The sequence below is a fragment of the Paroedura picta genome, chromosome 10, assembly GCF_049243985.1.
Source record: "Paroedura picta isolate Pp20150507F chromosome 10, Ppicta_v3.0, whole genome shotgun sequence".
In the NCBI taxonomy this organism is placed as follows: Eukaryota; Metazoa; Chordata; class Lepidosauria; order Squamata; family Gekkonidae; genus Paroedura; species Paroedura picta.
In genome coordinates this window covers 69953013-70025101 of record NC_135378.1, presented here as the reverse complement: position 1 = coordinate 70025101, position 72089 = coordinate 69953013, and the positions used below count along the sequence as shown (strand labels likewise).

General features: G+C 44.6%; 1 protein-coding gene across 1 annotated transcript; it reads right to left on the bottom strand.

Annotated features, from left to right (window-relative positions):
- Positions 1 to 28782: 28782 nt before the first annotated feature.
- TACR3 (tachykinin receptor 3) lies at positions 28783 to 70458 on the bottom strand. The gene is made up of 5 exons (XM_077300736.1): positions 69423 to 70458; positions 57063 to 57251; positions 54849 to 54999; positions 33067 to 33263; positions 28783 to 32539 (listed from the first exon to the last, which is right to left on the bottom strand). The coding sequence occupies exons 1-5, from the start codon at positions 69872 to 69874 to the stop codon at positions 32224 to 32226; spliced, it is 1305 nt and encodes a 434-aa protein (XP_077156851.1). The 5' UTR covers positions 69875 to 70458; the 3' UTR covers positions 28783 to 32223.
- Positions 70459 to 72089: the final 1631 nt, after the last annotated feature.

Genomic DNA, 72089 nt, shown 5'->3' with positions numbered 1-72089 from the left:
GCATACTCTAGTTAAGCAGACCAGGTAGCAGGTAAACTTGACCTGAAAATAATGTTGCCAGTTCTGGGATGGAAAATTTCTGGAGGTTTAGGAAGGAGGGCATGTTTTGGGGAGGGAAGGAAACTCTGCAAGATACAATACCATAGATTTCCCCCTCCAAAGTAGCCGTTTTCTCCAGCGGAACAGATCCTTGTCCTCAGGAGATCAGCTGTATTTTGGGGAGAATTTTTGCCATCACTTGTGGATTGGCAGCCTTACTTGAAAACTGAGCTTCCGCCAGATAGAGGAAACCATACTGACCTTGATGGACTCAGGGCGACATTACTGTTTCAAAGTCCTGTTTCCTGCAGCCCACAGAGCCTATGGAGAACAACTTTTACAACAAAAGGAGAGTCTGGATGGGCTCCGAACGGTGCTGTTGGGGCAGGAAAAGCTTCCCCACATGTCCCTATGCAAATACTATGCTGGGGCGAGTAGGAATGCCAGTCCCCAGGTGGAACCAGGTGATCCCTTGAAATTATACATCTCCAAACTAAATAGATCAGTTCCCCTGGAGAAAATAGCTGCTTTGGATGGTGGACTCCATAACATTATGCTCCACTGAGGTTCCTTCCTGTCCCATTCCTGGTTCAACCCCCAAAGTTTCCAGGTATTTCCCAACCCAGAGCTGGCACCCCAAAGGGGGAGCTATTTCCCCAGTTTGGCTGCTCTACATGGGATATCTGTGCACATGGAGCTACAAAATTGGTGCAATAATCCCTCCTTTAGAATCATAGAATCATAGAATAGGAAGGGGCCATAAAGGCCATCTAGTCCAACCCCCTGCTCAACGCAGGATCAGCCCTAAGCATCCTAAAGCATCCAAGAAAAGTGTGTATCCAACCTTTGCTTGAAGTGTGGTTTACACACAGGAAAATGACTTGGGGTTGGGGAGCTCTGCTTGCTTTTTCAGAAGCCGGTCTCCACAGCTTCTGTGTAGCTGTGAGGAACCGAGACCTAATTTTTTTAATACTCCTTAAAACTCCAAGGGTCAAATTTCAGCAGCCTTTGGTTGCTTGCAACAAATGAGGCAACTTCATGTGCCCACATTATAAAGCAACCCAATGCATGCCCAGGGCCTTACCAGAGAACAAAGGCCTTGAGAAGGCCAAGAGAGAGAAGGGGAAACACTTTTATTAATATAGGTTGATATTCAATTGTAACCACTGTCATTGTTATTGATGCGGTTGCTGTATTACAGATTGATGTAGTTATTGAGCTGACATCTGGAGGGGGGAAAAGGGAAGGAAAGAACAGGCTTAGTACAAAATAGCAATTTCAGTTACACTCAGGAATAGAAGCAGAAAACAAGTAAACCTCATTAAACTGCTTGGTGGAATTCATTTCCTCTATGTTGCGGTCAGAAATGTAATACAAATTCTGAGCAGCCACTTCGGAGCAAGGCCGCAATGTCCCAAACATGTACTTATGCAGGGCAGCAAATATTTATGGTCAACTCTTTGATCAGATTCAGTGTAACTTCGGAAAAATAAGTGTGTGCGTGCCGTGTAACAATTTGTAATCAAGTTAAGGATCTGACAACATGGACATCCTGTGTATGAATGGGTAGGAAGATGGATAGAGTTTGGCTGTTATTATATTCACAACAACAACCCTGTGAAGTAGGTTAGGTGAACACACACACACACACACACACACACACACACAGACCCTAGTCACCCATTACACTTTCATGACAGGATATAGACCCAATCATGGATCTTCCATACTCTAGTATGCTATACCATACTGTCTTTGCAACAACTGATCTCTGATTGTATTTACTCCATCGACTTCTCAGCCATAGGTTTTGGCTTAGTAATGTCAGGATGCTGGCTTAAACTGGGTGGTGTAAATTTCAGTAGGGAGAACTTTATAAAACTAGGAAGACTGATCATCTGTGTTGCAAAGCATTGGCTCATGTGGAATTTTAGTATGGTAACCTTGTGGTTGTGAATAAACCCTGAGCTTAGTGTCCTTATGCAGTGGCTCAGATTGCCTTCTTGATGAATGCCCTTGGAAGATTACTTTGGGCCCTGACTTTGCTTGTCCTTGAATAGTTCTGACTCTCATTTCCATAATGTTCCGATTGAAAGCCACGTTACCGGTCGAAAGATCTGTTGAAGCTGATGGACTGCACCCTAATGGGTTGAGGATCAAGGCAATATGATGATGGAATTGGTGTCTGCTTGCCCACCTGACTGCATGGGAAATTAGGCTGCCTTCCATGTCCTCCCTTCCTGTAATCAGCCCTGGTCCAAACTGTACAGATCTTATCAGTCCTTGACAATTTGCTGCACAGATGCAGACAATGAATATAATAAAATCAAAGCAAGGCAAACACATTCACTTTGAGGAGAAAAAAGGAACTATTTGCATTTAATAAAATGTAATGGACGTTCCATCAGAGGTCTTGGGGGCGGAATGACGGCACGTTAGTCATGCAAAAGAAAAATTATTTTTGCCATGTTTTTTATTCAAGGAGACACTGCGGAGAAAGACACCAACCAAAGTTTCCTATCCCATATGGGCTGTGAAATAAAGATGCTTTGGTTTTAACAAGGTCATCTGAGCAGCGTGTGAAGACCCAGTGTGGTGTTGTAGCTAGAGTAGCTGACTAGGATCTGGGATATCGAGGTTCAGGTCCCTCTGTTGTCATGGCATCTTGCTAGGGGATCTTGGGCCAGTCGGTTTGACTGCTTCCACACAAAATAGGAAGCCTACACACAAAATAGGAAGCCTACACAGTAAAGCAAGCATCCAGATCATATGCCCAACCTGGACTTGACATGTCTGAATCGCATCCCACTCCCTTTACTCCAGAGAAAATATGAACATTTGATCTAGCTATAAAAGTGGAGCTGTGAGGTAGCTGCTGGTGGAACATTTGTGTGGCTTCTCCCCAATTATCACTACAGCGGGCTGGCACATTGAACTCAGTAGTATGCCACAGCTCAGGGGCCACAGCTCAGAAGTAATCTGCTCAGCATGCAGAAGGTGCCGGGTTCAGTCTCCAGCTTGCCCAGTTAAAGGAGCTGGCAGTAGGCAAAGTGAAAGGCATCCACCTGAGACCCACGGCCAGTCAGAGAATACAAAACTGACCTAGATAGGCCAAGCTGAACTGAGTGCAAGAAAAGGGAAAGAGGGGTCAAGCTATAGAGAAAATGACTTGCATGCTGGCAACTGCCATCATCAACACAACCTGTTATGGAAGTTTGCTTGAGCCTTGGAGAAAAGGGAAACTTAGCTGATCCTAGAACTTTGGCTATGCTCAGACATTTCTGTGTCCCTATTGACTGCAGTCAGAACTACATTGTATAAATAAAAGGGAAGACATTTGTCAAGGGGCAGCAGAACGATGCTGGCTTTGAGGGCCCCCTTCAAAGCCTTCCTTAAGCTGCACCTGGGGTTGACTGTCCACCCCCTTGGTATGCCACTGGTCCAAGAATCTCATTCCATAAAAGGGAACTTCATATATTCATATAATTACTCGCTCCACTTTCAACCTCCCCCTTTAAACCTTTTAAAGGGTTCCCCTCTTTCTCTGCCAGGATGCACTACAGAGGAAGGATAAAGAGGCAATCTTAAGCAATGGGCAACCTGGGCAACTACCCTAGGCCCTATGCTGGGGAGGCAACTGTCCATATCCCTGCTGTCCTAATGGAGGGGGGAAAGAAGGAAAAGAACAAGCTTCCACCTTCCCTGTCAGGGCTTCAGCTTGAGCAGCCATTTGTACTTGCTTCATCAGGGGCTTGGCCAGTTGGCTCTGCAGCAACCACTTATGCCCGTTCCATTGAGGGCTCGGGTTCCCAGCAATGGCTCCCACCTGCTTCAGACAGGGCAAGACCTTCACTTGCTTGACCTTTCCTCCATGGCCGAAGTTTGAACAAGGCTGAACTAGGATATAAAAGAGCCAGGTTTGAATCCCTGCTGTTGCATGGGTGTTTACTGGATGGCCTTGGGCCTGGCATGCCTAACCTACTTCATTGGGTTATTAGGCTAAAATGAAAGGGAAATCAGCAATATTGTTGGGGAGAAAGGCAGGGTATAAATTAAGTAGATAATAATAGGGTTGGCAACTTAGCAGATTGGGGGTAGAATCTGATTTTCTTTGGGCTGCCCTAAATCTTCATGCAGACACTAGCTCTCCTCCTGAGAAAACTCATCAATCTCAAGCAAGTGGTGCTGAGCCACTAATTGAGTGCTTCATCTTTTAATCTGCAGCTCAGCTCTTAGACACTGCCTGTGTTGTTCTGTAGGGTGATCCTAGTAAGATAACAGCCTGAGTCCTCAAAGCTGGCCCCAGGCTGGGAGGGCAAAGGGTCTACCAGACCAAGGTGCTTCTGCAGACACTTCAAGCCATGAGTCTTGACCAGCTTGCCCCTCTGTCTCATCCTGTTGGGACTGTACCAGGACTGAGCTCTCACTTCTCACTTCTAGCCTGTGGCTGATCCACAACGGGACCCTGGATTCTCTAAAACCTTCCCAGAGGATGTCTTCATGCCCTTGTCTGAGGGTTGTTGTGAGGACAGCACTGATGAGAGAAGTGGCAGGATAAAATGTACTTAACAAAGTGCATATATATTTATGAGGTTGAGAAATTATTGACTTTTTCACCATTTTGCAATTGCCAAGAACAAAGCTTAGCAAACGTAGTGTTTGGATCCAAATGTGGGGTTTATGAAATACTGCCTACTATGTTCATGGAACTGGATTTCAGCCTCCAGATCAGACTTGTCAGTGTCCTTCTGCCTTCCACAGAGACTTTGTGGCTTTTTCAAAGCTTAACATAAGCAATTTAAAAATGTCACAAGGACCCAATCCTGACAGGACCTGCAGCTTGGTGGGACAACACACTCTCGGCTCCCCCAGCTCTTATTTATTTATTTATTTATTTTTTAGATCTGTATGCCGCTGTCCCCTGAGGCTCAGGGTGGTTCACATGGAATGTAAAAGAATAATACATCGAACTCGAGTTTTGTGTCAAATAGAAATACAGCAGTCTAGAGGTGACTGTTGCATAGATCACTGTGGCTAGCTGTTCTGGGGCCGAGGGCACTAATAGTTTGGCTTGGTGAAGGTGCTAGAATTCCTGCCATACTACTCTCCTGACCTGAGCTTCCATTGAGAGAGAAGCATCCAGGATCACACCCAGGTTCCTGGCAGAGTCAGCCACTGATAGCAGCACACCATCCAGAGTGGGCAGATGTGCTTCCTCACATTGTCTCTTCCTGCCCAGCCACAGGACCTTTGAAGGACTGAGCTTCAGATGACTCTGCTTGAGCCATTTTGTCACTGCTTCCAGGCAGCTGGCTAATGCTTCTGGGGGAGAGTCAGGGTGGTCATCCATCAGGAGGTAGAGCTGCATGTCATCTGCATATTGATGATATTCTAGCCTGAACTTGCATGGCCAGTTGGGCAAGAGGGCGCATGAACATATTGAATAAAATTGGAGAGCGGACCACGCCTTGTGGGACTCCACAAGTGAGTTGTCGGCGGCTTGACGATCTCTCTTCTATTGCCACCCCCTGTCTGCGACCCCGGAGGAAGGAGATCCGCCATTGAAGGACTGTCCCCCATATTCTGGCATCAGTGGGGTGGTGTCAAATGCTGCTTTGAGATCTAGTAATACCAGCCACAATGGGCAAGGGTCTAGTGGGCATGTGGTTGGCCTCACTGCTGTTAGCATTCTGTCCACTTCAGTCAGTGTGAGTCATCTGAAGTTACTCAGTGTTTTCTCCAGAGAAAATAAGATCCAGAGTGTGGCCTGCTTAATGGATGGGGCCAACAACATATTGCAAGAGTCCTAATACCTCCATGGCTGACACCAGGTCCAAAGGTCAGCAGCTCAGCATGGATATTAAAGTCCCCCAGAACTAATAGTCTGGGGAACTGTAGCATCCAGGCCACCACTGTTTCAAGTGCTGAAACAGCCATGCCCTTCCTGTAGCCATTTTGGTGTTTTGTATTGTGGGCATGGTCAGGATTACGCCCTCACTGCATTTGTTAAAACACCCATTTTAGCCTTTAAATTGGCAGCAGCTTCCCCGTGGTAAACATCAGGACCTCATCACATCTAGTTTGGTTAGAAATGCCGAACCTCCTCTGGGTTTCACCAGGCTGATATCAATTGTCATCAAAAAGGACTTCTTTTTCTCTAAAACCTGTTTCATTTCCTTTAGCATAATTATATAAATTCTGGGTACCTGATTTGATAGGCTCTTTGCTCTCTTCAGAAATGAAAATTGGCTCCAGATTTTTTTTTATACTGCAGAACTGAAGTCAAGATCACAAGCACATTTTCAGTAACTGTCGAAGGCTAGACCCAACCTGTGAAGGGACACGTCCCTCATGGTGCTGGCAGACAAGCTGATACAGAGTAAAGTGCAATTCCTTTCTTGACACATTCTGCCAAATCCTGTTGCATAGTGTCTGGGGTCAGCCAGCACTTCAACAGTAGAAAAAACGCCAGCAACCCCTTTTCACGCTGGGGTCTATATAAAACAGAACATTTAATTCAAAAAGGATAATCGTCACTTATACAGAAATGGTTTAAACATGAGTGGAATGGCTGTTCAACGACATGTTGGGTGAAAATATTCTCCACTCGACCTTGGAATTAAAAACTACACTGAACTCTATCTGCCTCTGTTACCTTAACGTACTAACAGTTCCTAAACTGAGAACATATATGCTTGCGTGTTCCCCAATCCCCGGGCCGTGAACCAGTACTGGACCGTGGAGCTCTTGGTACTGGGCTGTGGTGCAGGGGAGGGAGGCATGGGTGTTGGTTTGCCAGTGGGTGCCCCTCCCACCCCCCCCCCATGGTGCTCGCTGTGCTGGGAGCGATCGGCCACTTTGCAGCCGATTGCTCCTGGCGCAGTGAGTGCTGCTCTGTGCGGGGGGGGGGGGAGATGCGGGCGCCGGCACGCCGATGGGCGCAAACACGCAGGTATGGCAGCTCTGCGCCTGCACGTTTGCACCCACCTGTGTGCCGGCATCCACGCCTCCCTCTCCCCTCCCCCGGTCCCCAGGCCTTCCTCCCCCCTTGGTCCCCGGCCCGAAAAAGGTTGGGGACCACTGCGTTACACTACCAGGAACTCAAATGAAGGCTCGTTTTCTCCAAATACCTTCAAGCCAGTGCCACTGTGACTGCAAATGGCAGAACTTGATTCAGTATCCCATGTTCTTTTTGACTACCGAAAATATGAAGCAGACAGAAAAAACTTTATGAGAAAATGGATCCTGAAATAAACATCCTTTTCTGATATTAGACTGTTTTTGAGCAGCTTATGACAAACTTTTGTTGTGGACGTAGCAAACTTCCTCTCTACTTAAAAGATATTGAACTTTTAGATGTATGGCTTATGGGCTATTAAAGTGTAATAAAATGAAAAACAGGGAGAACAAATGCCATCTGTATCCAAAGCACTAGGCTATCCTTTGATCGATGCTTTTGATTAAAGCACCAGATTCCTGTTGCTTTGACTGTTGTTATCTGTGCGGTCAGAGGGCATGTTGTACACTCCCAGATCCATGAACAGGAAAAAGATTCACTTCCATTTTATTGGGGCTGGTGCATTTTTAGAACTAAATGCTCCTTTCCCCAGCCTGGCCTCTGCCATGGGTGGAGTGATGACTGAACATGTAGGGAAGATTGCTGGTGAACTACTTCCTGGAAGACCATGGTTGGGTTTCCAGGACATTCAATAAGGGACCGCAAAGTAGCTATTTTTATTGCAAAGGAACAACAACAGACTAGAAATGAAGATTCTAGAAATGTATGTTATTACAACACTCAAAACAATGGCATACCCTGGACTCAACAATGTAGGGTTTTTTGATCTCACTATGCATGCCAGCCCCATTCAACTCTTATATCCACTTTCCTTACAATCCGCTCTTCTTTTTATTTTATTTGAGACAATGTGACTGTAATGTGATGTTAGTAATGTAATTTGAAATTTAACTCTCTGGTCTCAGGACAAGATAACTTGCCAGCACAGCTTGTCATTTGCAAGGATGCTTCCATGCTTGGGTGGAGAAGGATGGGGCAGCCAACTAGCCTCTTTTAATTATTTCTTCCCACAACAGGGGTAAGTGTCTGCTATTAATTACTAAAATGGACAGTTTTATTTCTCCAATGTTTTTGTGAACGACAACGGAACACAAAAGGACTGATTCGCTGTTTTAGCAAAGAATTATCATATGGCATCATATGGCTTAATTTGGATATTATGACAGAGTTTACTAATTTGCACTAATTTACTTTTGCCTTATCTGTGCTCTCATGATCGTTCCATTTTGTCTGAGGAAGAATGCATGCACTTGAAAGCTCATGCCTTGAATAAATCTTTGTGGTCTTAAAAGTGCTATTGGACTTCAGACCAACATGTCTACCCGCTTGAATCTATGGTTTGGTAGGGTCAGACAGAACCAAGCTCTCTGAGTGATGCTGTGGCCACTCAGCTTGGAGGCAACCAGTGATCTGACATCCACACCTGGTAGCGCCAAGAAGGGCTGAGCTCAGTGGTCCTGGAAGCCCCAGGTGGGGGGTCACTCAGCCTGGCTTGCTCCTGGCACGTTTTAAATTACTAGTCTTTGCTTCAGACTGTTGGCAGAGTTTGAATATTCACAGAAAGAGGAGCGTGCTTAAAGAATAAAATAGTTTTATTTATGAAGCCAATCAGGACACTGGAGGATAATCTGAAAAATCATCAGGAAGTTCCTGTGCTATCTGATAAATATACATCCACTCCAATGCTCCCTGCAGGGCGCCCTTTGCATTCTGCTAAATTATTATTATTATCCTTTAATTTATATCCCGCCTCCCCCCGGATGCACACTGAAGATCTCGTGTATTCCAGCACAGACCTCTACCAACTGTTTATCCATTCTTGGGCTCAGGGAAGAGATGGATTAATTAGTGACTCTAGTCCCTTGCTGCAGAGCAGGGGTAGTCAACCTGTGGTCCTTCAGGTTCCTTGCTGCAGCCAAAGTCACTTCTCCTTCACCTGCCCCACCTGAAGATGCTTGCTGCTGTTCTGTTTTGGGTTCAGTCCTGGCTGTCTAAAATAAACGCATAGGACTCAGAATGGCTTTTTGGTTTGGCTGCCCTTTGGATGGTTTGCAAACACGAAAGGTTTCAAACGAACAGAAAACTATTTTGGCGTGAAGAAAATCTACCTGCTGGAAGAAAGGAAGGCTCTCTGCAATTTGAAAGCTGTCTCACCTATAACATACAAAGCAGACATATTGGTATTGCTTGTAGAAATAGCATCTATTTACTATTCTTCCTGTCTTTAACAGCATACAAATTTAGATAATGAACCCTTTCACAGCATGGCAGTTATGAATAAAACTCACAACACGCTACGTGAGATTTTGCAGCTTTTATATGGATTCCAGCCAAGTCTTCACTTAGTAGACCTGTCATTTTTGGGCAGCATAATGTACCTCACAGGGTTGTTGGCCACCAGTTACAAAATCCTAAATTAAGTTTGATTAGCACACTGAAAATGGGAAAGGCACCAGGCGCTGTTTGGGTTCCATCTGAACATCTTGGATCAAATTCCAACTGGTGGGTGGAAATTTTGGCACCTATTTACTCACAGATAAATAAGACAGAATGATGCCTAGAGTGTGGAGGTACGCAATCGTTGTGCCTGCCAACATATAAGAAAAGGCCACCCAATGGATCCGCTTAACTATCGACTAGCGAATCTTCTCTCAACAACTGGAAAATTATACATTTCCTTTCTTTATAATCATTTAGTAATTTGGCTGCAACAGGAATCAATACTGGGCTGGAAACAGGCAGGTTTTCAGAGAGCTCTGAGCACAACTGATCATTGCTATGTGCTTCATCATATAGCCTCCAAGTATACCTTAGCCAAGGATGGGATGTTAGCAACATCTTTTATGGATCTCAATGCTGCTTTTGATGCAACCCCAAGGCAGTTTTATGGGATAAAACTTTCAGCTGATAACCATCTTTAATTTTTTTCAAGCAGTTGTATATGTCACCGACAGCCCAGGTGAAATCTGGTCAACTGTCTGGGGGAGATTCTGGCTAACAAGGGAGTGGAGCAGGCCTGTATATTGACACCATTGTTGTTCAATATTTATATTAATGATCCTTTCTCTCTCTTAATTAGCTTCATCCTTCACATTTGTCATCTCAAAAGTTTCCAGCTTTTTTATACCCAGGTGATGCAGTCTATTGGGAAGTTAAGTAGTTGGTTTGCAGAGGCTTCTGAAATAATTGGGAGAATATCATTTCAGGGTAGGGTTCCCAGCTCCAGGAATTTTGGGGAATGGATCTTGAGGAAGATGGGATTTGGAGAGGGGAGGGATTTCCGTGGAAAATAATACCATAGAGTAGTGGTAATCAAACTCTTGTTCTCTAGATGTCCAACAACTACAATTTCCACAAGCCCCTGCCAGGGGGTTCACTGCCTACTCCCAGGCAAGAACAGAAACATGGATGCCTGCCAGTTGTCAGTTTCTAGGGAACGCCTAGAATCATAGAGTTGGAAGGGATCTCAAGGGTCATCTAATCCAACCCCCTGCACAATGTAGGAACTCACAACTACCTTCCTACCCATAGTGACCCCGATTTCATGCTCAAGTGATTCACCCCCCCACACACACACCAAATATCTCCAGAATTCAGTTCTGGTCTGGAAGGAATTCACCTACCATCCCACAGTGGTGATCAGCAATTCCCTGGGTATGCAAGCAAGGGCCACAAGAGACAAACACTGGCACATCCCTTCCTGCCCACCCACTTACAATCTGCCACTCACAATCTGCCACCCACAATCAGCATTTCTGTCAGGTGAATATTTAACCTCTGCTTAAAAACCTTCAAGGAAGGAGAACCCACCACCTCCCGAGAAAGCCTGATCCACTGAGGAACCACTGTAACTTTCAAGAATTTCTTTTGGGTGTTTTGCTGAAAATTCTTCTCAATTAATTTCAACCCATTGGTTCTGATCTGATCCTCTGGGGCAACAGAAAACAACTCTGCTCCATCTTCTCCATGACAGCCCTTCAAGTATTTGAAAATGGTTATCATATCACCTCTTAGTCGTATTCTTTCCAGACCAAGCTCCCTCAACCTTTCCTCATACATCTTTCTCTCCATATTATGTATGTGGAGAAAAGAACTTATAGATAAACAAGGGAAACAACTTGTTTCAAGATAATTTGTTAAGAAATGATATGCCATGCTTCCCAACTATATTCTGCATGATAGGTTCTGCCACTTCTGGGGTTTCTCGAAGCCTGAAGAATATTTCAGGGGTTCCTCAATGGTAAACAATTTGAGAAAGGCTGGTGTAGTAGCTAAATTAATAATATTCCGTTGGCCACTATGGGAAGCAGAATGGTAGATCAGATTTATTTGAATCCCATTTGTGTGTACCTCTCTAATACCTATTCTTATACCTTATTTGGTCAGAGAATTGGTAGCGATAAGAAAAGACAAACCACAGAAACAAGTTGACAGTCAGAGATGTTTTCCATCCAAAGTTTGCATCACTCAACCATTACACCCCTTCAGGCAATGCAGTGTGATTTTGTCCAATTTAGTCCAGCATTTTGTCAGAGTCCCAAATGCTGAAGTTTGTTCTTTGTGTGATTTCTCTCTCGGGCTATCCCTGCCCTTTTAGCAAAACAGGGTCAACGCACAGAAGACCTATTCACAAACCTGCCATTCACAAAATTGGTCTCAGATGATTTACTTGTTTTCTTTAACGTTTCAGTTCCCAAACATTACCAAAATCTCAACAGCTAAATGACTGTAATACAGGTAATGATTTTTTGGTATGCTCAGAAAAGCTCTGAAACTATTGGATTGGGAACTGAAGAAACCCACTGGCTGCAGGAAGGTAGGGGAGAGGGTAGAATGGTTAAACCATAGGTTTTTGGATGAATCTCAGAGCATTAGCCTGACTTCATGGTTTTGTATCAGAAGGGAAGGTGCATGCTGCTGAGGCACCACTATGCCCCTCATTGGCTTTTGAAGCACTTGTGAGGAATGGGGGCTAATTCCCAGGAGGTCTCCTGCTTTAGAGGGAACTCCCCTCTCCCCAAATGGCCATCAATGTATACTTCCTGTGACCTGTTTTAAGGATAAATATACAGTTCTGGAATTAAAATGCAATGTCCAGTTGGGGCTTGGATGGGAGTAGTTGAGAAGACAGCTCCTCTTTCCCCAATGATGAAATTAAAACTATTGTAGTCCATTCTGCTTAGCTTTGAAATGAATTGGACTTCTCATTCCCCACAATTCCCCTAAGAAAAACTGTTCAAGCATTTCATTATTCCAACGATTTGAGAAATCTTCTGTGGGTCTCTAACCTAAATTAATTCAGAGACAGGTGCTATGCCGTTCTTCTCTCCCTCTGCCTCTCTTTTAATGTCAATAGCCATGGAATGACAGCTGCACAGCAGTTCTGTTGGAAGATGGTTATTATTTGCACCAATTTGCTTTGCCTTTAGGTCTGTCTGTGGTTTAATGAGCTTGACTCTGGCAGGATCAGCAAGCTTGGCGGGGGCTGCAAATCAGGATAAATAGGCTGCAAATGAAAAAAATGTGATACATTCCCCTTCTAGACTCTATTAATAGTCTAGGAATAGTGATAAACCAGCTCCCCAGATCTGGGTGTATTTATACCTTGAAGCTCAGGCTCAAATGCAGTCATTTCCATTTTGAACCTCTCTTTTGCTTTGATTCACCTCTCTGGACAATTTTGTTCAATGTTAGCTACCTTACTGAAAATGGAGCCATACAGAGAATTTGTGCCACTTCCCCGTGCTTGTTCCCTGCCTTGATGCACAGTATGTCCATTTGTTCTTCAGGGCTGTCCTTATTTCAAATATGTCCTGTATAATTCTCCTAATATTGGTCTTATGAATTTACACGTCATTATTAAACCATAGGCCGAGTTTGGACCATATCCTCAACAGAAGGTCAGCTCAAGAGATATTGAGCAAGTTCCAACTGAAACGGAAAAACTGGTTCCTAGAATTTTAGAAGAGCAAGATGGACATCAACCGTGCCCAAATCACAGACACCTTGTCAAGGTGAGGGGACCCGAACATTGCAGGTAGGAATAATGATAACACTTAGCATTACAAAGATTTTGATTCCCAACTAAGATATTATCTCCTTACAACAATCACTTAAGGTTTGAGCCTCCATGTTATCCTTTTGTTGTAAATGGAAGATTGAAGATGAATATTAATATTGTGCCCCACCATTATTCGCTTGGTATAGGAGGACTTAATCAGGGACTCTCTAGTTCATTTTACTGATGTCTGCTACGTAGGGTTGCCACTTCGACAGTTTTTTTTTTGGGGGGGGACCTCCTAGCAATGATCCCTGTCCTTCCTCAATGGAGCAGTGAGGGGAATGGGGGGGATACAATATTGATTGATACCGGGAGTCACTTCCTGCTTTGGAGGATGAAGTGATATCATGACATTCTTAAGAACTTCCAAACCCATAGAGATTTGGAAATTCCTAGAACTTTGTGACATGATATGAATCTAAATGCTAATTAACATAAATACGTTATTTTTTTCATGTGTTATGGCAGTATGAATCAAAATGGCTTTTGTTATTTGTTTAGTCAGTACTCAAATTTTCACCTTTACTCTTTTCCTATATTGGATTTGTTTTTATCCATCCCATCATCTTTTCCTTGCTCATTTACCATTGGTATGCATCATTCCTCCTCACCTCTTGCTGTTTACCTTCCCTATAAAACATGCCCATTATGGCTGTTATTCCTTTCATGTTCCCTAATTTGGTGGGGTTAGCAGTATAAATGCTACCTGGTTCTTCATCTTCAGGCGCAAATGAAAGTTCTCTCATTTTGCTACCCATAAAATAAAGTGATTTATTCATAAATTAAAGTGATTTATTTAATGCAGGTGGTTGCCTCAGTGACAGCAAGCAATGTATAACATTTGGTGCTGCTGATGACTGTCAAGCAGGCTGAAATCCTAAGAATGCTTCCCTGATTGAATATAAAGGGAATTTACTTCTAAGTAGATACACTTAGGATTGTTCCCAAAGGCCCTAATGTAGGGGTGATATTTTGTAAGCCAGTGAAATCTTACTTACTTATCTAATTCTTTTATGGGGTTGATGAAGAAGGGGGACATGTGACCAGATTCAGCTTTTTCCAGCCACAGTCCTACAGTTATTAACAAAGAGACACCCCGATTCATTTCCTGCAAGCACAAAACTAAACCTTGAGCTTTCCTAATACAAAAGTAAAGACAGATGCCCTGTATACAGCCCCAATATAAAGGAACTGGTGGGCGCTTTCTGTGCAAGATATTAGATTCTCATACAAATAGAGTCATACAATGTAGACACATGCCTCATTTCTCTAAGCAGTGAGAGAGTATAAATAGCACTTATGTGTGAAAGAAACTGCGCTGGAAACTTATGGCATTTTTGCAATGTTTTATTTGTTTACCACATATAGAAGTGTGGCATAGTTGAAGGCAACTGGTGCAGTGATCCCCAACCTTTTTATCACCGGGGACCACTCAACGCCTTTTACTGAGGCCCGGTGGGGGGGGGGTAGTTTACTCCTCTACTCTCAACCACTGCCCTAACGCTCTCTGATCACTATGGTAATGTTTAAACATCCCTTCAAAATAAGATACAGACACGCCACAACAATGAACATAAGGGACATTTTATTTTCATGGCAATTTTAACTCATGACAATGACAAATCAATGGGAACCCTGAGCTTGTTTCTCTGCAACGAGATAGTCCCATCTGGGAGTGATGGGAGACAATGACACCCAAAGTGTGTTGTAAAAGGCCGGGGGGGGGATGAAGTAAAGGGCCGGGGGGGGGGAGAAGGCGTCCTTCGGGGCCCACCTCCAATTAGTCGAAGGACCACACGTGGTCCGCGGCCCACAGGTTGGGGATCGCTAAACTAGTGGACTCTAATTTGGAGACCCAGGTGTGATTCCCCACTCCTCCACATGAAGCCTGCTGGGTGACCTTGGGTCAACCATAGTTGACCTCACCTGTTGTGGAGAGAGGAAAGGAAGGTGATTGGAAGCCACTTGAAAATTCTTTAAGGTAGAGAAAAGTGGGGCATAAAAGCCAACTCTTCTTCAGCTCTTCTTCTTTGTCTACTATTACGGATCCACTGACAGCCGATCCACTACTGTGCACCAGATCTACTGATAGAGAGCAAGAGCAACTCTCAAGAGCCTTCAGAAAACTCAAACAAGTCTCTCTGCTTTTCTCTCTCTCTGTCCCTGTGAAACAAAAACAAAATTTCCTTCTTCTGGAAGGTGGCACTACTCTCAAACTATGGTGGGTGTTTCCGTCAAACAGAGGATCCTTTCCTAATAACTAGTGCAGACTGCAGAGAAAATATTCAAGTTAATATTCTTTTATTATATGGCTGGCAACCCACTGGGAATAATGAGAGCACAGGGACCAGCTCGATGGCTAGCAACCTGCTGGGAGAAATGGGAACGGGCGTCGGGAATATTACCTAAAACAGTCTTGTCTTCTGAATTTATGATGGGGGTAATTAGCACGTTGTTTTGTGAGAACAGCAACCAATGGGAATCTCCACCTCTTTATACAGGGAAAGGATCGAGCCAAAATCTCAGGCAGAGGCAGACTCAATACTCAAACACACAAATTAAATTAACACATGCACACAGAAGAAAGCAAAGAAGTATGAGTTTGTGTCAGCGGATTAAGCTTTAGGTCAGCAAAGGTTTGAATAGCTATGGTCCACAATGCGCAAAAGTCCAATAGGGAGATGGTATGTTCTTCATCCCCTCCCAAGCTGGAGAACCTGTTGCCAGTTAAAAAAAAACATCCATAGGTGGCACATTGCTATACTATAGAATATTGTTGTGCTACATCCTGCTAAAGAGCCTCTTGTGGTGCAGAGTGGTAATGCAGCAGTCATGCAGTCTGAAAGCTCTGCCCATGAGGCTGGGAGTTCAATCCCAGCAGCCGGCTCAAGGTTGACTCAGCCTTCCATCCTTCCGAGGTCGGTAAAATGAGTACCCACCTTGCTGGGGGGTAAACGGTCATGACTGGGGAAGGCACTGGCAAACCACCCCGTATTGAGTCTGCCATGAAAACGTCACCCCAAGGGTCAGACATGACTCGGTGCTTGCACAGGGGATACCTTTACCTTTTTACACCCTGCTAATGAATTTTTTTTAAGTTAGCAGAAAGCCCTTGGGGACAAGGACTGGAGGAAGTCATGTCAAGACCTAAAGGGATAATTATTATATTCTGTCCCACCACTGAGCATATTCTTGTCTTGCTCTAATTGTGCCACAAGGTTCCTGGAGAATTAACACCCCAAAACCAGATAGAGCACCATCTTGAAGAAATCTGCCTGAATACCAACAAAGCCCCCACCTGAGACTTCTAACTATAATTGAGAGATGGCTTTTAATCTCATTTAATTATTTAAAAAAAAACTTACATTAGATTTATTTAATTGAGCTTATTGTTAAATGTATCTGAATGGATTGTTTTAATTGTGATGTTGCCTGCCCTGAGCTGCTGTTGCCCTTATTGTGATTAGGAAAGGCACTCTGAGGTTCATCCTCAGCCTCTCGATGTGTAGGTAGGATTGCCAGGCTCCCACTGGGGGTCGGGGATCCTGTGCCCTCAGCAGGCATTTCCCAGCGCCGCTCAGCTGGCAAGTGGGCCTTAAGGGCAAAAATGGTACCTAATGCGGGGAGGAGGGAAAGACCTCAGTAGTATCTCAACCTGAATGTGGAAAACAGCTGGGGGATGCTCTGGCTGTTGGGAAAATAATTCTGTTGTTAAACCATAATGTTTTGTACTAATGCCAGCGTGTCCCCAGCTTCACTGACAAGATGCTGAGTTGACTTTTGTTGTGCATAGAAAGGAACATAAATTTCAGAGAATCACTGGGCCCCCCTACCAAATAAGTCCCTCTGTCCCCCCTGGTGGGATCCATCAATCCTGTGCTGCAATGTTTTGCCAAATAGCTAACACCACCCTAGCCTCTCTGGGTCACTCAGCTGGACACACATTGCATTAACGTTTATTATTTTCGCAATACTATTCCTTTTGTATTATTTGTGACACTTCATACTTTCATTGTATTATTTCATTTTTCTTGTGGTCCCAGTCCAATTTCCTTGGTGTTGGCTGTTTCACGCTATTTGGTTGCATTGCTTTCCACCGTGCAATGTGCTTTGAATCCCAGTGAGAAAAGGAAGGCAATCAATAAAGTTAAAAAAAATAAAGAAATAAAATTAGAAAAATTTAAAGATATATTATTTGTTATGCAAAGAGTTTGGGAGACTCAATATTAAAAAAAAACACTAAACTTATTCTTTACACATTGTAAGGTCAAGAGAATGTCCCCAAAATTCTGTTAGTGTTTAGCAAGGAGTGTCCTTTAAAAAAACAGAAACAAAAAATGATTACTGCTAAATTTGAGTTGCTGCCAACTGGAAGAGTGGCCTGGCTTGTTGATAGTCTCTGAATCTGTCGGCACGTTTGCACTTTCCTGTTTGAAAGTGATCTTCTGGGTTTAGTTTTTAAGGTTCATGTTTTTGTTAGCACTTCACTGAACCATTATTGTGGAAGTAATGAATGGCTAGGCTACAACAAGAGTGTGAAAGACAGCAGACGAAATCACAGTGGGTTGCATTCCCCGCAGGTTACACCAGAAATACGCACACAATTCTTCTGTATAATAGTGTGACCTGAACATTCAGGCCACATAAGGTCATAAAGACCGTAAAGGACACAATCAAAGTAGATCTTGCAGGTCTGGTCAGTCTCAAAAGCCTATAAATAGGAAACTTCTAAAGAAAAACTGCAGAGTGATCCTTGTTGGCTAATACGCCTGTTCTGGACAGAGGTACAATGCTGTGGTTTGGGGCCAAATGACAGTAGAAGAGATCTATAAATTCTCCACAGCTTCTGCAGCATGTGGTTCTCCTAGCCTGTTGGCAGGCATAAATCTAACTCATTCATCTCCTTTATCTCAGCTTCTGGCCTATATATGTTCCTTGCTCCTGTCGTGAGTTCCTGGGCCAGTAATAGCGGCTAGAGGACAGGATTTCTGAACATGGTGTCTGTCACATTTGTCACAAAGGGGCTCAGAGTGGTTTAAATGTGGTTCTCTCAATATATCACCGGAACAGAAACTTGAGGGAAACAACGGTGCCCACTTACACAGCAAACATTCTGGCTTACAGCAGCTCTGAATCTGAGATGACCACATCCAATTTCAACACTCTGTCCCAGCCTTTCTCAACTTTTACTGTTGAGAAACTCCTGAAACCTTCTTCAGGCTCTGAGAAACCCCAGAAGTGATGTGATCATGCAGAATATGGTTGGGAAGCGTAGCTGTGTACAGGCCCACCAAGGGCTCCTCCCTTTCCTACCCCCTCCAGACCCATCACTGGCCATTTTGGGAGGGGAGGGCAAGTTAACATGACTGTATATGGTCATTTCACTTGACAAATGTTTAACAAATTGTTCCCTGTTTGAAATCAGATTCTGATTTAAATTGGGAGCCAAGTTATTTTTTTTCTTCTGGAAACAAGTATCCATTAAGGTCAGTTCTTTCTTTCACTTCTCAACAACAGATCTGTAACATCTGCTTGTTCTTCTTTAACCATTTCCTCTCTGGTCAATTAAATGGAGAAAGAGCTCTCCTGACATTCAGTGTAGTCATTTGACTTGATATATAATATATGACAATATAGGAGGCCTTGAATCTCAGATCAGTAGACAGAAATTAAATGTCAAATTACTAGTTCTGTTCACAATTTGAGTAATACTGGCTTTCTTATTAGGATCGCTCCAACTCTACCCACCCCCATATTGACTAAAATCTATAATTACTTCAGTGAGGAGAGATTGCCCCCTATTGGTCTTTGGGGAGGGCTTCCCTTGCTCTTCACAGGGGCCCCCTATGGCCTTAGAATTGGGAAGAAAGGTGATTGCCATGACCTGGCTCCTCAGATTATCCCAGTCTACCATTTTAATGGCAGGCCTCCTACCCCTAGGGTTTACCAGTTGGGCCTGGAGACCATCCAGAATTTCATCTGCTCTCCAGACAGTAGAGGTCAGTTACCCAGGAGATAATGGCCTCTTTGAAAGCTGATCTGTATGGTACCATACATTGCAGAAGTCTCCAAACCCCACGTTCCCCTGGCTCCACCCCTAAATTCCCAGTACTTTTTGGCAACCCCACCTGTCTTGGGCCCCCTGCTGCTCAACCTGGCCACTTGGACAGGGCTGACTCTGGCCTTGCCTGTTTCACCCTCACTCCTCCCATTGCTGTGACTCTCCCAGGTAGTTGCTGCTCCTCCCTGTCCCCTATGCTACTGTTGTTGGCCAGTGGTGATGTCAGTCACACAACCCTCTGCTGGCCACTCAGAGCCTCAGGCTAGGCAATGTCCCAGGGCCTGGTGGAGATGGTAGCAGTGCCTTGTGGAGAACTGGTGAACCCTAGGCTGGGGCTGGATACTGAGCCATGGGAGGACAGTTCTGATGCTTGGATTAAACATTGAACTGAAAGTATAGGTGTCTTCCTGTGCAATCCAAAGCAGAGACACACCCTTCTAAAACCTTGGTACAGAACTATTGCCCAACAAGAAGACAATTTCAGATTGAGGTGTTTGCAGTTTGCGTTCAAGGAATCAGGCTGTACTTCAGCAATCCCTTGCCGAGGCTTAAAGGGCAAAAGATGCTGAGGAGAAGCCCGCTGTTTCTTTTCACCTTTTTGTTTTGACTATGCTCAGGGAGTTTTTCAAGTTGTCTTTGCATATTTGGAGAGCTAATTCTGTTTGTCTATTGTGCCAAGACAACCGATGCACTGAGAGATTATCTGAGCCAAATGCTACATCTGAGGCCTGAAGAGGTTCTATTTAGAGGGCTTAACTTTCAAGCCAATCTACTTGCAAGCAGCCAGCTGAGCACATTTTTTTCCAGGCCATTTTCATTTCTTTTGCTACATCTTCCTGTGCAAAAAAATCACTATAATGACACATGGCATGCAGTGTCCCATGCATTTGGAATGGTGCGGAAAGCCAGCATTCTAAGCTCTCAGAAGAGGATGCCTGGCAAACAGATTGCTCCACTGGGGTTCTAAGTTTAGGGGAACACCAATAATCAAGCTAGTTCCTAAGTTTACAGGCTAAATGCAGAGGGTTTTTTTTTTAAAATGAATGGACGAAAAGGGGGTGTGCCTCAGCAGTAGAGCATCCTCTTTATATGCAGAAGGTCCCAGGTTCAATCCCCGTCATGTCCAGTTAAAAGAACCAGGCAGAAGGCGATGTAAAGATGTTTGAGATCCACAAGAACTATGTCAGTTTAAGTAGGCAATATTGACATTCATTCATTATATTTATATTTATATTTATATTTATATTTATATTTATATTTATATTTATATTTATATTTATATTTATATTTATATTTATATTTATATTTATATTTATATTTATATTTATATTTATATTTATATTTATATTTATATTTATATTTATATTTATATTTATATTTATATTTATATACTACTATTCTCAAAGACTCACAGCGGTTTACAATAAAAGAATAAAACCACCCAATCTGTAAAAACCCCAATACATTAAAAGATGGCAATTCATTGGAGTTAACTCCCCATCTCCCCTCCCCTGTCCAGCTGCAGTCAGAAGCTCTTTCGTTAGGAGCGAGGGTCCTGATCTCACTAAAATCCCTGGTTTTGGACAAGGCCAGATGATCATCTTTGGGACCAGGGATCACCAACAAATTGGCGTTACTGTAGTGTAGTGCTCTCTGGAGAACATATTGGGAGAGATGGTCCCTCAGATAACACAGGGCCCGGACACATAGGGCCTTGAAGGTCAACAGCAACATTGAACATGATCTGGAACTCCCCTGGTAACCAAGGCAGCTACTGGAGAGCAGGGCCCATTCTGCACATATCAGATAATGCACTTTCAAAGTGCTTTTACAGATAGATTTTCCTGTGCATAACAGGAAAATCTACTTCTAAATGGCATTGAAAGTGCATTATCTAATGTGTGCAGAATGGGCCCAGGTCTAATGTGGGTCCTCCATGGGGTCCCTGTAAGGACCTATGCCGCTACATTTGCACCAGCTGCAATCTCCAGATCATGGCCAAAGGTAGCCCTGTGTGGAGTGAGTTATAGTAATCTAACCTTGTGTTCAGGGTGGAATGAAAGAACAAGTTTGACAGGCACAGGCAAAACTCTGCACCCATAGGAGCAGAGCTGCCACAAGATCACTTGGGCACACAAATGGAGGGGTGCAGGAAATCTATAATGAATTATCCATCTGCCATCCCAAGCAGCTGTGCCATTAGGAAAAGGGTGCATTTCTATACATTCAAAATGAGCCAACCAATCAGGGCAGCCGGTCCATTAGGGCAAGAGGGGCAGTGCCCCACCAACCTCAACTCCTTGCTGCTTTTCTCCTTTACCGTAAAATTAAAGTAAAACTAAATCCATACTGAAAGTGATGCCAGTCCAAGACTTGCAAGCTAGCCAGCACCCTCCTTAATCAGTCTTAGACTTAGGCTTATTGGCTGCCGAGCATTCTGGACCTCAGTCGAGTTGGAGAGGGTTCCGTCCCCCCCCCCCCAATAGGTGCTCTTCCATTGGCAAAATAGGTGATCATATTTCTTCTAGCAAACCATACTTCTGTTGGTGAAGGATGGTGCATTTTTTGCTGATTCCTCACCATCAAAGACCCTTCCTTTGCCACCCAGGGTGCTTATGAGGATCTTTTGGGTTCCAGGAACAGCGGTGGGCTGCAGCAGAGGTACGTGGGGTTGTATGTGTATGGGGGGGAGCAGTCCTATTCCATGAGTTTTATTCCACGAAGGGTACTTCGGATACTTCTGATCTAATCTCCTACTAACAAACTGAGATTCCCCAGTTTGTGTTTCAATTCATTATTACCTAGATGCAGTGCCCTAGTTCAGGCATATTTCCTGCATACCCATTTTATTTCTCAGGATCAAACTTCATATTATGTGTGACATACATTTCGATGTATTTCTTATATGACTAAAAGGTATTTGAGACACCCAGCTTAGTATAGTGGTTAGGAGTGCGGACTTCTAATCTGGCGAGCTGGGTTTGATTCCCCGCTCCCCCACATGCAGCCAGCTGGCTGACCCTGGGCTCGCCACAACACTGATAAGGCTGTTCTGACCGAGCAGTGATATCAGGGCTCTCTCAGCCTCACCCACCCCACAGGGTGTCTGTTGTGGGGAGAGGAAAGGGAAGGTGACTGTAAGCCGCTTTGAGACTCCTCCTGGTAGAGAAAAGCGGCATATAAGAACCAACTCTTCTTCTTCTTATCTTTGAGTTGGAGGGAGACCTCAAGAGGATAAATTTCTACTGAGTAAGAAAAAAGATGAATTCTACACATAGTGTCACGTTTTCAGTCCAAATTTCTCCTCCCTCTCCATTTTAGGTTTGAAAACAGATATCCAGATCCAGTCTCAAATCCCCCATGTAATATGTAGCTTGATCTTTTGTTAATTGAGTTGCAATAGACTAACATGTTTAAACATTGATATGAATGCTACAGTAATAACCATTGTTTTTAGGCTATGTTATTTATAATTTGTTTAAATTAGGTTGAAATGCATTGATTTTAGCACCATAGGAAGGCAGCACAAAGATACCGAAATACAGACAATATTGTTCAGGTGTGGTTAATGTATCGCTCAAGCTGTGAAATCGAGGCACCTTATTTTATTATTATTATTTGAATTTATTACCCGCCACTCTCGGCAAAGCTAGTTTTTGTACTAATTCAGCGGGAGAGGAAAAATCAGCCAAGAAATCTGAACCTATAGGTGCTGAAACACTCCTGCAGAATTTTTGAGAAATGTAGTTAATTGACTAAATGTCAACATGATTACTATGGAAACAAATTCTTTTTTATTTTCCCAGCAAGGGGAATGCCTAATGAGACTGCAATCAGGCGTTTACAATTCAAAAACAAGGTACAGGACTGCTGATCTTTGAAGACTGAAAACTGCAGGTGAAAATTAATTCGAAGACTAAAAGGGAAGCAGAATCCACACTAACTGATCTGTGAAGCATTTTTTCCTCTTACAATTATTTTGGCAATTTCAGAGGAGTAGCCATGTTACTCTGTTGCAGAAAAATAAAACAGAAGTCCAGTGGCACCTTAGAGATGAAATAGCTAATGCTGGAATAAGATTGATTAGCCTCTTGTGGCGCAGAGTGGTAAGGCAGCAGTCATGCAGTCTGAAAGCTCTGCCCATGAGGCTGGGAGTTCGATCCCAGCAGCCGGCTCAAGGTTGACTCAGCCTTCCATCCTTCCGCGGTCAGTAAAATGAGTACCCAGCTTGCTGGGGGTAAACAGTAATGACTGGGGAAGGCACTGGCAAACCACCCCGTATTGAGTCTGCCATGAAAATGCTGGAGGGCGTCACCCCAAGGGTCAGACATGACCCAGTGCTTGCACAGGGGATACCTTTACCTTTACCCCTATTCTTTAAAGCAGTGGTCCCCAACCCCCGGTCCGGAGACCGGTCCCGGTCCGTAAATCAGTTGGTACCGGGTGGCGGCTCCTCCTCGTCCTCCTCCCTGGCTGCTGCCTCGGGGGCTGCCCTGCCACTCTGCCGCCAGCTCACCTTTGGTGCTCTCCAGCAGCTGCCATGGCTGAGGCTCCCCCTTGGTGTGGCACTGTGCAGATGCTGCTGGCAGCACCCCCTAGTGGGCAGCGGGAAATCAGGGGCGCCGGTGGGAAAGCAAGTCGAGCAGGAGCTCAGGCAGCGGCAATGTCCCTCGGCAAAAGACTACCCCCCGCGGGCCTCAGTAAAATTGTCAAGCGTTGACCGGTTCCCGGTGATAAAGAGGTTGGGGACCACTGCTTTAAAGTGACACCATAAAACTGAAGTATTTTAGGAAGTTTGAAAATGTGTTGTTTTCCAGGGGACTTCGTTAAGAGCAAAAGGATGGAGGGAAGAATTGGCTACCGCAAACTCCAGTAGTAATAAGTGCTATCTTAAATATCACAGAGAGTTCATTAATTAGAATCTTTAAAAATGTGAATAAAATGTGTGCAGAAAGCTAGAAGAAGAAGAGTTGGTCCATATATGCCACTTTTCTCTACCTGAAGGATTCTCAAAGTGGTTTACAGTCCCCTTCCCTTTCCTCTCCACACAACAGACATCCTGTGAGGTAGGTGATGCTGAGAGAGCCCTGATATTACTACTTGGTCAGAACAGCTTTATCAGCACCCTGGCGAGCCCAAGGTCACCCAGCTGGCTGCATGTGGGGGAGTGCAGAATCGAACCCGGCTCACCAGATTAGAAGTCCGCACTCCTAACCACTACACCAAGCTGGCTCTCTAAATATGTTTGCTTCCACTGATTTATTTTCTTCTGTCGTATCTCACTTTTCTCCCCAAGGGGAACCACACGTGGCTTATAACATTCTCCTCTCCATTTATCCCCAGAACAGATGTGTGAGGAAGGTTACGCTGAGAGAGAATGTGACTGGCACAAGGGACCCAAAAAGCTTTCACAGCAGAGTAAGCACTCAAACCTGCATCTGTCAGTTACTAATCTGATACTATAACACCACTACAGCGGGTTGGACAGTTATTTATTTATTTAAACATTTATATCCCATCTTTCCTTGTAGTTCAGGGTGGCTTATGATTGTTACGTCTTAGTGTTTTCTGCCTTGGGGACCTTGAGTTGGGTTGAAAGATGACAAAGAAAATGCTTTAATAAATCCTGGCCATGAATTTCTTGCAACTTTCATGGCTGAGCCCTCCAACTAGGAAATATAGGAGTGATTGGGCCTGAAGACCCCTGCAGACTGGAAGTGACAGGACTGATTGCCTTTTATCTGTGAAGTCTCTAAGCTCCCAAAGGGTCACCTTCAGAATGCTGGGAATTCATAAACACCCACGGCTTTCAGGTAGGGTTACGAACCTCCAGGTGGCTCTAAGAGCCCCTAATATTGCAGTGGATCTCCAGCTGATAAAGATCACTTCCCCTGCGGAAAATGGCTGCTTTGGAAGGTGGACTGTCATGTTTTACCTCACTGAAATCCTTCCCCTCCCCAAACTCCACCCTCCTCAAGATACATCCCCAGGATCTCCCAGTACTTCTTATCCCAGAGCTAGCCACCATACCTTGAAGCTCACAGAAGAGCAGCGGACAATGTGCTTTGATAAAGCTGCAGTTTTCTTTGCGTTTCAGCAAATTCTGAGGTGTTAATATTTTAACACATTGATTGCCACGATCATTTTGCCCGCTTTAATCTTTATTGTTTTGCGTCATGCCATTTTAAAATTATACGGTGTGATAAGCTCTCTGAAGAAGGGGGATATAATTAAATTGATAGTCGTAAGAAACACAGGCATATTGGATTAATTGTGGCTTTCCTGTGCCACCCTGGGCTGCCTGCCTCCTATCTAGAGATGTGCCCCTGCTGATTCCCGTGCCGTGGCATGTTCTCACTGAGTCATATGAACATCTTTAACTGCCTGAGATGACTTCTGGCTCTCTGGAGATGGTGTTTCATTTATACTGAAAATATTTGCTGGAGAGCTTCTAATGAAAGTTCATGCCTTGCTTTTGTTGTGCTGCAAACCTTATTTTTTAATCAATCACTCTCGGGGTGGGGGGCTGACAGAGGCAAGGGAGTTCGTTTCCAAGCGCACACCATGATGGTCTTATTTTGACATTTTATCTCATCAGTAATTACAGAAATTGCTGGTAATAGTTGCACATACAGGCTGACAATTGCCAGGAAGGGAGGGAAAAAAACCCAAATAACCTTCAAGCTCTCTTGTTGAATGCAATAATAGAATAACCTGGGGGGGGGATGCAGCAGCAATTCTGGTTTTTCCTGTATCTTTCCAACCCCTATTATGAGGGGGTTAATTAAAATATTCTTGCCTCTCACATAGATAATAGACTGCCTCGTTTTGTTATATTGGTTTTTGCAGTTCTAGGTGAGGGAAAGGACTTTTGGTAATAATAGGGTTGGTGCAATATCTAGAGTTGGCCCATAATGGTTCAGGCCTTTCCCATTTAATTGGACCCTGAACCTGTTGCCTGAAGGTATTCCTATCTTGTAGGCATCAGTACTCCAGGGGGATTTGCTAAAACCTCATGACTAAGGATTTATGGACTTTCTTGCTGCTTCTGTAGGCTGTCACCCTGCCTTTTAGTTTCACCCACGTTCGAGGATGTTACCAGTTTGTTTTTTTTGATTCAATACTGCTCCTTGATGACATTTGATAAAGTACAACCCAATGTTTGCATTGTTTGTATTCAGGTGAGGCAAATATCGGCAGCCATTTTAATGTAAAATTTCGACCAGCTCTGGTTAGCATGGCCAAGAGAAAAAAGACAACTGTATTTTTGACCTCAATGAGGAGGAACCCGGGGAGCCACAGGAACTTTCAAACCAAAATTCTGTATTAACAAAATAATGTTACTATTCACAATGCAGAATTGTGCACAATATTCTGAGGCCTTTGGGCTGATTCTTTCACTTTCTTGGGATTTTTGTCTTCTGTTTTGAGACTGCATTTCTTAAAGTTATTGCCGCTGACACTCGTGGCATCAGAACAGGAGCCCTTTGATCATATTGTGAATGGGCTCCTCTCGGCTTCTTCCTCGGCCTTTGGTACTGTCACCTGTTTGGCTACGCAGTTCTTCCCCTTGTGCTCACTCACACCTCTGTGTCCCAGTTGTCTGATGTGCAAGGGGGCCCATGGGGGTCTCCATGTTGCTTTTCCCTGTTCACTCCTGTGCCTGGGTACTTGGAGGACTGGAGGTCCAGTTGTTCCAACCACCCCATTCTCTGGAACCAACCCTGGCTCCTGCCACATCTGCTTAGGAGGAGATGGGTGTTCAACTCTGTAAGTGACTGTCCTGATATTGTAATGGGGAATTTAGCTAACGAGAGGGGTAACAACGGAATCTCCGCTAGGGTATACCCTTAGAAAATCTCCAAATAGGCCAGCCTGAAAAAAAATGACAGTGGGTTTTATTAAGAAGAAACTGAGATAATTTAAGTAGTCTACATGCAAGCAGGTGGCGTATGTGGGGTGCCAAGAAAACACACACAGAGAAGATGAAGGCAGGCCCACAGGTAATGGAGGTGTGTGGAGAATCCCAAAGAACATACACACAATTGTATCCTCAGGATATGATTGATTTAATAGCCCCTAAAACAATGTACTGATATGATTACTTGTATATGATAAAGAAACTAGAAGGCAGGTGATGGGTATGTCCTGAATGAGGACAATACCCAGGGTGAGCTCATAATGATTTCCCAGATGGTAGACAATACCTGTGATTGCTCTACAGGGGTAGAAATAAAGATGTTAATGTTTCTCAACAGTTACAGGACAGTTACAGGACAGGAGATTGCTAAAGTGGGGTATGCTTTTATGAATTGAGTTTTGTGGGTGTGACTGGGAAGAAGAGCTTGGGAGTTCATGACGTCAGCAGCATCTTTCTGGAGGTCCTATTGCCCATAGGCTAAGCATCCCTGCTTTGACTGGAGAGAGACAAAGCAAGCCATTAACCAGCCCCAGCAAACTCACCAATCTAATCTGAAGAGCCCAGGAAAGGCCTGGAAACCTGCTACCTGGCTAGCATCCATGATGGTTGCTTGGGAGAAGACTTTGTACCTTTGGCGCACGGATGCATGGCATCTATTCCAGTGCCCGTTCTTGCCAGACAGTGCATTGCAGATTAATATTTGGAGGTGATGTGGAAGGGCATTTATGTTTTTGCTGACTGTAAGGTGCCCTGAGGAGGGGTCTGGCTACTAACAGCCCTTGATGTTGCTTTCGGCTGACCTACACTTCCCTTCTACTGCTCCCTCAGCATCTCCCTCACCCTGCTTCTAGCCCGCATCTGTATTTTAACACTGAGGCTGGTTGGAATGAACTGTAGTCTTCCAGAGGTGTTTTGGTGCCCTGTGGGGTCTTTCTACTGGCCAGTTACATACATTTTTAAATACCAAGTATGGTATTAGCCAATGGGCAATTTGGGCCACTGCCCATGGCTCTGCCCCCAATGGAGGGATGAAAAGGAGCAGAAACCTGCCACTGCTCAGGATCTCTCCACCTATAGTTTGGGCATATGGCTTCCAGCAGCATCAGCTGGCACCCACTGTGCACAGGGCAAAGGCTGCCTTTTGCTTGGGCCAAGCCCTGGAGAAGGGCAATGGGGGGTGATTCTTGGGTTCCGTCCCACACTCACTAAAACTACTCAAACACTTCCCATTGTTTCTTGCAAATCAGGAAACAGGCTTCAGTCATGTTGAGTGATCTAATGATGCAATTTTCTTATTCCATTTAAGTTCCCCCCTATCTAGACCTGATGCTTCATTCCGCTTTTGATATAGCCTCCTTATTCATGAACTTCTCCAAACACACCTCCGCATATAGGATCTTATCTCTTATTTCCACTGATCTCTAGTGCTAAACAAAAGTGTCCTAAATCCTGAAGACTCCTTCCTTTAAAAATGGAATTAATTTCATCATAATATCTAGATTTTTAGTTCCTTTACTCGTCTTCTATTGCTGTATTCTAGATCCTGAAATACAACTTGATTCTTGCGACTCTGAAGAAAATATAAGTAAACAAAGAACCAGAAAATAATATCAAGGACACGCTTCTCTGTCACTTTTCTATTTCAGAACTTTTGACCATGTACCATTGCACATGTGTGGAAAGACATATACTTTAAAAATATTACAATATTTAAACCTGTACAAACAAACGGGTTTAAGTGGAACAAATGTGCTCAACAATGTAAACATATTCATATTTATCAACCATGTTAACAGCTGCTTTTAATGTACAGTCTATTGGTCACTCTGTAGGATTGCTGTGCTAACCACTAGCCCTGACCTAGATGGCCCTGGCCAGATTGATCTTGTCAGATCTTGGAAGCTAAGCAAGATCAGCCCTGGTTAGTACTTGGATGGGAGACCACCAAGGAAGTCCAGGGTTGCTACAAAGAGGCAGGCAATGGCAAACCATCTCTGCTCATCTCTTGCCTTGAGAACCCCCTTGGGTTGCGATAAGCTGGCTGTAACTGGATAGCCCTTTCCGCCACCTGTCCATCACTCGATTTGTTAGAATCCGTATTTCTGCCATAAATGCCTTGCTTTTCAAATCAGGCAGCGTGGTTTGGCACCTTTAGCACAAACTCTTCCATGTCTTCTTCGCGCAGCTTAAAAAAAATCTCAAGATGCAAGCGCAATCTGAAGCACATCTGCAGGACTGCTGAGTTCACCCAAAGCATGTTACAGATGTGCTCAACTGCTCCTATAAAGCTGGATGAAACAATCATTCGAATGGAGGTTCAAACCACCAGAAAAGGCTATAGACACAGGTGTAGGGCAATGGTCAGCCGCTCATAGCCCTTGGACTCCGTATGGCTTGCCCCCTTGCCTCCTCGCCACTGGAATCAGAATGTCTTCTACCTTCCTGACTCCCTCTTCCCAGACTCTTGTCACTTTTGAGGCATTTGAAAGGCAAAGATGTGGTGACAGAAATGGAAGATATACAGACAAGGTCCCCAGCAGTTTCCTGTCGTATCTTCACTTATCTGATGAATGGAGCGTAGATTCTCTAAAGTTTAGACCCTGGAAATGTCGTTGACCTTCAGCGTGCGACAGGACTTGAATCCTGATGCTCACTTAAATGTTGCTTCATTCTACGGAGTTCAACATTAACCAGAACATAAGCTCATGTGGTGGCTAGGGAGAGAGTCAAGGGATTATGATGACTATATTTAGAACAGGAGTTAGTGATTTATGCCAATCAGAACAAACAAACAAACAGAAATCCCAGCAAGATGAGGCCATTCACAGACAAGGTAACGTTTTTTTAAAACACTTTCCTGCTCTAGAAGGTGAAGACAATTCATCATCCTAATTTCAGCTCTGAACTGTAGCTATGTACTGGAGAATTTTCATATCAGTTACACGCACATAGGACAGTTTCAGATTATTAGAGCTCCTGCATGTAGAATGGTCCTGTAGAATCAACCAAATATACCCACAGTGTTCCGGAATTGCTTTCTGCCCCGTGTTCCATGCATCTTTCATTCTGATCTCAGTGGAGAAATTGCTTAACTTCACAACTGGATCACGTGGAGCTTCCAGGGTTCCTTATCATCGTCTCCCTTCCTTACACTGGCAATGCACAAATAAAGTTCCAAGAAACACCGCACAACAGCAAGCTTCAGGTGATTGCATGTATGTTTGTTGTCAAGTTTGCTTTGTGTCATCTTTTACTATGCGCTCGTGGGCTGTAATGCATTGGGAAAACACAGGAAAAGAATCTTGGTACAAGTAATTTCAAAACTTCCAGACTTGACCAAAATTGAGGGCAACACCCCTCCCCCCATGTGTGGAAGAGGGAAAGAAGCATGCCCACTGAAGGGACAGAAAACTGTGACAAACAGTAGATGTGCAGTGCTTTCTACAAAATTTGGATAAAATAATAGAGGAAAAGAGAATCCTTAATTCACTGGTTCCTTTCTGGAAACAAGACAGGTAAATTCAGACATCTATTAATTCAGGAGCCAATTTGGTCGGGAGAATTCTGAAGTCATCTCTGGGTGCTTTTACATGGGACATTTGCTGTCTCTCTTTGAAACTACCCATGAACTGGGAGATGTAGCAGTTGTGGTTTCTCCTGCCAGTGTCTCCCAGCTCCTTCTAGCCATTTCTCCAGCAAAAATACTCCAGATGTGCTGCTTGGCAGGTGAGGATGGGGACCAGATAGCAGGACTAGAAGAGGAGAGAGCCAGAGAAGCCCCGGTTGCTGTCTTTCCCAATTTACCAGTAGTTTTAAAAGCACAAAGCAAATCTTCAGACTCGTGGCCCAAGAACTGTGCCCAGGAGCTGAATGTCAACAGGCCAGCTGTCCCTGCATCCAGAACAGAAGCCTTGCTCCAGCTGTGCCCCATGGTAGGTCAGCCAAATGTGATCCTCAAAGAACTGAGGGAAGAGTTGTAGCTCAGTGTGAGAGTGCATGCACTGCATGAACACAAGTTTTAGGCTCAATCCCTTGCATCTCCAAACAAAAGGGTAGCAGGTTTGGGTAAAGACTCTCCTGTACCTGAGCTCTCAGAGAGCCACAATCAGTCAGAATAGATTATGCTGGGCTAGAAGAGCCAATGGTCTGATTCAGCAGAAGGCATGTGCACATCTGTATCACTTAATATTTCTGGTAAGGGGTTGGAGGAGGAGCAGGTCTCATGACTTAAGCGACACTCAGCACTTAACACCTACTCAGGGTGGCTGTCCCACCTCTGAGTGCCTCCTCCTCCAACCGATTTGCCTGTCTGTCCAGCAGCCAGCCAATCACCTTCCATCCCCCACCCGTGACCACCTCTTCCTCCTTCCACTTCCCTCTGAGGCTCGGAGGCTGCAGATCCCTGCTGCGTGAGAGCTGCCCCTGCTGGTCAATTCCCTACCTGGGAGCCTCCAGCCTGCAGCCTTTCCAGGTCCTGGGGGGAGGAAAGGCCATCTGCAGAGTTATTCCACACCCCCACACCCTAATCTAGTGCCTGTTGTATTCCTGAATGGAATGGGCTTGGCCCCTAGTCTTTACATATATGTATGCTATTTATAATTTGTCTTTTTGCTTTTAAAAAAATTGCTCAAATGTTTGAATTAAATATGAGAAACTTTCTGACTTTTGTGCCTCCCCAACTGGCCAATTTTGCAATCCCGCAACTGAGGCAAGAACTATCAATCATTCAAATCAAAAACAATGATCAGGCAGATATCGTGGCTATGTATTGTACAGTTCTGATCAACGTTCCTATTTATAGCTTGGCACTGAGTCCTTATGGAATGTAAACCGGTGCCAGGTAGATCACTGTTGTTTGCTCCCAGAACACAAAGACCAAAGCTGGGCCTGAACAAGTATACAAAATAGGCTTAGGATGACACATATAATATCTACATGCAGTCAGCATTCACAAACCGAAGCCTGGCTTGCCTCTCAGAAGCCTGGCTGGTTTGAAGGCAGAGCAGAAATGGCACAGTTGTGAGCTGCATTCTCCACCACCGACAGTACAGTTTCGTATGGCTTTAGGAGTACTCGTCCACGGACGTATAGGGGGAGCTGATGTAACTTGAGACTGTGGAGGTGGTTTTGGAACTCATGCGAGAGCAGCCATTGGAGCTGGCTTCCTGCGGAGGGGCTTTTTTCTTCCGGCTGGATTTGGGGTTTTCTCCATCACTGACATCGAACACGACGGTCATGTTGGAGTCCATTCTGGAAACGGTATATAAGCTACTTTGCCTGGTCGGATGGAATCTGGTTGTCTTCAGCTCCAGTTCGTCATAGGTAGAGATGCTGATGAAAGGACACCATTGGAAAGCTCTCTTGAAACCCGCTCGAAACCTGAAAATAATGGCAGTGCGTTTTTATTGGGGAGTCTGCCCGAGAAATTTTGTGCAAGCATCTAATTCCCCTGCATGTAGAAAACTAGGACACCAAGGGAAAAGCTGTTTTAATTTCCTATTTGTATGGAATTTTGCTGTTGCTAGGAGCATTCCAACATGCAATCCCCTATGCACTATGAAATGGCCTAGGTTTACCTTCTGCTGACTTTGTTTGCTGAAGGTACACAGTTTCTTGGATGCTCCTTTCCCATATGTACTTATTTCCTGAATTTATATCTGGTTATAAATGAATCAACCCACATTGCAATGACATAAATAACAATGCTAGGTGTGAAGCACTGGGAAATGAGAGCCAATTCATTTAACATTACAAGGCGAACCTGGCAACAGGCAGGAGGGTTGGGTTTGGGAATGTGGGGGGGCATCAGTGTTGGCAACATCACCGACATTGCAACATCAGTAGTGGAAAAAAAGTATGCAATCTTAAATGACATATATGGTGTTTAATCTCTGTCTAAGCCTTACCTCTTGTTGAGACAGCAGTAGATAATGGGATTGTACATGGTAGAACTCATGGCTAGCCAAAAGGTGGCTAGATAGATTTGCTGGATGTATTTCCACCGATTCAAGTGCTCATAGATCCCAGTAACTATAAAGTAAATGTGGTAGGGGAGCCAGCAGACTGCAAACGTCAGCACAACAATAATCATCATTTTAACCACCTGGAAAGGAAAAGGGCAATTTCTGAATATTATACAAACAGGAGTATCTTTCATTCATTGTAACAAATCCGTATTAAGTTTGCCAACTTACATCTGTCAGAACTGTGGAGAAATCTAGGAATATTCTGAATATATATATAAGATAGCCAGTTTGGTAAAGTGGTTAGGAGTGCAGACTTCTAATCTGGTGAGCCAGGTTCGATTCTGCAATCCCCCACATGCAGCCAGCTGGGTGACCTTGGGCTCGCCATGGCACTGATACAGCTGTTCTGACCGAGCAGTAATATCAGGGCTCTCTCAGCCTCACCCACCTCACAGGGTGTTTGTTGTGGGGAGAGGAAAGGGAAGGCGAATGTAAACCGCTTTGAGACTCCTTTGGGTAGAGAAAAGCAGCATATAAGAACCAACTCTTCTTCTAAGGCTCTGTGGAGACAAAACAGGATCCAGAGTGTTCTGTTGCAGAAAATCCACATGCCAGAGCTCCCTTCAGCAGATACATGAAAGAATCATCTATGGCAGGTACACTTACTCTTAAAGTTGTAAGCAACCGTAGGAGTGAAGAAATGTGAAAAAGAGAGATCAGTCTAAAACACTAGCAAAAGAGAACTCTGCTAGGAATTTACCCTTAGTGCATCTGAGGAAGTGAGGGGCTGCCTGGCAGAAGCTTAGACTGAAATAAAAGTTGTTAGCCTCTCACCATTTTCATGATTCTACTGCTCTATATGGATCTAGGCCAGGAGATGGAAACTGGGACCCTGTTTATCCATGGATATGAAAGCTTTTCGGCAGGGCAGAGGGTTGAAAAGATGCTGGCCCCATTTTTCGGTCTCTGTGGAACAGCAAGAACAAAAAATTCCACAGCAGCAGTGTCTTCCAGCTCAAACTAGAACGTTCTTCTTCTACAGGACAACAGTGGCAAGATTGGTATTGGCCAGGAAATGGAAGTTGCACCTTCAATAGACCATTGGTTAGATAAATTGGTGCTTAGCCAAAATGGCTAAATTAACATTTATAGTTAATGGAAAAACAGAAGACGTTTTCCGAGAACAATGGGGCCCTTATTTGAGTTTCGTATCAAAATAACTTACAAAGGATCGTAATATGGTGGGGGAACAGTACTTAATTCATAGAATTTTCAAATTATAGCAACTTGATTTGTTTTACTGTATTTGTATTCTTCTATCTTGTGTTAAACAAAATAAAAAATGTTATTAAAAATATTTCATAGCACAGCCCAAACACTGTAGGAGCCGGCAAAAAAACCCGCCCCAGCTCTGACAAGGATCTTCCCTCTTTGTATCATAGAAATTATTTTGCACTTTGCAAGTTCAGACTGAAGTCATTTGAGAACATTTGAGTTTTTCAGTAAATGTATTTTTCTCCGACATTTTCCTAATATGCTAAGATGTAGCCTGAGGTTTCGCCGTTTTGGTTTGCTGGTTAACTGTTGTAATGTATAGCACATACTTATTTCTTTTTTATATTGCTTTTGTGAATTCTGTTTTGCAATGATTTAATTTTCCCCAAAAAAGATTTCATGATGTTTCATTGCCTGAACATTTGTATGCCATTGGGGAATGACAGACACCTGAACATTTTTACAAAACTTAACCTGCACTGCTTACAACATGCATGCACACATTAGTATGCAGATCTCCTTTATTAGACCTGTTAAATATATCGAAACATGGCCATTGTCTAGCAAGTGAGAGTGAAACGGAAGGCTAATTAACTTTGCAGCTTGCTGAAATAATCTTTCAGACAGTCTTCGTAAGTATGCATACGGAAGTAAACTCCCTCCAGATCAATCTATACTTGCAAACAAATGGATTTGGAATCAGGAATTTGGAATATTTGGGCACATTGCAGGCTGTGGATTACATGCACAGTGGACTACATGCACAGTGCCATGCATAAAGGTATTGCCAGGCATATAACAAATGATTCACTGTTGTTATTTTTGACACTGCTCATCACCAAGGGAAACAAGTCTGGGATGAGCTCACACTCCAGTCTGAGTTGATAATGTGTAATGGCGCACTTGTGGCTTAACTCAACAAGGAACAACACATATGTTACACCACAGGCTGGAGATCTCCTTTTCCCTCTTCGAAGCAAAGATCAATCCAATGTTGTTCACAGCCAGCCAAACAGAAAACAGCATTTGCCGTAGTTCCTAGCGTTGAGATCCACAGTTAGGTGGAATGGATAACTCAGCCGACTGAGCACAAAGGACTGTACCAAAAAGGGAGAAATGCCAGAAATCATAGTTTTGTTTCCAGCAGGGCTACTGTGTGAAACAGGATGCTGGACGAGATGTCCTTTTCACTGCGATTCTAGGTGGACTCATCCAACAGGCCTTTACTTATGTTGTTTGAATTATTTATTTTCTCCACTCAGTGATGACTCATTGTAGCTAAAAGTATGAACAACCAATAATAAACCATCAGATGCACAAATCTATCTGTAATCTACCTGTAATCATCAGAGAGGATGGGGAGGACAGTGGAAAAAGCTCTGTCCCTAATGGCAGCCGACTCTTCCTGAGTACTTTTGTACGTTCATACACACATATCTGAATACACATCTGAACACTATAGGCATGAATATTGTACATATATAGGCTCTGTTCTTTTCTAAAGGCATGGAAGCTGGAGTGGAGCAGGGTCAGAAACTCCCACTGGCATGCAAACTTATGTATCCCTAAATGATGTGAACAAGAGTCAAGTTTGGCATCGTGAAGCTAAAAGAAACTCTGTCCCATCTGCCTTTGCTCTCTGTGGCATATTGCAAAAGCTTCTTTCTGGAGAACTAGCAGACACATGGCTGTGACTCCTTGACAGGGGTGCACATTCATTTCCACAGAAATAACAATGAACGGAGAAAGCTGTTTTTGTTAAGTTACATAAAATGAATGAACAATTACGAATGAACAAATCCCATCGATTTCATCCCTTTCCCGAATGCCTGGTGGGGTGGTTTAGACCAGGGGTAGTCAACCTGTGGTCCTCCAGATGTTCATGGACTACAATTCCCATGAGCCCCTGCCAGCATTTGCTGGCAGCGGCTCATGGGAATTGTAGTGCATTGACATCTGGAGGACCACAGGTTGACTATCCCTGGTTTAGACAATTCAAGAGACGTTCAGAAGCAAGAGGAGAGCATCAGGAGACACAAAGTGACATCTCTGAAGCAGGAAAGAGTCAAACATCAGGAGATATGAAACTGACACTGCACAACTGAAAAAAATCCAACAATTCTTGCCACAGAAAAAGAATGTGAACAGAAACAAATTGCCTATTAAATGGGGACCCTTTTGTCTCTCTATCACTCTGGGATTTCTCATGTCTCCTTTGTTGTTTCTTGCCATCGCACAGCTGTCTTTATGATCAAAACTATTGTTCAAGATTATTATGCAATATCATTTATACATGCGACGCATTTTTGTCCCACTTTTCCTGCAAAGTACTCTGAGTGGCACTTCTGGTTCTCATCTTTGCTACCACTCGATATGAGCTAACAGGATCAATTAGTACTTGAGGAAGCAGACAGAAGCCATGGCTCCAGACTGGATATTGGCTGACTTCTCTCTTTCTCCAACACCTTTTGAGACAATTACATCGTCAGGAAATAGCCAAAGAGCCATTTCAAAAGGTACATACAATGGCAAACCTGGACCTGTCATCAGATATATAGTCACAGGGAGCTCATGGCTCACTGACTGTACAAGACGAATCGAGCAGAGTGAAAAGGCGACCTTCAGAATGGTTCCACTTTAGATGGCAGGATTGTCTTCCTCACCTGCCGGTTTATATTCAAGTGGGCAGCCGTGTTCGTCTGAAGCAGCAGAATAAAACAAAATCAGAGTCCAGTGGCACCTTTAAGACCAACAAAGATTTATTCTTTTTCGGTCTTAAAGGTGCCTCTGGACTCTGATTTTATTTTATTGTGCTAGTTTATATGTACAAGAAGCTCGTATATGAAGACATATACAAGAGGAGGGTCTGTGACTCGGTGGTAGAGCAAATTTGCATCTAGAATTTCTAAGGATGCCAATCCCCAGATGGGACTTGGAGATTCCCTGGAATGATAGGCCATCTTCTGACTAAAGAGACCAGTTCCCCTGGAGGGTGGACTTCATAACATTATATTCCATTGAGGTTCCTCCCCCCCCCCCCATCCCAAATTCTGCCCACTCCTGGCTTCACCCTCAATGTCTCCAGGAATTTCCCAACATAGAGTTGTCAACACTAAGAATTTCCTAGGTTCAATCCCCGGCAACTTCAGTCAAAGCAATGAAGTAGCAGGTGATACGAAAGCCCTGAGAATATGAGACCAGTTACCAGTCAAGAATCAACAATACTTCCTTGGACAGACCAGTGTAAGGCATCTGCATCATGTGATACAAACAAGACTCCCACCTGAAGCCATGATGAAGTCATAATTCTGTCTATGTAAGGTGTGCTGCCCCTCGGCTACATGTGATTTCAAAAATGAGAGCCTCTCATTGACACTTTACATCGGGTACACTTATGCACTTGAATATATTTAAAATGTAATATTGGAAGTGGTCCAATTTTCTCAGCAAGACATGTTCATGTGCCTGTCAAGGAAAAGCAGTGATTTCAAGGAAGTGTATATTTTAAACATGTAGCCATTTTGAAGACCTATCGAAACTGCTGGAGCAAAGTCGGGCATGAAGTTAGAATCATGATTCAGCTAAAATCGAGTCTGTGCTTATTGTTAAATGGTAGTCCATCAGCAGACGGCCAGGACACTCCTACTATATTTATATTTATTTAAGTCATTCATATTCCGTTTTTCTCTCCAAAGGGAACCTACTTCTCTCTCTTTTTCACACACACGCAAATTATATTTCACTCTATACCTGCTGTACTCACTCTGATATCACATATTCCTAGTGATAAACAATTGCAAGTTGATTGGTTAAGAAATGCAAGCATCTTCCCTAATCCCTGGGGCACTTTCCAGTGCATCTGAATGCACAAAACAGGTGGTGCCTTCCTGCTTCCATGAAAAAGCAGACCTTTTAGAGGAGCACTTGAAACTGGGCTTTCCTCTTCCTAGTGCACCATGTAAACCACAGCGCTAAACAAATCAATAATGCTACTCACTTCTCTTTATAAGTGAAAGAGGTCCTCCCACCCAAACATCTAAAGCAGGGGTAGTTAAACTGCGGCCCTCTAGATGTCCATGGACTACAATTCCCATGAGCCCCTGACAGCGAATGCTGGCAGGGGCTCATGGGGATTGTAGTCAATGGACATCTGGAGGGCCGCAGTTTGACTACCCTGATCTACAGTAAGGTACCTGCCATTCAAGGCCACTGAGCAGAATCCTGTCCTCTGAGTGATGCCATGTGCCCAGTTTCCAACCTCAATAGGAAAAGGAAGATGAGCAAGAGCAGCCCGACCTGACAAACATCACTCCCATATCAAAGTGGCAGACAGCAGAGATCTGACATTTTGGTGTACTACTTAACGTTTGAGGCACTCTCAGCTGGTTTCTAGAGCGGCAACATACATGTTTTCTAAATAAATCTTCTCACTGCTGAACAGGAGGCTAGACAGCAGTGCCATCAATAAACCCCCCAAAATCTTAAGTCAGCATATTCAGGGTGAAAAAGACGTTTGGTTTTTGATACGGTCATCTGAAATGGAGGCATAAAGCATCCGCAAAAGCATTTCAAACTGAAATAAAGGTCATCTTTTTCAATCTGAAATCCCTCATTGTTGCTTTGCCACAAACCTGCAGTAAAGGAGTTTGAAATATATTATTTATGGCCCAGGAAGCAGGTTGGAGCTCTCTGGTTGTTACTCATTCAGACTCACACTAGACCTAAAGCTGATTGGTCATAGCAAAGTTGCTCCACTGTGAGACTTCATGCAGCGGAGTCAGGGCACATGCAAAAATCATCACCTTATGTCAGGGGACCCTGACGTAGATTAAAATCAATATGCAGCAGTGTTGGCAATGGTTTTCGTTCTAAATCATACATTGCTTTTCATAGTATATTGTATTTTTACACTCCTTGTTGCATCTTGTATCATTCTGGGAAACACGCAGACTCATCAATCAATGTCATCATGGTTCTGGTGATATTGCATTGCTGCCATCTTGAAGGTTTCCCCCAAAAATTGGAGGCTATTTTTGATTTTGCATCCTAATACTGCAGTTTAAAAATATGAAGCATATAAACAAGGTTGCTATATATGTAATTTTTGGAGGAGTATGGGAATGGTGTAGTTTTTGTTGCTTTCTATTCTCCTTTGCTATCACTTTTGAGTCTCATCTGTGGATTCTGTACCATCAGAAGGAGCTTATTTTGTTCTAAGCCTTCATGACATCTAAAGCCAGCACTTCATAAATCTCTAAGCTGAAGGGATGCCTTTTGCCATCTGAGCCTGCATAGATCTTCTGTGGATGCCCTGCTCTGGGAATATACCTGGATACTATTAATCTATTCTGCTGGCATATTTATGAAGGCAATTGAGACACTGATAATTTAATTCATCCCTATCAAAAATTCCTGAGCGATCTAAATCTAATCTATCTTTCCTTGTGATATGTTCTGCATACAGATTGAACACATAGGAAGATAAAATATATCCTTGTCGGATGTTTTTCCCAATTGGGATCTATTCTGTTTCTCCATATTCTGTCCTAACAATGGCCTCTTGTCCAGAGTATAGGTTGTACATCAAAATAATCCGACGTGGCACACCAATTTCTTTTAAAACCAATCATAACCTTTCATGATCCACACAATCAAAAGCTTTTCTGTAATCTATGAAACACAAGATGTTTTCCTTCTGAAATTCTCTAGTTTGCTCCATGTAAATTTGCAGTATGACCTCTAGTGCCTCTTCCCTTTCTAAATCCAGTTTGAATATCTGGCATTTCTCATTTCATATATGGTAATAGCCTTTGCTGTAAGATTTTGAGCATTACTTTACTTTTGTGAGAAATTAATGTGATGTTCTGATAGTTGTTGCAGTCTTTGACGTATTCTTTTCTGGAACTGGAGTCTAGACAAAGTGTTTCCAGCCTGTAGTTCATTGTTTTGTTTTCCATATTTGCTGCAATTTCTTGTTAAGATTTTGAAGGACCCTCTTTCTTTCAATTAAAATAGCTCTACTGATATCCCATCTGTTCCTAGTGATTTGTTTCTCCCAATTGCTTTGAGTGCAGCTGTCACTTTCTAAAATTGCAGTTTTATCTTCAAAAGGTTCTTCTTGGAAAAAATCCAACACCCTTTCATTTTTTTCTGTATGGATCTTAAGTGTATTGTTGCCATTTTTTCTTCATTTTGTCCTGTTGAGTTAATATATTTTCATGTTACTCTTGCCTAACTGTGCTTTAAATTTCTCCTTGGTTTTTTTTTTTTTTTTTTTTGGATCTTGTGGAGCAGAACTCTTATTCTACCTTATTTGTTGTTCTCTCCTTTTTTTTTTTTTTTTTGCACTAGTTGTTATAGTGGTTCTTTTCATCTCCATGTGCCTGCTTATGTAATGCCACATTTAGACTTCTGACTTTATTTCTGTCACCTTTTTTGTTTTTGCTTCTCATCTACTTTTTAAAAAAGCAATTTTAAGAGTTGCATCAATTATCCAGCAAGAATTTTCATTTCCTTTCGTTACAGGAATAGTTTTTACTTATTTTTCTTTGATAACATCTTTCGTTTCAACCTACAGTTCATGTTCACTTGCACGTGGTAATGCAAATATGTTCTTTACATGGCCTTTGAACTCTTTCGGAATGTTACTTTTATTGTATTTTTGGCACTATGTTCTGATGTTTTTCTTCAGCTTAATTTTCAGTGTTAACAATACACAATCAGCTCCTGGTCTTGTTTTAGCAGAGAGTTTTCCATATTATGCTTTTGATTATGTAATCTATTTTATTTCTGTATTGGCCATCTAGTAATGTCTGCATATACAATTGTGTCTTCAGTTGCTTGAAATGTGTTCACAATGAACAAACTGTCTTCATCACAGAATTCTATGAGTTGCTCTTCTGTTTTGTTATATGCTGCCATCCTACATTTTCTGACAATACTCGGTTCTACTTTGTTCCCTGTTTTTACATTCCAGTCACCTATGATTAACAATACACATTGTTTAGGCATGTAAACTATTTCTTCCTAGATACTTGCATGAAAGCTTTCAATTTCTTCCTCTTCAACATCTGTAGTTGGAACATAAACATGGGTGACAGTTATGCTGAAAGGCTTTCTTTGAAGCCTGATAGAAATTATTCAATCAGACCTTGCATTGCAGCCCCTGACTGCTTGTGCTATGTCCTGCCTCTCTATTGGAACAACTCTATTTCTTCTGTGTTTGTCATTTCCTGAGTCAACCAGATGGATGTTCCATTAACCACAGAAACTCATTTGTTGCGGATGTGAGAGAGGGCCTCTTCAATGGCAGCCCCATGGTTATGGAACCACCTCCCCAAGGAGATGTACCTGGCCCCCTCATTTTTAATCTTTCTGAGTCAATCGAGGATGGTTTTATTCAGCACTGGATTTGGTTAAGTTTATAATAATAATAATAATAATAATAATAATAATAATAATAATAATAATAATAATTTACATTAGGGCCTAGGCTAGAAATCCATACATTTCACCTTTAGTTCTAGAGATCTGGCCTTGATAGCATTGGCTCTTTAACATTGTCCAGAAATACTGATGCTTATGTTCAGTCTGACATCTTTAGAAGACAGAAATCAATATCCAATAGTGTTGAAAACTGTGTTTGCTCTACATCATACAGTCATTTTCATAGCAAATTACATTTCTATACTCTATTACTACAATTCTCAATGAACAGGTAGCTCTTTGTGTCAGTTTGGCAGACACACTGACTCATAAATCAAGTTGATCAGGCTTCTGGTGATACTGCTTCTCTACAGCTCTTGAATGCCTCCTCAGTTTTTCCAAGCAATAGGAGAATAATTTTGATTTTTTAATTTGATTTTTTACCCTAAATTGAGAAATATGAACCATGAAAATGAGGTTGCTTAACAACAACAACAAATTATCATCATCATTATCATCATCCCCTGGTCAGTTCAGGGTGGCTGACAGTGAATACAAAAACAATCATGCAAGTTAGGTATTAAGACATCTGGCAGAATAGCTCCATTTTGCAGGCCCTCTGGAATTGTTTAAATTGTTCTGGGAGGGATTAAATTGTTCTGGGTAGGATTCGTTGTGAGAACTGGGAGGGATCAAATTGTTCTGGGTAGGATTCGTTGTGAGAGCTGGGAGGGATTAAATTGTTCTGGGTAGGATTCATTGTGAGTGGCTGGACATGGTAACTGGACCCCAAGAGTAATTTTGTGTTAACGGTAGCCTTAACATCAAGGAGCATGCACGCCTGGATGAAACGGTAGACTTAACAGCAAGGAGCATGCATGCCTGGATGATCAGGAGAAGGCTGATGTGGAAGGGGCTCTAAAACCCACCAGCAACCAGAGGCTGTCCAGAGGCAGTTTTCTCATGCGGAAACAGTCTCAGAAATGAAGAGGGACCCTACCAGGCATCAGGTGCTCTGGTTGCGGTCCTCAGATCAGTTCTGCTAGCACTAAAACAATTGTGGTTACCATTCATTTAGCACTGTAAAACAGGTTTCTGATGTGTCAAAATATACAAACAGCAAAAGGCATCGTAAAAGTATGAGTAGTGAAGTATATTGTGGTCACTCCTAGCAGTTGAGGGTGACAGTTACTTTTCTGTACATATGTGAGCTTCCATATTAGCTATAATTCACAGAAGGCTCTCCTGACTTATCATCTGCTCCTCCAACTGTTGTCAAGGTTGATTCAGAAACACTTCAAGCTATGAAACCCCTTCAGTGGGTCAACTCTGACTCCATCAAGGCCAAGTTGTCCTTCTCAGAGGACCCAGCATCTATTCTAGATACAGTCTCAAGTCACTCTAAAACAAAATCAGGATGGCCTGGTTGTCTAATTAATGAAACATCGAGCTCAGGGTCACAATGTTTACTGATTGTTTTTTTTTAAAGAAATGTTTGCCCATGATGGGACCTGAATAGAATCATCCAAAGCAGTGGTCCACGGCTCCTCCTCATCCTCCCCGGCTGCTGCCTCGGGGGCTGCCCTGCCACTCTGCTCACCTTTGGTGCTTTCTGGCGGCCGCCAGGGTTGGGGCTCCTCCTTGGTGTGGCACTGCGCAGCTGCTGCTGGCAGCGCCCCCAAGTGGATGGCGGGAAGTCAGGGGCGCCAGCGGGAAAGCAAGTTGAGCAGGGGCTCAGGTGGCAGTGACGTCCCTTGGCAAAAGACTACCCACCCCCAGGCCTCAGTAAAATTGTCAAGAGTTGACCGGTCCCCGGAGATAAAAAGATTGGGGACCACTGATCCAAAGCATCTTGTGTCCGGCTACCAGAACCTTTGGGTCAGGATTCAGGAGTAGCTGACCAAAAACACTCAACCTGAATTCTAATTCTTAATATGATGGTAGTAAATCAAGCAGCATATTGGTGTCAGAACTGTCATAGAGAGGAGGCAGGGCATGCTTGGAAGCAGTGGTACAAAAAGCCAAAAAGTAGCTCAGCAACGTCTCTCATTAGATTGCTTGGCTGCCATTTGCACAGAAATGAACATTATTAGTACTGGATAATCCTGTATCACAACATGCCTGATCTCGTTTAGCTACTCCAACCCTAGATTTGTATCCCTGTTTACAGACTGAGTGATGGAAGGCAGCCATTCCAGATGGAAACCAATGTGGCTTGAAGCCACAGTTGCTTTGGACACCATGCAGCATGCCAGCAGGGTCTCAGATTCAAACGGGGGTATCAGTCTCAAATAAATTGGAGGCCAGATTCCAAGACCATGCCTTTTTTTTGGCAACAAAATGTTAATTTTATGTTTATTGCATCCCTCCTCCTATGAATTGTGCGCATTTTCCTGTACTTCGTATATTCTATGGCACCTGACTTCTACCATTAATGGGAAGGCTAGTCATCACTCATGCTTAGTATGAGCATCATGTTCATAGCACTGGGGAATCCAAACAGCCTAGCATTCACTGTCAGGGGCTCATGGGAATTGTAGTCCATGGACATCTGGAGGGCCGCAGTTTGACTACCCCTGTACCAAAGCTTTTAGCTTTTTTGTTTGGTAACCCAAATGCCAAGTTTATCCATGTGAGCTGGGAATGAGAAGACAGTGAATGGAACAGGATGCTGTGTTTTCAGACTAAGAAGCTGAAATAATAGAAATCTCAATTCTCATAGTAAGTCGACAGTGGAACAGAATTGATTATTGCTAGTCTAATCAGTAAGCTATGATGTTATCAAGAGCTATCTTTTTTCAGGGTTTTGCGATGAAACATCTCTTTTTAAAATTAATTGATGACGTTTAAGTTTTTACAGTTTTAATAAATTTTAAAGCAGACTTGGAATGGATGTCCAAATAAAATACAAATACTTGCAAGGGAGAAAATTAAACAGCTTTTCCTTCTGTAGACTAAGAAGACTGGAAAATATATTCCCACGAATATAGTGGCAATCTGCTCACAATCTAGTACTGAAATTAAATTGGGTAACCGGGGAAAGTTGTACAATGGGAACAAACGCAAACACCAGAATTATTGTGAAAGGGAAAAATAGTTCAGCATTATAAAAAATAATAAAACAGAACCCAAAGGAAACTAATTTAAGTTCTGTAATAGGTTCCTGGAGAACGCTGGCAGTGAAATTCAATTTAAAAGTTTTTAACATGGATTCCTAAAAAAATGTGAGCCTAGAAATTAAGGGCAGAGGTATGCATTAGCTGGGCAGTATCTCTAGATTTTTTAAAAGTTTGCCTCATATTTCTACCATGGAGAGGATAAGAGGAGGATTCCCACCCATTTTCTTTCCAGCTTGGCGGAGAGCCAATTTGGTGTAGTGGTTAGGAGTGCAGACTTCTAATCTGGTGAGCTAGGTTTGAATCTGCGCTTCCCCACATGCAGCCAGCTGGGTGACCTTGGGCTTGCCACGGCACTGATAAAGCTGTTCTGACCAAGCAGCAATATCAGGGCTCTCTCAGCCTCACCTCCCTCACAGGGTGTCTGTTGTGGGGAGAGGAAAGGGAAGGCGACTGTAAGCCGCTTTGAGCCTCCTTCGGGTAGAGAAAAGCGGCATATAAGAACCAACTCTTCTTCCTCTTTTTCTTCTTCTTCTCCCGTCCACCAACTCTTTCCTGCAAGTGCTCCACATCATTTTAACTTCACTTTCCCACCACCGAGGCTTCAAAAGCAGAAGTAAGCTTGATGGGGGGGGGGGCAGGCCCCCCACAGAGGCGTTTGTGGGTTCTGACAGTTGGGACAGGAAGGGAGGATGAGGCACCTGCCTTTCCCTTGCTGCTTCATTCCAGGAAGTGCCCCTTCACTTTCTGTCAAATGTGAGTGTGGGCGGCTGCCAAGGTTAAGGGTGATTTTTTGCCTTAATACACTGTGAAAGAAACTAGCCTGGTATCCCACAGTTTTAGACAACACCAAACAGTTTTCAGTGAAAAAGGATGTTGTAGAAACTAATATACAACCTCGGAGTATTGTGAGGTTTCACAAACAACTTTGCAGTTAGGGTTGCCAGCTCTGGATTGGGAAAAACCTGAAAATTTTGGGGGTGAAGTGGAGAATGGGCAGGATTCGTGGCAGGGAGAGACCTCAGTACTGTATAATGCTATGGAGTTCACCCTCCAAAGCAGCCATTTTGTCCAGGGGAACTGATCTCTTTCGTCTGGAGATAGCCTGTAATTCTGGGGGATCCCACCCACCCCCCCCCAGGAACTGGCATCTCCAAACGCAATCTTGTCTGAGCTGCAAACCAACTGGCAGTCTGTTTGAGGATTTATATATTTATTCAGTTTTGAATAATTTAACGTGTATCAATGAGTAGATGCCTGATGCTAACAAAAACAGTAACAAAGGAGGCCCACAAAATCCTGCAACAATAAGCTGACCGTAGAGCAATAAATTGCTAGTTCATTAAAATGTTAAACCACCGCACTAAAAATACATAGCAGCTACTTTTTAAAAAATTGCATAGGCATTAATGATTTATGAGCCAATCTGCTGAGAGGTTTTCAATTTTTTTGTTTTTGTTTTTGTATAATTGCTTATCTTGTGTCTGAGTGTTCAGAAGATGGGGATAAAAAGCACTATTGGATAAGTCCACGTTCTGCTTTGAGTTCTGTTATTTGACAAAAGTTTGTTTCATTTGGAGAAACAGTGAGGAAATTTCCAAGTGTGGAGGTTGTCTCTGAATCGCCCAGCTTGAAGTCTATTCATTACCAAGTTAGACATCAGTAGTACTTTATCCCACTCAGACTTCTAAATCATAAATTAAATTGTGGGAATGTAATTAATCTCTAATTTGTGAGTAGTGGCAAATGGCATAGCAGGAGGAAATGTGATTCATTGCTTTTGATAGGAAAGTGGCTGAACAAGTTATACAACATTGCTGAAATGGAGAAGTTAACCAGCCTAATTCAAAACTGATATGCCAGTGAGAATACAGATGAGATTTTTTTTTTAAATTCATTTTCTGGATGTTTGATGTAAGACATTGCAAAGGGTGATTTCTTACACATCGATGTCCCAATATAGCCAGGTTTCTGCACATGAATCTCTGCATCTGTCGGCTCGAAAGAGTGTTGCAAAGAGTGAAAACGCACTTTACGGAATGGGTTATCTGAGGAGGATAGAATCTGCACTCACATTTCCCCCCACTGTAAATATTGCCGAATTCTGGTTGATTTGAAACCATATCTACAGCCTTCCTTTCCCCCAATTTTAAACATGTTGCCCTTCTGCATTTGCACTGTCCCAATTTTCTGTCTCCTTCCCGCTTGATGGGGGGCGGGGAAGGGTCAGGTGAAGTTCCAGCAGGCACTGAAGGAGCACAAGGCTGGAGATTGCTTTATTTCCTGCCTTTTGACTCCTAAGAGTCTACAGCCAGAGCAAGCCAGGGGAAAGGGCAAGTGGAGCACAAGGCTGCTTGTTTATCTTTCTTTTCCTGCAGGAAAAAGAGACTTCCGAATCCCTCCAAGCAATTCTGGGAGGGCAGTTTCCCTTTCTCCCAGATCATAGAATCATAGAGTTGGAAGGGATCTCCAGGGTCATCTTGTCTAGTCCCCTGCACAACGCAGGAACTCACAACTACCTGCCCACCCACAGTGACCCCAATTTCATGCCCAAGTGATTCCCCCCCCCCCAAAAAATCTCCACAATCCAGCCTGGCCTGGAGGAAATTCACCTTCCAATGTTTGGGTTACTGTGGGATGGAAGAATCAGCAAAATCCCTTTTAGCCCATGGCAGAATCCAAATCCTTGACTAGATTTAGGTGTAACAGTGAAAGAGAAATGAGAGCTGTCCACTGTTTTGAACAGGACTTTCGCAGAACCATATAGGATTTCAGAGATCCCTTCCTGAAGTTATTTCTTATTTTTCGCCACACTGCAGCTAAAGCAGCACTCAGGGGGACTTCCACAATGGCAAACGACCAGCACACTTCTGTCTTTGCTGCCATTCTCTTGGCAGAGGTTCTTGTGCCTTAAAAGGTCTCATGTGAACTCTTCACAGGCGTCTGGCAGTTAATAAGGATTAACCACTGTTCCAATTAATTTGGGCTTTCAGGCTTTGCCTGGGCACCCACTGTCTTACTTGCAGGTGCCACTGAGTGTTTCCCATTCGTAATCAAAAGCAGAATCACACAGCCCTCGATGGGTTTGGCTAATTGCAGGCAAAGGAGCATGCAAAACAACTTTGCTATTCATTCAAATCAAAAGATCGTTATGGCTTATTATAGGAAGAAGGAGCAATAAACTCATTTGAAAGGCAAGCCATACAAGTGCCCTACTGCGTGACTACTTTGTGTTGATATTTGTTTTTAAACATGAATGCCGGCAAAGGCCATCATGAGATCCCCGTCCATGAGGAAAGATGCAGACAGGACTTATCAATCGTGCTGCTATTATTTGCATATCTCTGCACATTTTGAATTGTTGGTTTATGAGGTGTCATCATCATAGTACACTAAGACTGTAAGGACCCAGACTAGGATAACAGGGGAAAATTCTTAGCATCAAACATCCCCTAGAAATTTCACTACCGTGGTTTAGGGATGAACGATTGTTCCCTAGTTTATTACTGAAAAATTATTTTTGTCAACAATTTCAGATCTCTTTTTTTTTACTTTTTAGTACTACAGATCTATTTGTTTTTGGTTATACAGTTTAAAATGTAACTTTTATGCCCACGATGCATGCCATTCTGCATGTATATGTAGAATGCTGATTTATTGATGTATAGATAATGTTGGAAATGGCACATATTTTATGAAAAAAATGATTGTACTAGGAAAAATGACATGAAAGTAGAGACTCACGCAAGGCAGAAGTGATTTTGGAAAAGGAACTTCCACGAGACAACAGCCAGGCTGAGAAAGCTGAAATCTTTCCTTACTCTGATTAAAAACAAAGATTTTGGGGGCTTCCTTCAATATTTCCCAAGCAGGAATAGCTAACTTCAAATATAGCACCAGGGAGAATCCAATCACAACTTTACAGATCCCACTAGCTTTTGCATTAAGTTCTGTGTACAAGGGACATGTGGCCAACATAACAGGAAGAATGTGGACTGTATTGGAGGGAGTCATACACAGACAAAGATGATGAAGAATGAGAGCCTTGAACTGGACATAGATTTACTTGAAGAATAGGGAGGCTACTGAGTTTGACCGCTTCAACTTGGAAAAATCCCCATTTTGATCTTTCCTCCCTTGTATAAATCAAACCTACAAGTTGTTATTGCCATTTCCTCTATTTCTCTATGCCAAACTCCTCCTTCCATTTACATATTTTAAAAATTATTTAGGTTTATCTGCATAGAAATGGCATGTAATCTACTCACAGTATTCCAAAAACTCAAGGGCAATGTGATGTAGTGGCTAGAGTGCCGGGAGAGCCAAGTTCAAATCCTCACTTTGTGATGGAAAGTCCATGAGTGACCTTGGTCAGCCACACACTCTCAGCCTAGGCTACCCTCGGGGTCGTTGTGAGGAAAAAAATGAGGAAAGGAGAACATTGTAAGCTGCTTTAGGTTGCCATTGGGGGGGAGGACGCAGAGTACAGATTGTTATGTATGTGGACATTCTGTACAACAAAACAATATGGAAACGAAAGCTTGAAGGCTATCCAATCACTAACTGACTTGAGACTCTAATTGGAATGGACCAATTTGTGGCCTCCATTAAGGGCCAATCAGGGTCCTTGGTGGGCTGGCTGAATTGTATATAATTTCCATGAGTTCTAGTGTTTGCTGTTCAGTGCTTGGAGTTGGATTCAATAAAGAGCTGTTGTTTTTGAAGAACATTGTAGTCTATGTCTACCAAACCCGCAGACTTAGTACAAGTCAGTAGCTAAATCAATTTTCAGAACAGTGAATGATGATTCTGTCAATTGCTTGCTCCTACTGTTGTCTATTGGGACCCCAGAAATTTTGTTATGGGAGTCTGTGTGTCAGTACAGGTGGCAAAGTGTTGGTCTATGAGGAAGGGAGAAATCAGCAGCTCACCACCTGTTTGAAAAAAATGTGAGCCTTTAGAACATGCGGTTGGATACAAGCTGCAAGGTAGTCCATGTTGTCTTTAGTATTGGTGTAGGTTTTTTCTCCATTGGTCAATCACTGCTACAATAAAAATGGTTAGGAATAAAATATCAGTTTGCAGGCATCTAAGATTAGGAGAGGAAATGCCCTAACTTTCTTAGAACTTATAAACTATTTGAATAAAGTTAAAGTGGAAGAGGCCCTAATCTCACAGTTCTTCGTTGTATTGACCATTTATAATATTTGGAGATTAAGAACATGTTTTGAGTCATATGGTACTGAACTGATTGACTGAACATCTCTATCATGGCCTTGGGTCAACTACTTTGACGGACAATGTTTATCCCCACTGTTGACCTTCTACTAGGAAGAGTTGCTCTTTTGTCAGGGTGTAGTTGTGTTGTTCATTGTTTATGATCACTTATGAATATTTGTTGTTCTTTATTCTAATATTAAAATAATTGCTTTGAAATATGTCTGAACATAATCTCAGGCATGAAACAAGAAATCAGGAGGCATTGCCAATACTGTTAAGCCTAAGGTTTATTCTAATTAAAATAGAATTTTGAAAAATGGATAGATTATTCAATACCTATTATTTTTAGGGGACGAAGGTATTGGACTAATTATTTAGCAATTTGCAGTAGCCCCAGTCTTCCTTTTCATAGTTCTCAAACTGTAAAGGATACACAAAAGAAAAAAACTGAACTTAGTTTGGACCATTTTTCATTTTAGTATGAGAAATGAAGCTAGCAGTATTACGGCATGCATCTCCTAAATTGTTTTCTCTTTTCATCTTGCCTCCCACTCTTCCTGACAATGAGACTAGAAGTGAGGAACCAGCATGACTACCAGACTGGAAGGTCTCCGATGACTTCTGAATGACTTCAGAAATCTTGTTCATGTTTGGGGCATTTGGAATATGTACAGATGGACAGCGAGGATCTTTTGGAGGTCATTCATATTCATAGGACCACCATAAATTAGAATGGACTTGCTGGCACGTAACACACACAGATGGGCATGGCTCAGGATGGATGTTGATGAGTACATCCCTACAAACAATCCTGACAGCTGTAATGCACATGTTTCAACATTACATGAGGTTCTTCCCTTTCCCAATGGTGAGAGTGACAGGTTCAGCTGTTCAAATATAATATACTCTTAAATAAATGTCCTTATGCATTTGGTATCTACAGACAGCATCTGTCACAACAAATGATTTCACGCATTATCATCTCAATCAAATTGTGAGCCAGCAGCAGGTCTTTTGCTAACTGAAAAGGACTGGGCGGCAATAATCTAGAAAATGACCTTGTAAAGCATTGGTGGGACTCACATTTTAGCTTAGTAGCAATAAACTGATAATCTCAGAAAACATTGTAATGGCTAAAGCTATAAACAATGTTTCCATTTCCACTGGCTGAGGGCTTGCTAATGGCCTACACTCTTGAGTGTATACAGCACCTAAGGAACGTTGACATCTTTCTTTTCTTGGATGCTTTAGGATGCTTAGGGCTGATCCTGCGTTGAGCAGGGGGTTGGACTAGATGGCCTGTATGGCCCCTTCCAACTCTATGATTCTATACATTAGGTATAGTTGTATGTAGAAGAATGTGGACAGGTTGAATATTGCTATTGCCTTTACATTTACTATTTGTGAAAACAACTTTCACTCATCAGCAAATTTCAATATGCTGTTGGATAGCTGGAACAAACGGTATTTGATGGTTTGTACATGGATTTACCCTGACCATGATGACCTAGGCTAGCCTGATCTCTCAGAAGCTAAGCAGGGTCGGCCCTGGTTAGTATTTGAATGGGAGACCATCAAGGGAGTCCAGGGTTGCTACACAAGGGCAGGGGATGGCAAACTCACCTTGCGTGAAAAGCTACAGGGTCCTCCTAAGTTGCCTGAGACTTGGCAGCTCTTTCCACTAACACCTGAATTTTATTTTTAGATAAGGCATAATAATACATAATAAAGTGGTAAATTCAGGATTGGATCTTATCTTTGTTCAAAGAATCCAGCATCATGGGTCCCTTATCCAAATTGGTTATATAGGGAGGATGGGGGAAGGGGAGAAGATTTTGCTCTTTTATTCCAGTATGGTTTCATCCATTGAAAATGTCATCCCTTCCCCCAAGCTGTTATTAGCTGAAAGAAAGATAGAACAGACAGGTGTCCATCTCCCCCTTCTTCCCCTCTAAAAACAGGACAGCATGTGTAGGTGTGTGGGTTTCAGAGGGCAGAGCAGCAGGAGCAAGATGGGAAGGGAGAATCAGTGTCATAGCGGAAGTGATGTCACAGGATGATGCAATGCTGTTCACTGTGGCTCCACCCACACCTTCCTGGGGCTTGACAATGCTGGGCTGGTAACCCTTGCTGAGTTTTCATGAGCAAAACGAGATGGGGTAGAAGAGGGAAACTATCTCCCATTTTTGTGACCTATTTCAAACTTAGGTCCCATATGGCTACTAGTTTTACTTTAAAAACTCCCAGGAATTCCTAAAGATGGATCCTCCAGTGTCATAGTTAATTAGTCTCTTAAGAGCACAGAGAAGCATTTCAGCTTTCGATTTTTGTTGGGCATCCATGATGCATTTATCCTGGCACTACTTGAGTTTCAGCTATCCATGTAGACTTTGGGTCATTCAACCATCAGGTTTGTTTGTATTTGGGCACCAGGGCCACAATCCTGTATGCAGAAGCTGCTTCAATGCTATTGAAGACTATGACTCTAAGCGGACGAATGATGAGGATGGCTGACCAAATATTTCCAGGTTGACAAACAAGTAATAACTTTGTGCAATTTGCTAGATAATCCAGCAGTTATATTACTGTGGGGAGTAATTTTACAAGAAGAAAACCAAATTCTGCACACTGTTCTCAACAACCATTTATTAAAACTGCAGCCAGAGTCGGCCTGCCAGAAGACCCTGCCAGTAGCCTGAGGATCAGGACCAGCCTTAGCTCCCTGCCAAAGACCTTCTGTATCCATATATCCCAGAGACTTTGATTCAACGGTAGCCAGCCCTAGAGAACTACACTTTGCTTTTTCTTGTTAGGGTTGCCAGCCTCCAGGGGGGACTTTGAGTTCACCTAGAATTTCAACTGATCTCCAGATGGCAGAGATAAGTTCACAGGATGGACTCCCTGATATCACATCTCTGTGGAATTCCCTCCTCTTTTCAACCTCCTCCCTCTAAAAGCACCAATTCTAACTCTCCAGGAATTTTACAAGTTGAAGATGTCAGTCCTAGAGTGACGGTGGTAATTTGTGTTATAAGCTGCAGGCTATAGGGTTCCCAGGGTTGTGTTAGGAAATACTTTGGAGAGACTTTGGGGGTGGAGCCAAGGGTGGATGGCATTTGGGGCAGGGAGGGACCTCAGCAGAGTGTTGTGCTATGGAGTCCACCCTCCAGAGCAGCCATTTTCTCCAGGGGAACTGATTGCCTGGAGATGAGGTACAATTCCAGGGGTTCCCCAGGTCCCACCTGGGGATTGGCATCCTTAGCAGAGCAAGCTTTCCCTTATCTAATTATCTGTGTTCTGTCTGAGAAACCCTGGTGAGATACAACACTTCTTTTGTCCTCTTTGTACAAAAGGCAGGAGCAAAGATGATGATGAAGAAGAGTTGGTTCTTATATGCCGCTTTTCTCCACCCGAAGGAGGCTCAAAGCGGCTTACAGTCGCCTTCCCTTTCCTCTCCCCACAACAGACACCCTGTGGGGTGGGTGAGGCTGAGAGAGCCCTGATATCACTGCTCGGTCAGAACAATTTTCTCAGCAAGCCCAAGGTCACCCAGCTGGCTGCATGTGGGGGATTGCAGAATCGAACTCGGCATGCCAGGTTAGAAGTCCGCACTCCTAACCATCACACCAAATTGTATCAAATATTGACCCTGTGCCTTTTATCTATGTTGTCCTATTTCAGAAGCTCAAGCCAGGTACTAGCTATTAAAACAGAAGGTGGAATGTGGGACTTTTTGACAGCATTCCTGCCAAACAAGTTCTAGCTAGCCATCAAGGGTCAGTGCAAATAGAAAAATCTTTGCTGCTTCTTAAACAGACAAGAAAAGGATTGGTGTTGAAACGAGAGGCCGATGACATCAGGACAGTATGCAAAACTCAGGGCATACTCAGTACGAGAGAAACACACCAGAGTCAGGACGATCAATGAGTCTGTAAGCTTAAGCATGAATTTTTTTTGAAGGAACAGCAAAATCAGAGCAGGAAAAGGAGAGGAAGTTGTGCAAGTCGAGTGATGGAGGGGATTACCTGGGGTTGAACCATATATTACAGAGGATGAAAGCTTCTGCCCAAACACAGCAGCCGTTCAGAGTCAAGGGCAACAGCTATGAAGATAAAAGCTTGACAAGTCACCATCATGTTCTCAGGCTTGTCACCCCCCCCCCCCATTAGCCAGCCAATGCCATAGAACAGGGGTAGTCAAACTGCGGCCCTCCAGATGTCCATGGACTACAGTTCTCAGGAGCCCCTGCCAGCATTCGCTGGCAGGGGCTCCTGGGAATTGTAGTCCATGGACATCTGGAGGGCCGCAGTTTGACTACCCCTGCCATAGAAGATCCCACTTTTTACTCAGTGGTTTCCAATTGCCGCCCCTTCCTCTCTGCACAACAGACCCCCTGTGAGGTAGGTCAAACCAAGAGAGCTCTGTGAGAACTGTGAGTAGCCCATGGTCATCCAGCAGGCTGCAGGTAGAAGAGTGGGGAATCAAATCCGGTCTCCCAAATTAAGAGGCCACCACTCTTAACCAGTACACCATGCTGGCAGCGTCAAGTGTCATGTGTCCATGTTTCCCCGTGTGGCCAATCTTTTTTGAATCAGAGGTTGGCAACCTTAACAATAAAACTGATTTCTTGGAGAAATGCATAATGATCAGTCCTCAAACACAACTGGAGATCTAGTGGAGCAGTACCTTCCTCTTGGCTTTCAGCTGCTCCTGGTACTTGTCTGATGTATCTCCTGGGATCTCACCTCCCCAAAGACTGATTCCAACAATTGTGTAGGTGATGCCCATGACAAGTAGTGGGAAGCAGTACACCAGTACAATCACAATGACTTGGTACCTGCAACACAGGGTCATTAAATGGACACATCGTTTCAGAAGAACTGGTCACAATAGAAGTTACTGTCTGTGTTGTTAAAAAGGCCCAGCACCTGGGTGAGGGGCTACGTGGTCCCATGGGAACCCTAGAGTATTTCTTCCCAACTCTAAATGTTTGGAATTTATTAGGTTAATTCATCATGTGTGTGTGTGTGTAATTATATGCTTGAGGGGGGAAAAGGGAAATTGTGAGACCAGAAATATATGCAATATTTATTTTCCTATTAATCCTAAACTTACTGCTTTAACAACATAAAATTGTAAAATTGCACTATACTTGAGAGACATGGAAAATTGCTCCATCCTATGCTGCCTTAGCACAAACATCATAATTTTTGCCTTCTGAGGGGTTAGAAAATGTAAACACTGAACTTAGGAAACATTTTTTTTTAAAAAAGAAGTGTGGTATTTAGACAGAAGTGGTCTCATCAAGTCCAACATATTTGGATACTGAGTTAAACTTAGAGCACTGGAAATGCTGAACTCTTCCCCCCAACCCTCCGCCTCTGCACCACTAATGAACACATCACCCAACATCCTTATATCTAATGAAGAGGGGGCCTGAAAGGCCAGACATCAAAGAAAGAATTCTAATCCTTTTGCTTCCAGTTATCAATTGATTGTTGCTTCTGGCTACCTTTCCCAAGAAGCATCAGCAAAAGAAAGCATTACTACAGACAGGACCATAGAAATAGAGTTGGAAGGGGTCGCATGGGCCATCTAGTCTAACCCCCTGCTCAGTGGATCCATGAAAGCATCCATGATGAAGACCAGTTGGTTTATATACCCTTCTTTTCACTGGCTGAAACAGTCTCAAAACAGCTTACAATTGTCTTCCCTTCCTCTCCCCACAACAGGCACCCTGTGAGTAGGTGGGGCTGGTAGTAAATAGCCTTCTGACTACTACACACCGTGCCTCATTAATTTAGGGAATTCAGTGTTCCAAGATGTGATGATGGCCATTGGCCACCACTGGAGATGACTTTAAAATGTGTTCAGCACATTCACAGTGCATAAACCTGTCCATGGCTATGCATCATGATCACTAAACTGAACACTGATATGTTTAGAAGCAGCAGGATTTGAGTTATTAGGGAAGGACAGCAGCAGCCAGTGATGAAGTTAGTAGAGGCATCTGGACAGCCATTATGGGAAGAAGCCAGGCGAGATATACCCTTGCTGAGAAACAGCAGAGATATTCATACACTTTTGTCTTGTTGAAATCAAATTTAGACTGAAGATAGGAAGCTTCAAGAGTCTTGAATATATTATTTAGAAATACTACCTGTTCTCTCTGCAGGGCCAGCTACATACAGCCAGGTGCTGTGACTAGATGATTGGATGAAATGTTGGCAATGGATGAAAAGGTTACATCCATCCAGCTTTTCCACGGGTGAAAAAGGAAAGAGAGTGTTCCTTTTGACTACCAAAAAGACTATGCTGTGGAATTTTTCACGGTCAGAGTAGTTCAGCAGTGGAATAGGCTGCCTAAGGAGGTGGTGAACTCCCCCTCACTGGCAGTCTTCAAGCAAAGGTTGGATACACACTTTTCTTGGATGCTTTAGGATGCTTAGGGCTGATCCTGCGTTGAGCAGGGGGTTGGACTAGATGGCCTGTGTGGCCCCTTCCAACTCTATGATTCTATGAATTTGGGACCTACATCAATAAAAGCCATGTGGGAATAGGGCTTTAAAAAGGAGAAGAAATGGATGAGATTGATTGGGGAACATGGCTGGATCCAACCCTTTCATTTGGTAGGCAGGGAACCTATGCTGGATTGGTCTGTGGAATAAAAGAAACTGATTTAAAAACTGAGGAAAATTGCATACCATATTGCATATCATCACCTGCATACCATATTCTTCACATTCCTAAAGAAAGGTCTGTTGGAGCCTATTTCATATTTTGGTCTAATTTACGATCCTTTACAACCTTTGGCCTGAGGTCATCTGGTAAATGCCATATTCTTTCACTCTCGGGAGACAGGAAAGGCTGTCAGAAGAACACTGCATTTGAAACACTTACGTGAAACGCTGTTTGATGCCACCTGGCCATGAGACATAGCATAGAGTTCTTCTGGGCATCACTTCGGTCTTGGAAAAGAGACACTGAGGGAGGGCAAGCAGAAAAGCCAGAATCCATATGCTTGCAATCACAACTTTAGTAACAGTGGCAGAGAGTCTGGGCTTTAGAGGATCGGTAATGGCCATATACCTGAAAAAACAAAAATATCATAGAAATGTCACCAAAGTAGAAGTGGTTGGAAAATAGGACACACAGTAAAATGTACTTTCCTTTGCATATAATACAGAAGTCCAAAATAACACTGTGATGATGTCTGAGACTTTCCAACAGACTAGGACAGCAGTGCCATCTTATACAGATTTAGCCCAGTCTAAACTGATTGACTTTAAAGGACTTAAACTGGAGTAACTCCGGAAAGGACTGCACTGTAATTCTGCAAGATAATTGTTAGTGTGTGGCAAAATTAGTCTCCTGTGAACCCAAGATTTCATGTAAGGTTGATTTATTTTGAACTTCTAATCCCTTCAGTTTACTTGAAAATCTCTCCTTGGATTCTGCTTTTCCCTTGATCTTCATGCCATTTTCTGCTCCATCAAGCCAAATTTTCCCTGTTAAATGTGCAGGATTTTAAACATTTATTTGAGCCTTTGTAGAGCTGATTTTCTACCTGGAGTGACTCAACGTTGCTTACAAAACTAAACAAAGTTTCAAAGTTACAACAGAGAAACCAAATCAAATCTGGACTGGTTCCTGCTGGGGAAGCCGACTTCTCACCACTGGTCCCAGATGGTGAGACCTGGACCAAGAACCCAGAGCTCTTTGGCTCTTGCCCTTCAGCTTCTACCCAACAGCTCACCCCCCAGTCCCACACAGATTAAATAGAGAAAAGGAAAGACATCAGTCTACAAGGACTGCTGCTAGCCTTTCTTAGCAATCTCCTAAGTGATATATAATTGGCATAAAAGCTCTGTGAAGAAACAATTGAACTGGAATAAGCAAAAATAAGCAAACTGAAAAACCTTACACTGGTAATACACAACATTACAAAGAAGAACAAACAGGCATAGCCATATATCCATCATTTCTAGGCACCAAGGAGGCTGCCCACCAGTGCTCTGCAGGAGTCTATGTTCCATTTTCTTCCTTACAATGAGGCTTCCCCAGGGAAGAGTAATTTACACCAGCTGTCCCCAACCCCTGGTTTGGAGACCGGTACCGGTCCGTGGATCAGTCAGTACCAGGCCGCGGCTCCTCCTCGTCCTCCTCCCTAGCTGCTGCCTCAGTGGCTGCCACTCTGCCGCTGGCTCACCTTTGGTGCTCTCTGGTGGCCATCATGGCTCGGCCTCCTCCTCACTGTGGCACAGTGCAGCTGCTGCTGGCAGCGCTCCCCAGCGGGTGGCGGGAAGTCAGGGGCGCCAGCGGGAAAGCAAATAGAGCAGGGGCTCAGGCAGCAGCGATGTCCATCGGCAAAAGACTACCCCCCTCCCCGGGCCTCAGTAAAATTGTCAAGTGTTGATCAGTCCCCGGTGATAAAAAGGTTGAGGACCACTGTTTTACACTATTTACTTAACCTATTTCCTATCTACTTTTCACAGTATTTAAAACAGCTTCTAATATAATGAAGGACGCAAAAAAGGAGTTGCTTGGATTCTGCGCCTTCCTGATGTTTCTGCAGGGGTCCCTGGCAGAGGCAGGTGCTTCCATTTCCCCAACTTTACACGCCATTTTGCAGGGGGCAAAAAGCCACTGGTGGAAGCAAGTGCTGTGCCAAGGCAGCCTGGCACAAGTGGAAGGGATAGGCTCTAAGCCAGGGGTAGTCAAACTGCGGCCCTCCAGATGTCCATGGACTACAATTCCCATGAGCCCCTGCCAGCGAATGCTGGCAGGGGCTCATGGGAATTGTAGTCCGTGGACATCTGGAGGGCCGCAGTTTGACTACCCCTGCTCTAAGCAATTCAAATACGTACAGTAACTAATAAGTGAACCTGATGTGTTTCGTGCATCTGTTTCTTCATGGTTTTAGAATAAGGACTCCTCCAAACAGTCTCCTTATTCCAGCTGCAGGGTTACAACATGTCATTTCTCCATCTGGTGTTTCTAGCTCAATATGTGCATCTATATTTTATTACCTGTGAACCTCATGCATGTATTGAGTACTGACTTAACGGCAGTCCTAGCAAGGGCTTTTCTAGGCAAGTAAGAAGAAGCAGAGGTGGTTTCCCATTTTCTTCCTCTGCACTGCTGTCCTTGATGGTCTCCCTTTCCAAGTACTGACCTTGCCTAGCTTCTGAGAGCAAACAAGATTTGGGTACACTATGCCTTCAACAGTGTAAGAGATTCCACTGAAAGGCATGATTGGTGTAGTGGTTAGGAGTGCGGACTTCTAATCTGGCAAGCCGGGTTCGATTTTGCGCTCCCGCACATGCAGCCAGCTGGGTGACCTTGGGCTCCCCACAGCACTGATAAAGCTGTTCTGACGAGCAGTGATATCAGGGCTCTCTCAGCCTCACCCACCTCAGAGGGTGCCTGTTGTGGGGAGAGGAAAGGGAAGGCGACTGTAAGCCGCTTTGAGACTCCTTCGGGTAGAGAAAAGCGGCATCTAAGAACCAACTCTTCTTCTTATATTTATTATTCTATGTATTATTTTTATGCTCTTTGTAAAGTTTTAATGTTCTCATCTCCTTTTATATTGCCAGACTATAGAGATACCGGATTATAATGCCAGACTACAGAGATTTGCTTGTCTGAAGAAAATGGCTGCTTCAGAGAGAGGTCTCTAGGGCAGGGGTAGTCAACCTGTGGTCCTCCAGATGTCCATGGACTTCAATTCCCATGAGCCCCTGCCAGCAAACGCTGGCAGGGGCTCATGGGAATTGTAGTCCATGAACATCTGGAGGACCACAGGTTGACTAACCCTGCTCTAGGGGATTATACCCACTGAGGTCTGTCCCCTCCCCAAACTCCAAGGCTCCACCCCAAATCTCCAGGAATTTCCCAATGTTGAGCTGGCAATCCTATGCCCAAGAGTCCTCGTATTTTGTCAGAGAGAAATTTCTTTCTGCTTGGCTTAAATGTATTTCACAAGATTTGAAAGCCTGACTCTAAAAATATGCTTCCGGGTACAGGTTCCATTCGTTTCCATTCCATATAGATCTGGATCATTCCTGAAGGACAGAAATATTTCTGTTTGGGGCTGCCAGGCACGATCCTCTTCATTGTAGCTGTTGCTGCTGTGCTCATAAACAAAACCAGTGAGCTCATGAATGGGAATGGGAGACTCTCCGAAATAAACTTTTCATTTCATAGCACAGGTTGACCTTGTGTGGTGTTGAATAACGCTTCAAATAAGAAAAATCTGGAAGTAGTCACTCATGTAAACCTGAATCCATTATGCTCAGGTAATTCTGCCTGGCATTATAATTTCCAACGCAGCCTGAGTTAGAAGCAGGGTATGAAAGAACAATAGTCTGTACAACAAAAGGGAAAACAAAGGCACTATGGAGGATTTCAGAATGAACTGGGAGATCGCTGGCCCTTTTGGGCAGCTCTGAAAGCAGGTGATTTATTATGCTGAAGGAGATGAAAGCAATATTTAGCTTTTAGTTGCACACAACACAGTGATCCCCTTCTCCCACCTTGTGACTGTGGAATCATCCCTATGTCTTTCATTCCAAAAGGCTGCCTCGTGCTGCATCAGACCATTGGTTTATCTTGCTCTGTCCTGCCTGCTCTGACCTGTTAATTGGGATACAAGACCAAAGAGACTGGCCACACGGAGATGGAGCTTGAGGAAAGCCCGTGAGAGGCAAAAATGGGAGGGGGGGGGGAAATGTTGCTACTAACAAAATTTATTCTGACACAATGGCCTTTACAAAAGCAACTCTGAAATCTGTTCAGGCCGGTGGAACCTTCCAAAATGAGCTTTGAATAGCTACCAGTAAGAAAGCTATTTCTGGAAACACAATTCCATGTTATAAAAGGCAGAGATGCTATAAAATTATTATTTTTAAAATGACCCTATAAAAGAACTACGCAGCTTAATGGCGGCAGCACAAAATTTGGCAAATATAAACAATTTGGCAATACAAACAGCTATTTGACTGTTTTTGTCGCTTAGGAGCTTCTTCACCTTCCCTCACTTATACTAAGAAGAGAGGTGCGAACTTTGTGAGTAAGAGAGGAGTGAAAGAGTCCTGTCTGTCTGACTAACTGTTCGTGACCTGAGGGAAAACAGGGAGGAAGGGTGCTCAAAGGAGCAGGAAGTCTTCAGCTGAGACAATCAGTACAGGAGGAGATTACATGGGCCAGGGAATGACTGCTGGAGAGGGCTGTCTCAGGGGAAATGAACAGCAGCATGCCATATAGGAGCCCCACGGCCGCTGTGTCAAATTGGCAGTGGCAGCAGTGATGGGGAAAGTAGAGTAGCCAGACCTTCATAGCAGCAGGGAATCACCCGTCCCTCAGCTCCTGTTGCCCAGAGAGAAAAATCAACATTTTAAACTGGCCATTGAGCCTACAGTGAGATGTCACTTTCAGGGGAAATCTAGAAGGCTTACTACAGAGTTTACGGTGATGCCTACAGTAGCATGACAATATATCTGGGGTTTTCTTGGAAGTGACCTCATGCCATTACTGAAGGGTGCCCCATGTATCCCCCTCCCAGCATCCCACTGGCTTCCAGGCTTGACCTGGCTACCTTAACCCAATGGGCTCTTTGCTGTCTGGACACCACCTTGTTCATCTAGCAGACAGTATGCTGGTTCTTTTCTTCTGTTGCAACTCTACTTAGCAATTAAAAAGAAAACCATAAGGACCATGATTTAAGCAACAGAATATGGGCATGAAATCTTGAGGTGTTAGAGAACAGAGCCAGCAAGAGTCTGCAAGGACTTGTGGGGGGCATCTCATTCTTCCCCAAACACTATTTCTACTTTCCCTTCCCTGAAAGCTCCTGTAGCTTCTCCTCTTTTCCTGCCTCCTCTCCTCCTTCCCACCCATCATCCAACCTACGTTTATCTGTCCCCATCCTCCTTTCTTACACCTGGCAGCCTCTACCAGGGAAACTAAGGCCCATCACCAGGCCAAACACAGTTGCATATTACTGGAAAAGTGGGAAGTGAGCCAGTTAGGCCCATTATGCACGGAGTGGAAGCTCCACATTCAGGGTGGAATGGCGGTGGCTAAAATCACCAATTATGCATGCTGCAGGCTGCAACCGGGCGCAGAGTCAACGAATGCCACCAAAAAAGATGGGTTAGCGAGATGCGGAAGAAACTGGAGCTTCCCGGGACCAGAGCGCAACCAGAAGCGGCTCCGGAGTAGCCGCGTGCATAATCGGATACAACGGTTTTGCCACCGTTGCGTTCCGTCCCGTGCGTAAGCAGTTTGCTTCGCTTTTTCCTCCTCCTCATTTTCCATGCCGCCGTTTCAGTGGCCGTGCATAATAGGCCTAAGAGTTTAAGGCAACGGTGTCAAAACCCAGAGTATCCGATTATGCACACGGCTACTCTGGAGCCGGTTCTGGTTGCACCCTGGCCCCAGGAAGCTCCACTTTCTTCTGCATCTCCCTAATGCGGCTTTTTCGGCGGCATATGTTGACTCTGGTTGCCACCTGGAGCGTGCATAATTGGTGATTTTAGCCGCTGCCATTCCAGCCCGAATGTGGACCTTCCACTCCGGGCATAATGGGTCTTACTGAGGAAATCAGTGTTCATCAGACGTTCTACCACCTTAGGCACTTTCCTTCTTTCTTTTTTGCCATGGTCCAAGGGAAAGGATCTAACCCATTAAACCACAGAGGGGTTCTGATAGCTTGTTTAGTGCGTCTTTGCATCAGCCGCTGAAACCCAACACGGTGCCACTTGAATCCTTAAAACGCTTCCCTTCTTCCTCCCATTTGCTTTTAAAAATTAAGTGGCAATTGCTGTCTATGAATTTTAATGTTGCATGCAGCACACCAAGCACCTAGTGTGGGAGGGCAGGGAGTGAATGGTGTGTAAAATAACAGTGATAATAAAATTTTCTTTGAATGCTTCTTGTGCAAATCAAAGCGTGCTACGGCCCTTCTCTCATTTAAAGCTCGGAGGCTTCCGGGGAACTGGAAGACGGAAAGATCGGTTCATTTGGTACCGTAATGCTGGCTGACTGATCTGTGGCAGAAGGGTGGGGAGAGCGGGGACTCCCACCGCTCCTGGGGGGAGGGGGGTCTTGCATCCCTTGGTCCTGTTGTAAGAGAGCGGAATGGGATCAAGATGAGTGCAGGAGCTGGAGCTGAGGTCAAAAGAGGGGGCTGAAAGGTGGCCAGTGAGGACATGCTGGGCCTTAGCTCATGGTGCTGGAAGATGACCAGAGGGAGACATGGGTGACTATTAACCACCCATTGGACAGCACAACATCCAGGAGCTAAGGATAGCCAGGGTGGGGTCACTATCTTGCCTCCCACAGTACCTACACAAAACTATTTAGAAGATCTAGAACAAAACCTATAATGTTAAAAACGTTACAAATCACTAACCCAGCCTTTCTCGACCTGTTGAGAAATCCCAGAAACGCTCTTCAGGCTTCGAGATACTCGAGTGATGTCAGCTGGTCACTCTTTCCTGCCATGCTGCCGGAAGTCAAGTGTCACTAGAAGTGACATCACTCCAACTTCCACCAGATGTGACATCACAGGCCTCACAGCATAGGAAGTGACAACATAGAAATAAGTTCACGTGATTTGTGAATGGAACCACACCTGTACCTGATTGCTCTTCTTCACCAAAGGAAGCCTACTGAGGGGGCCTGCAGAAGCAGGGCTTGGGCAGGTCTATGCCATTCTGTTACCCCCACCCCAATGCCAGAAATGGGGCCAGAGCAAGCCTATACCACTCTGGCATCCTCCCAACGCAGCTAAGTTAAAATGAGAGTACTTATCTCTGTGGACTTCAGTTGCTACCATGTGTGATGAGCCTTAGCCAGCAAGGATTTATATGGCCAGAGGCCCTCCCCTTCCCACCCCCTCCAGGCCTACTATTGGCAATTGGGGGGGGGAGGGTCAACATGACCATATACGGTTATACAATCTGATAATTTTTTAAAAATGTAAAAAAAAATTATAAGAATTAATTACCTGCCACCCAATCAACACAATGGATGACATACACAGATTTTGAACTGATCTGATAAATATCATGGTAAGGAGAAGGGGCACAGGAGAGCACTGGCTTGGCACAGAGAAATCCAGTCACTGGCATCTCCAGTTAAGCCATGTCAGGGAGCAGCTGCTGGCAAGAACTTGTCTCTGATGCAGTCCTGGAAAAGCCATTGCTGGTTACAGCACATGACCCAGAACTAAATAAATCTGTGATTTGACCAGGGCAGCCATTTACGTATGCAGCAAATGCTCAAGCAATAGAAATATAGTAAGCAGTTGCTTTATGCATGCACACAGACACTACACACAAGCCCTTTCAGGTATGCACCTGTTCCTTTAAGGACACGTATAAAATGCAAAGGGTAGCTAAGTAAATGCATATGCAGCATTGTTACTTAATAGAGACTGCAGATAATAATGCACTTTCAATCCACTTCCAATGCACTTTAGCGATATTTTTATTTGGATCCATTTTTTGATCCATTTTTCAATGGAACTGGATTTTGTCTGAAGTGGCAAAATCCTCTTGCAATTGATAGCTCCAGTGGGTTGAAAGTGCATTATTCAGCAGGCAGGAAAGTGCAAGAAAAACCAGTTGTAAAGTGCTTTGAAAGTGGGTTGACAGTGCATTATTCAGCATGCGTGAAAGCATCATGATCAGTTCTTCCAATATATTTGTAATTACAAAGCGGCCCTACTTGTGGCTTAAAAAGCAGCCCTTGAATTGAATTAGAATCAGCGTGAAGAGAAAGAGGTTACTAATTTCCCGTCACACCATTATTCCCAAGGAAATCAGTTTCTCTGGGTTACGATTAGACTTAATAGGGAAAAAAGAAAGACGGGCACCCATAGTATACCTGTCTTAAAAAAAAAATAGGGAGAACAGCAATTGGGTGGGCATGCAGACTTTTACTGGTAGAGAAGCACAGAGGGAAAAGCTTAAAAACTCTGCCCAATATCATGGCCCAGATCCAAGTCGGCCTTCCTTGTAGCTCTCTTTCTAGTCTTGAAAATATGTTGGGAAATTCAGTCTTCCTTGTTTGTTGTGCCTGGAGCTACGTTCGGATGCAGCTGGCTGCTGAGCCTGCCCTGCCAAAGTTTTTCTTCCATGCCAGGTATGAAAGCAAGATCAGTATTTCTGCTCTCTAACCACCTTTGCTTGTCCCCTGCTTGATGACTTTGACGTTCAGCTATTATTATTTATTATATTTTATTATTTTTTACATCGATTTCCTGCCCTTTCTCAACAGTCTACTTTAGGGTGATCGCCCAAAGGTGCCAGACAATTATTGGAAGAGCTGCTGTTATACACCAGATTTTAGTTACTGCATCTCACCGGGGGGGGGGGGGCTTCTAAGGTTTTGTTTTGACTGGGTATTATGGCTCCTCGTGGGGGGAAAGATTTCACAGCAGTAAGCCTTCGTCTGATCTCTGGGATTGAGCAGCGACTCAGAAATGACTCATTTGTCAAAGAGAAAATAGCACCCAAGTGAATCACCCAGACTGGCTTTTTTATGGAGTTAAATTAAAAAAAACAAACATTACAAAGGCAGCAAGGAGATACAGATGTAACTGGAGCAAATTGTGAAACAAACAAGAAATGCACAAGTCTTGTTTTGCCAGCTGCAGACTTCTATGTCCAAAGGGAAGGCTACAGCACCCCACACCATTACCCTTGTGAGAAGTATGGGGGAAATCATCATTCTTCACCAAACATACCCTAAAAGGGTAGCCAGCCATTCATCTAGTTCTATATACTGACCTTAAAAATCATTTAAAAACCCAATGTGTTTATAAAAGGTAATAAAATTATAATCCATAAATTACTATAGAAATGTTATTATTATAGCAATGAAATCGTAATACAAATGCATTTGCATACAGTTTTGCACAACAACCCAGTGAGGTAGGCTAGGCTGAGAAAACGTGGCTGGCCAAAAGTCACCTGGAGCTTCCAGAATCCGAGGCTGACACTCTGTTCCATGGATCTCCAGTGTGGTGGTCGGGGACCCACGGCATCCACCGACACCTTTCTTAATGCCCACCAAGTGTTGTTAAAAAGTGGCCAGGTGCAGGTGGGGTAACTGCATGGATGTCCAGAGGTCGTTTGCCATTGGCTGCCTCTGCATGGGGACCTGGACTTCCTTGGTGGTCTTCCCATCCAAAAAACTAACAAGGACTGACCTTGCCAGGCTTCAAAAATCCCATGAAATCAGGGGCGCCTGAGTTATCTGGGTCAAGGCATGCATGGCATTAAAGGCACCTGGTGGTTGGTAATATACCCTCACCAAAGAACCTCTGGGGAAATTAACAGTGCAGCTCTAAGCATAATTATACCCATCTAAGCCTGTTGACTTTGGTGAATAACCCCCCCTGCAACTCTGTTTAGGAGCGCACTACGAGAATCTCTTTCAGGTGCTGAGAAATTCTTGTATCCAATTGGAGAGCTGGTTTGTTTATTGCGCCGCAAATGGCTAAGAGGAACACACAAGCAAGCAAGGAGGAAAAGTAATATTATTCAGGGAGCTTCTTAAACCTGCCCACTACCTAGTAATGATGCAGAGTTTGAAACACAAATGCACAGGGTGGTTTGTCATTCTCCAAAAGCCAGGTTGGTTTTCACCTGATCTTTCAGCATACCTATCAGGGGAATACTGCTTTTGAAGGGCATGAATCTAATCCAGGGGTAGTCAAACTGCGCCCCTCCAGCATTCGCTGGCAGGGGCTCCTGGGAATTGTAGTCCATGGACATCTGGAGGGGCGCAGTTTGACTACCCCTGATCTAATCCATCAGGCCCCTTCTCTGATAATCCCAGCACTGTCCTAGCCAGAATACAACACTGACAGGCAGCAATTTACAATTAAGAGTTGCCAGCTAATTTCACCCGAAAACACGGAGATGACTTGGGAAGTTCCTATATAGCAGTGGTTCATAATCTGGGGGTCGGGACCCCTTTGGGGGTCGAACAACCCTTTCACAGGCAAGCAGCTTGGGTGGGGGTGCCATCCACACAACAGCCTTGCAGGGTAGATCGAGATAGAGTGTTCATCTGTCTGGAGCAGCGGAAAAGGGCGAGATCGGCATTGAGGGACAAGAGGCAGAACTGAACTGAGAAACCCCAGGAAAAAAAAACACGATTTATATACAATCATGAACCACGGATCTTCAGGCCATTGGTCAGTTTCGGTTTAATTTCTGTGAAAGAACACTTGCATAATTTTATGGCTGGTGGTCACCACAACAAGAGGAACTGTATTAAAGGGTTGCGGCATTAGGAAGGTTGGGAACCACTGCTATATAGGCAAAAGAAATATGTAGATATTTCAAGAGAACTTGTAAAGAATTTTGGCAAACTGCCTAGTCACCTTGGAAGTCTGGTGCTCTTATTTCACAGAGCATGAGAGGCATTTCACAGGCATAAGAGCCACGCTGGATCAGACCAGTGGTCCATCTAGCCAGCATCGTATCTCATACAGTGGCCAACAAGTTCTGTTGAAGGACCAACAACAGGGCAAAGAGGTCATGGCCATCCCTTGATGCTGCTTCCTGGCTCTGGGATTCAGAATCACAGTGCCTCTGACTCTGGAGGTTCCCCTCAGTCACCATGGATAGTAGCCATGGATCGACACCCTCCATGAACCTATCAACTCTGTTAAGGTATTTTATGCTTGCCTGGTTCCTTTAAGACTCTTTCTGGACGAATTAACCAACACAGGGGAGTGCATTTAAGACGGGTAGAGGGAGAAAATGAACAATGGAGAATTGATCCATGGAACTCATTGCTGCTGGATGCCTACTTGCATAAAACAAATTCTATTCAGAAAGGAACAAATGTGGAAGATCTATCTCATAACAGCAGCAGCCTTAAAGATAGAAACAGCAGCATCCATTTTTCGGAGGAGTTGAGTAAAATTCGGAACGGTTTCTGGTAGGCTCAGGCTCCCAAATCGAAATGCCAGCGGAAACCCCTGCGGGAGGCGGCTACCGGGAGAGACGGGACGCGAACTGCCTCGAGCCACGCAAAGCACTCCCAGAAACACCATGTGAAGCCTCCGCTGCCGGCTGCCCTGGGGCTTCAGAACTGGGCTCGGCACCTGACCCGAAAGCGCCCCCCTCACAGCGCCGCAAGTGAAAGGCAAGACTCGCCCCGAGTAGAATCACAGAATCACAGAGTTGGAAGGGGCCACACAGGCCATCTAGTCCAACCCCCTGCTCAACGCAGGATCAGCCCTAAGCATCCTAAAGCATCCAAGAAAAGTGTGTATCCAACCTTTGCTTGAAGACTGCCAGTGAGGGGGAGCTCACCACCTCCTTAGGCAGCCTATTCCACTGCTGAACTACTCTGACTGTGAGAAATTTTTTCCAGGTGCTGCTCTCCCTCCCTCTCTCCCCGCAGGCCGGCCAGACTTCAGCGGCTCGTCCAACGGCCCCGGACGAGCCGTCCAACGCCCCGCCCACTAGCCCACCGGCTCCCCTCCGCGGGGTCTCCTCGAGGAAGGGGACGCCGCCCCCGAAGGCCGGGCGCGGGCGCCGGAGAGCAGCGAGCGCTCTCGGAAGGCTCTCGGCCACCCCGCCCCGTTTCCCAGGACGCCGCGGCCCCCCAGGCGAGCCGCGCCCAGCAGAGGGAAATTCGAACGGCTCCGAGGCGGCTCGGCGAGAAGGGCGCGGAAGAGGGCGGGGCGGCCGGCCGGCTGTGCTCTGCTGGGCATGGGAGCGCCGGCCCCGAGGCAGGGACACGGCTGCGAGTCTCAAGCGAGGAAGGCAGGCAGACCTTCGCGAGAGATGGCCGCGGAAGAGGCGCCGGGCTAGACGGGCCCGGGGGGAGGCGGCTCCGGGACGCCCTTCTCCGGCTGCAGAGCAAGGCTGGGCAAGAGATCCCTGGAGGGCTCCCTGTGGCCTACCTCCGCCACCAGGCTGTCATCGAAGAAAAGGGCCGCGGTGCCACTGGGACGGGCAGAACTCTGGGGAGGGGAGGGGGCACGAGGAAGCCAAGGGCGGCGCCTCAATGGCCCCCCACAGTCTGTGCCCCGGAATACTCGACGCCGGAGGCCGTCTCGGCAGGAGGCGAGGGTCTTCCTCACGGGAGAGCCGAGCAGCCCCCTGCTCCCGTCCGGGCAGGCCAGCCCTGAGACGCCAAACGGGAAGGAGCGCGAGGGGCAGGTGCTGCTGGCCCAGCGCAGTGGCTCTCCCCAGGTGGGGGCGCCCTCCCCGCTCGCCCGCTCACCTGTCCACGGCGATGGCGGTCATGGAGTAGATGCTGGCGAAGACGGCGGTGATGGGGAAGAAGTTCTGGAAGCGGCAGTAGGCCTCGCCGAAGTACCACTCGCCGTGCAGCGCGAAGGTGAAGTTGACGAGGGTGTTGAAGGCGGCCACGGCGGCGTCGGAGAAGGCCAGGTTGACCAGGAAGTAGTTGGTCACCGTCCTCATGCGCTTGTGGGCCAGGATGATCCAGATGACGATGAGGTTCCCGAAGACGGCCACGGCCACCATGGCGCTGTAGGCCAGCGACCAGAGCGCGATGCGCCACGACGGCTGCACGAACTGGTTGGAGAAGTTGGCGGGCGCCGCCGGGAAGGACAGGTTGCCCCCCGGGGGAGCCGCTGCCGCGCGGCTCTCGTTCCAGACGCCCACCTGGGCAGCAGCCGCGCTCGAGTTGACGACGGGGACCGAAGTCATCCTGGCGCCCGCGACCCTTCCTTCCCCGCCCGAGGCACGGCTCCTTCCCTTCGGCCCCCTCCGCCCTACAACTGGGGGGAGAGGGAGGACGGGGAGCGAAGGCGCCTCCAGTAACCCACACGCCACCCTCCTGCCCGGGAGGTGCGGCGCCTCTTCGTAGCCCCGTCGGGGCGCACTCAAGAGCTGCTGAGGAATGCCGAAGAAAGGGGCGAGCGCCAGTCGGAGCCGCTCTTATAGAGTTCGGCGGAGCCCGCGTCAAGGCTGCTCCTCGCCATAGGCTGCGGGGAGCCCCTCCTCTCGGCCAGCTGCGGCGAGCGGGTCAGCCGGGAAGGCAGCGCCGACGACCGTCTCTGCGTCCGAAAGCGGCGGATCAAGCCCCCTTCGTGCTCGACGGCGCACCTCCCCGAAGCGACTCGCGGTTCCGGATCCGCGCGGGCCAGCGGGCGCCTTCAGCACTCCCCCCACCTTCCTGGCGCCGCCCAGGTCTCTGCAAGCGGCGTGCGTCCGTCAAGCGGCGTCGAGTGGTAGTGGGCACCTGCCGCCACCAAAAAGGGCAGGGGGCGGGGTCGGCCTTGGTCTTCCTGTGCAGAGCCTTCCTGGGTGGATCGTCTTCCAACTGCCGAGATCTGAGGCGATCGGGCTGGAGACCACGCCGCTTTCCCTCCCTGCCCACCTCCTTCCATCACTTCGCTGTTCTTGTCGAATCTTTTGTTTCCTCCGTTCCCCGCTCCCTACGTATTTCCCTGGAATTCAGTCTATAGGCTTCCTTCCGAGGAAGGGTGGTGGTGGTGGCTTTTTATGATGGAAGTCAAGCCCCATCCAATGCTTGTGTTTGCTCAGACCTACCCCTCCCTCATCTTCAATGGGGTTTACCCCCAGCTCTTGTTTCTTTTGCAACTGGACTAAAGAACCCTGTTGGGATTAAAGGCCCCCACCCCTTCCAATGCTTTATCTGAATGAAATCAAAGTGCAGGTTCCCACAGATGGCCATGGGCTTGGCTTGCCCTCTCCTGAGATGTAGTTAGCAAAGTTGCAGTGAAGCTGCAGGAAGCTGCAGTTTCTCACCTGTTGCTTGGAAGGTGGACAGTCTGGCTGCCTCCATGGGTGAGTGTGAGTGTGTGTGTATAAAGGGCCATCAAATCACAGCTGAGTTATGGACCCCCAGCAGCCAGCTCAAGGTTGACTCAGCCTTCCATCCATCCCGTATTGAGTCTGCCATGAAGATGCTAGAGAGCGTCACCCCAAGGGTCAGACATGACCTGGTGCTTGCACAGGGGATACCTTTACCTTTACCTGGTAAGAGGCTAACAAAGCTGGTTTGCCATTGCCTGGCTCTGCACAGTGACTCTGGACTGGTCTCCCATCCATCCAAAAACTAACCTGTGAAGACCCTGCCTAGCTTGATGAGGCCACCCAGGTCAGGACATCTGCATTCCTACATAGGTGAACAAAAATCTTTTAAAATCAACAAGGCATCAGAATGACAAGGTGGGCGACATGATTTCCTTGGAACCTACACAAAAAGAGTATTGTAGCATCTTTAAAAACAATGCATTTCTGTGGTGTAAGTTTTGGGGGAGTAGAGACCACATCACCATTCCATCAAATTTGGGCTACAAGAAACCTGTTAGTCTTTTAAGATGCCTTAAGGTTCCTTTTGCCTTTGATCCAACAGACTAGGCATTTATATCCTGTTTTTCTCTCCAGTGGAGACCCAAAGTACCTGACTGCTGCTTTCAGATATGAAAAACTCACCCAAATTCAGAAATCAGCCTTCTTTTCTCATTCGATCTGAGGTCAAATGAGAGCTAATTGAACCTTTCTTATTCTCATTAAACTTTTACAATAAATACCAGTGGGCAGTAGACTTTGTAGGATGCAATTTAGCTTCGGCTTATCAAGGTGTATGCATCTGGGTTATTAATGAGATATAAAACACCTCTACAATTACCCAGAGTGTTTAGCATTTGTGTTCATTCTATTTGAATTCCGTAAAATAGTTCACCGACGTGGGATCTAGGGTGCTGGATAGGATGGGGGGAGACCCAGGTTCAATTCCCTGCTTGTCACAAAACTTACTGGGGAAATCCTGTCAGTGATTTCCTCTCAGCATGGCCTCTCAAGGTTGATATAAAGAGAAAATGGATGCTAGGAGAACCATATAGGAACCTCTGGGCTTCCTGGAAGCAGGCTGAGATAAAGATGCAATAAAGAT

Excerpts from the sequence above, each read along its gene's own strand:
- TACR3 (XM_077300736.1), bottom strand. The coding sequence starts at position 69,874 with ATGACTTCGGTCCCCGTCGTCAACTCGAGCGCGGCTGCTGCCCAGGTG. Across the intron at positions 55,000-57,062 it reads GGCATCAAACAGCGTTTCAC|GTACCAAGTCATTGTGATTG; the intron begins GTAAGTGTTTCA and ends CCTGTGTTGCAG. Across the intron at positions 32,540-33,066 it reads TACTGCTGTCTCAACAAGAG|GTTTCGAGCGGGTTTCAAGA; the intron begins GTAAGGCTTAGA and ends CATTATTTTCAG.